Raw genomic sequence first — 60948 nt, 5'->3', positions numbered from 1 at the left:
CGCCCCCTCCATCAGTCCTTTAGGCAGATCCGGTACCCGCGGAACTGCTCTGCCCAGAGCTAGGAGGGCTGCGACAGGCAGGCGACTCCCCGGGAGGGGATCGACTGCAAGTTCCCGCTCCGAGCGGCTGGTAGTGGGTAGTAATTCGGACTTCCCCCCGCTGGGCAAGAGTGCCAGGAAGGAAAGAAGACTAAGACACCCTCAAACGCCCGTAGGGAGGACCGCGGCGGAAGGGCCCAGGCGGGCGCGGCCGTCGGCGGGGTAGCGTGGCCACCGCCACACGGTGGAACTCCGAGCTCCGTGGCTGCGGGTGGCGGGATCTCACCCGGGCCTCGCCAGCCTCCTCGGCCTGCTGCGGTCTGTGGAATGGGGACGGATAAAATGCCGATTTCTATTTGTTCAAAAAGAGTCATTCGGTTTGAACTGCCATGATTCATGGTTTGCTTCTGACGCCTGCAGTAGCTGGACGATCTTTTCCAAAATAACTTCTGCACTAGCTTACCTAGCTGATGAAATAAGCAGAGGGGGTTAAAAAAACAAAAACAAACAAACAAACAAAAAAACCAGGTCATTTTAACCTTCTGGTTTTTTATTTTATTTTTATTAAGTGAAGGAGGTCTTTCGTGTTACAGTTATTCGTATTCTTGCGGTGTTGTCATCTTGCTCGCTCGAGGGGTGCGAACTCAGAGGCTTCGGGGCTATTCAACATACCATTTGTTCTCTTGGTTTTCTCTTGTTTAGCCAGCTAAGCGTTTTAAGTGTTTTATTCTCCAAGAGTTGAACTTGGGAGTACTGACGAACTTTGTTTGCAGTGTCACAAACACTGTGACACTAACTGACGGGTGCCTCCAAAGCACTGAAAGTCCTGCTTTTCTCCGGGTTCATAAACCCAAGTTCCTTAGGCTCGCTTCTCAAACCCTTTCCACCGGCTCCCCTTCCTCGCTGAAAACAACGCAACGTAACGGGGTGCGTGGGCGCGCGCGTGTTTAAACTGCATTGGGGTTTAGATTTCAGATACATCAGAAGAGCTAAGGTCCTTGCTCGACATCACTTGCTTGCGGCTCTTTCCTCCTTAAATTGGGGACCCGTGTCCCTCCTGTCATTGGATTCGGAGGAGACTCCTGGGCAATGACACAAGCCGGAGATTTCTCAGTTGCAGGCTCGCCCGCGCTGCATATCCCCTCATGTCCACTAGAGGTCACTGGCCCCTCGCGGCTCGCCGCGCGACCGGCCGCCTCTGGCTACTTGAGCTCAAATTAGCCGCGCGTTAATTAACACCCGAGTCCATCAAGGCGCGTTCCTCAGTACAGTACTCCAGCAGAGCTTATATAGACAACCCAAACCCAGCCAAAGCAAACCTCCCCAAACCCAACACTTCCAGCATGTCCAAAGTGGGAGACAGGAGCCTGAGTAACCCGGGGCAAGGTATAGTGCCATCGCGCTTTAACTTTTGTTCTATGGGGCTTGCTAAGTTGCTGCGAAGATAACGTTCTCCGTGAGCGCAGGTTCGGCGGGGCCTGCCTCGGCTCTCCGGCTCTTGCAGGCTGGGCGGCGCGCCGTCTGGCCCCTGCAACACACTGGTCCTCGGGGCGAATTTCTCCAACGCGATCGCCAAGGGGAGAGAGGGGCGCAGGTCCACACAGTCCTAGGCGCACACGAATGGAAAGGGAGGGTATTTATTTAGGGGTTGAGGCATAAGGAAATGGCCAGACGTCTTTGAAATTGGCAGAGGAAAGAAATATATAAACCACGGCGCTTCTCGTGCCTTTTAATGCGGAATGGGAAAGGGGCAGTTGACGGTGGAGATGGACGCCAGGAATTGACTTAGTGATTTGAAAGCGGGAGCGAAGGGGTGCCTGCGGTGCCCAGGGAAGGTCCCTGCCTCTAGCTGAGTGAGCGTGGCTTTTTTAAGATCCACACGAAGCTTTGGGTCTAGCTTGTAGTTTGTTTCAACCAAAGCCCGATAAGCATTTCCCACTATGGACTGGGGAGACTGAGTCACGTCTCCAGGGTCTCGATGAAATATTTAAGAACTGATGAAACGAAGCCTGGGCGTATTTCAACAAGCACTGTCCAAGTTCGTGATATAGGTGAATCGCCATGGCATGCTCCTTTGACATGGTGTCCTAACGGGTGGAAGGGTCACTTTCAGGAGCTCTTAATTCTTTGGAGTAAAATCTCCGAAACGTTATTTCGGATTCTGACAGAGGGATTGACATGGCTCTCGATCTTTTGCCTTAGACGGGGGACGGGATGTTTGGCAAGGAGGACTGTGGATTTCCTAGAAGTTTGGGGATTGATCTCTTTCCACCGGGTCATTGGTGCGGTCCCCAAAGATCTGGACAGTCAGGCCTTTGGGAGAGCGAGATCCAGCGTGTTAACCACCGTTTGCCCCAACTGCTAGCCAGAGGCAAAAGATGCCTGGAGCGCCCTCATTGCGGGATGGGGCATCTCTTGCGTTTGTTTAATGATGGCCGATTAATGAAGGCATTGTCCGCCTTCAGGGGAAAGGGGCAGCCCAGGCGGCTTACTGGCTGTGTTCAGGGGTTAGGCCACGCCTTGGGCATCTCCAAGGTCCCCATCTGTAGCACCCAGGGGGCAGGCGGGAGCCGGGAGCCAGGGCTTCCGGAAGCCCCGCAGCAGGTAAGTAGTCGGTTCCTAACGAGGCCTGAGGGGACGCCTCAGGGAGTGTCCCCCAGCCCCCAGCCTGCAGCAGCAAGGAACGCCCGATACCCCCAGAGAGAGCTCTGGGACTCCGGAACCGCAGCTTTGTTTATTCGAGGTCCTAAGTTATTGGGGAGCCACCCATGAAGCGTCCCCTCCAGGATCCAGCCCCACCTTAACTGTGAACGTGGGGCTGTCCTCCAGCCCAAACTTCGTTCCTCTTCCCCCTTGCCTTGGGCTTGGGCGCGGCGGAGCCGGCGTGCCAGGCCCGAGCAGCAGCAGCAACCGGATCCAGCTCCAGTGCCGCACAGGTGTCAGCTTGAGCTGGCATTATGTAATGGGTTTGGCAGCCCCGGCTCTTACCAAACGGAATTAAAGAGGGTGGGGCTTTCTCTTTTCTTTTCTTTCCCTTTTTCTTTTGACTACATCTGGTCAGGTGTACTCGATCCGCCGCAGCAGGTGTTATTCTCAGGAAAAGACCCAGCGGAATGGCGGCGGAAGTCAAAGCGCCCCCAGAGTGCGGCCCAGCGCAGGCCTGGGGACTCCGGGAAGAGCCTCCGCGTCCCGTCCCGCGTCGGCTTACCTGAAGCCGCTCGCCATAGCCGCAGGTGCCCTGAATTTCAGGCACAAAGGGAGAGGAAGGAGCTACCGGGTTCGGCTCGTTCTGTTTTCTGATCAAAACCCCTCAGGTAGCAACTGTGGGGTTCCATCCTGATGACTATTTGCCTTTTATTAGCCTACCGACCTCCCACCCGCACCCCCCGCGAGTGTGGTTGAGTGTGAGTCTGGACGCAAAATCAGGAGATTCTAGGTAAAATACCCTCGCAGGTGACAGGGAGCCCCGCCTTCATCTCAGTAACGTTACCTGCGTGCAGCCTCGGCCGAGGCAGGTGTCTAAAAATCAGTGAAAGGGAGCCCGGGTCCAGGACCCTTTCTAAGATGCAAGACTACGGGATTCTCATCAAGTAGAAATTTAAAAGCATTCTACCAATTTTGGTAAACTGTAGAAGGGGATTTCATACAGTCAGCCTCCATTTTATGGGGCAGGTAGAAAAGATAATTTGGGAATGCGGAAGTCTCCCTCTCCAAACTGTCAGTTTACTTGTGGACACCAAATGGTTGCCCTGATGGGATTTGACGCTAAGAGCTATTTTGAAACCTTAGAGACCTAAGGAAGCGTTTGAACCCTTAAAAGTCAAAAGCTCAATTTTGGGGAGCGGGCTTAATTTTAAATGCTAAAAGAGACTAATTTTTTAGTGACCAGCTTGAAGGCTAAATTTGAATTTCCACGTAGAATCCTGAAAGGAGCACTATTGAAGGTGATGAGAAGGTTTAAAAACACACTCGGAAAGTTATGGCAGTAACTATGACGACAGTGACCAGACAGAGGCTGGTGTCCAAGTGGTTATTCGCAGGAGGTAAGGGAATGTATTCCCCGCTCCTTAATTCATACTGATGAATTCAGCCAGAAATGCACCCCTATAAAGACTTGAGTCACAACTTCACAAATAAAAACCGTCTCTTTCTGGAATAGCTATCATCTGCAGAGGTACTTCCAGGAAAGCTGGAGGATCCTTTATACCGGCATTTACATAACCCTGAAGTGCCCCTGTACCTCTGTGTTAGTTGTAGCACAACCCCACACAATGATTACCTATAAATGAAATTTTTAAAAATCTTGTAAGAGATAAGCAGGAAGAAGACGAAATCTACAAGGATATTTTTTAAAACAAAGTTTAAGCTAGCCCCATTAAATATGTCATGGTCAAAACTGTTCAGTGGTGGGTTATTCTTGCTTTCCCTGCTGCTGCCAAAGCCACTGGTGATCATAGGAGCCCTGATCGAGAAGAATCAGGAAGCAGCACACCCCCACCTCCTCCTATATATATTTTTTTGAAACGCACATGAGTTTCTTCATGAATTCCATTTGCTGGATCTCTTCTGCCAGCTGAAGATCCTGTAGTGATCTGGGCAGGGACCAGCCCCCACATGTAGCCGGCTGTTCCTGGGCAGAACTGGAGCTACAACTACATTTTCTTGCCAGCAGGACAAAATGATTTTGCCCAGAATCAGGTTGTGTTTTCAAGTTACCGGTCCTGTATAATCACGTGGTGCTTAAAAGACTGATAAAGCACGCTCCTCAGTGTGGGTACCACAGAACCAGCTGCAGTTTGGGGGCTTTTCTTGAATCCTCATAAAAGATTCCACACTTTAGACAGGGACAGATTGTAGTCCTTGGGGCATCAGTGGCTACTTGGTGTCTAATGCAAGCCTGTGGGCATTTTGCTAGTAAAAAAGAGGAAATCTCTGAGATTGCAGATGCTTTAAAAGAAAATAGAAAGGAATGCAATTTATGAAGTTGTTTGTTTAAAATATAAAGAAAAGTTTTGCAGACTGCTAAATTCTACTTAAACATAACCCAAAATTTCTTTTGGCCTCCTCTACTTATTGGATAATAAGTTATTTTCTTTTACATAATTGTTCTGTACATCAAAGCTGTACCTTGTTGAACCCCTCCCCCTCCTCTGTAGAACTCAATCCTGAGGTCTCATTAGAACCAAACACTGACTAATAGTTTTAAAGAAAGATAGGCAAATTCTCAAAAATGGGATTCAATAAACAGGGCAGTTTAATTAGTAAGCATTTATTAAACAATGAAAAATATCTTCACCATGCCATTGAACTATGGCATGAACATTGCCCTTATATTGTACAGATACTCATCTATAAACGTGCATCTGATTCATGCAGACCGAACTGCTGATCCTCAGAAAGCTAGCGCCAAACAGTGTGTATGCATGAAGCTTTGCGCAGAGTGTAGTCCTGGCATGGAGACCCACCAGTGCAGGCTGGGCTGGGGTCTTCTGCTTCCTACTTCCGCTCTTATCACTGCTATCCAAAAGAATTTTTAAAACTCCATTTGGGTTGGTAAAATATTGTCCTTTTATATATTGCATAATTAGTTCGTTCCACTGAGAAGAAATATTTTTATTTGTCTACAAGTAACATAATTTTCAAAGAGCAACTTTGCCCCATTTTCCCTTAAAACTATAGTGGGGATAAGCTAGTAACATTTTGTTATCCTTATTCTGAAATAAGATTTTGCAGGTAAAAGGGTTCTAAAACATGTCATATGTTCAACAATTTAATGTTCAGAGATTCTTTACCCCACAGGATAGGTGTATAACTCTATAGCAATAACAATCCCTTAGCTAAATACACAAATGTGTAGTTCACCAAACCATCTAGTAGTTTCACTGGAGTAGGAGAAGGGAGATGGTTACTGTGACATCACTGCTATTATTTAAATTAAACTGCTACAGTAGAATATAATTGTTAATAAAAACCTTCACACCCCTCAAAGTCCTCCCCCCCAAAATTTTATGACGTGCCATCCACAATGGATGTAAGTAGAATTATGTCGATCCTGGTAGCCCTACTGTACAACTATAATGTTGCACCTACAGGTCAGCAAGAAAATACAGAAGAAAATTACTATATTTAGTGATAATCATTTGAGAATATATATGTATAATTACGAGTTTAGGGTATCCGTGTTCAAACTTAATTCTCTTTATGAATGTGTATGTGTGTGTGTGTGTGTGTGTGTGAGTTCTATAAGGAGGTTGTGTGCATACTCTGTAACATCCTCGTGTTTATACATTAAAGGCTTCCATGTAATCATTCCATGGGGCTGGTTTAACGCATTTAACAGAGAACTAATGGGTAGTCTATATCGAAAAGCATGCTCCTATTTTTAATCCTGTCACGTATTGAAGCGGTTTTGTGCGAGTCTGAGGCTTTCACCTTTATCCGTCGTGGATACTCTTGTTCAAGAAAACCGTTCCAACCACTTTTGGTTCCTGACCATTGCTAAAATGTCTACCCTTCTTTCTCTGAAAGTATTCTTTATTTCTAAAGCCTATTTTCGTCACAGTTAACAATAATAATGATAAACGATCCTTGCTGTTTTGAAACTCAGTTGAAATGATCCGGTGAGCTCTCGCCTTGGTCCTTGCTGAAAACTGTAATCTCAAATACTGCATATGGTCGGACATGGTCGTGGGCTCCAAGCTGCAGGAGAAAGAAGCTACTTTTTCGTGCGGGGATTTTACCTTCTTTCTAGCCTGGAGCGTGCGCGCTGTGCGCGTACACACACACACACACACACACACACTCCGTAAAAACAAGCTGAGGTGAGGGGATGCCCCTATGTGAACAGAGACCCAGGGTTCGGGTTCAGCCTGGGCAGTGGGGAAGCCGCCCGCGTGAGCAGCGCCGGCACCAGGGTTATTACTGAGGTGGGCGCCTGCGGCCAGGGTGAGGACGCGCGGGAGGTGTGCGGGCCTCTGGCTCTAGTCTGAGACGCAGGAGAGGATGGCCAGCCTCCGGGGAGTGAAATCAAAGTTCCATGGAGATTGGGGCCCTAGACAGCCACCCTTGCCCAGGCCGAGGGCCCTCCATGGTTCGAGCTCGCGCGTGGAGCGGCCTCCAGCGCTCGGTCTGCTCGGCTAGAAGCCCGCGAAGGGGTCCCGCGGCGCTAGCTTTTGTACGACCCCGCCTTGGCCAGCCGCGATCTGACGCACCGGCTCCCCCGGGACGCTGGGGGCGTCGCACCGCAGCTGGGTGGGGAGCAATTTATTCCTCGCAGTCCCATCCCAGCCCATCTTCGGTTACTCCACCCTACCCCTCCCATCCCTCCTCCTCCTCTTCCTCCTCCTTCTCCACCAACGCTTGCACTACCTCCTGATTCTCCACCTCCTCTTCATCCTCCATCCCCCTTCTACTTCTCTCTCCCCCTTTCTCCTCCCTCCCGCCTCCTTTCTCCCTCTCCCCTCCCTCTCTCCTCTGAATAAGCAAGCTTTTGCCTCTAAAAGTCACAAGTAATCCTCGTGTGTGACAGAGAGAGGGAGAGAGAAAGAGAGATATGAGCCTGCCTAGAGGAGCGGAAGGCAGGAAGGGAAATCCGGTACAACGGCTGGGAGAGGAAACTTGATGCTTCTGGGCCACCATTTGCCCGGGCCTCGCTCAAGGTAAGTACACTGGGGGCCCGCGGAGCTCTGCACCTGTCGGGGTTCAGCCCCCGCCCAGAGCGGAGAGACCCGCACCATTACCTGGGGCTACACAAGTAAAGATGAAAAAGGGGGTGGGGTGCCGATGGAGGAGGGCTCCAGCCCAAGGGCCCGGGGCCAAGAAGATGCCTAGGAGCTTTTACCCCAGGCTCTTGTCCCGGAGCACCTTGCACGTCCAGCTATCCGATTCGCGTCTCTTACGTTGGGTGTTCCATAGCTCCTTTCCTTTACACAAGCGCGTGCAAATGAGCCCCTGCTCTGTTATGAAGTGAGAATGCGCGCTTCTCTCAAACCTTGGAAAGGGAAGTTTGGTAAGGCGGGGGCTGGTAGCTCTGCCGTTCCCTGGAACCTAAACTGGGAACCCTAGACTTGCGCAGAAAATTAATAGTTTCCCCCCCTTCCCTTAAAAAAATTACCTTTAACGAAAAATTGTATGTATTCGAAAAGATTATTGGATTACCATGTCTGATCAGCTGCTGATGACCTACCAATAAGAGTTTTAAACACACACGCACATCCACGCGCGCGCGCACACGCATCCACACACACGCACACACATACACACCAAGGGCTATGTGCAGTGAGGAAGGCCGTCATAAGTAACCAAGAATTCAGAGGGAGTCACGGGGACTTTTAAATGCATAAGGCTGTGTACGTGTCCTCCTTGTGTACAGAGAGCAGAGGGAGGGGGCAGAGGGAGCGCGCGTTCGCTCGGCGTTTTCTCTGTGCCTGTGTGTTTCGTGTGTTGTCAGCTGGCTCTGGTTTCTAAGCGCTGAGCGCTGCCAGGGGCGGGGGCCAGCATTCACCATCCACCTCGGCACCCTAGTGGCGAAACAGGACTCATTTGTTTGGTGCAAAGCGGTGACGACCTAGAAGAAACTGAAGTGTGGTTAGGTCGGCCCCCTGCCATCCATTACACCTGCGGCAGATGGCTCAAGTGGTAGAATGGTTTTGTTTGCCGAGATCAAGCAGGGAGGAGGAAGCTAGAGCTTCGCCCCACTCAAAAGAAGTACCACGAAGAGCCAAAGAAATGAAAGAAGCCATATTCATACCATCAAAAGCAATAATGGTGCCGCCTTCCGTGAGTGAACCTAGACATGTTAGTGACCTTGGTACCTGGCCCCAACTGATAACATGGCAGCATTTTAGAAACAATATGTTTTCAAACGTATTTTTGACGAATTGCCTACTCTTCTCTACATACATACACACACACTCATCTCCAACCAGATGTACACAGGTGTCCTTGGAGCTCTACTCCCTGAGGCCAAACGTCAGTAAGCCCCTGAGGATTTCCAAAGGCAGGGAGCCTCTCCCCTCTCCTGAAAGGATTTTTTCAATAAGGCTGCCAGCTTCTACACACATCCCGCCTTCCCAGACAGCCAGGTTTCAAATGTATCCATCCCATTTTCACATGCAACGATGTGTCTTTCTGATCAATATTCCCATCCTTGCATCCCTTCCTTCCTCCATGCTACTCAACAAGCAGAAAAGGAAGTACACACACCCTCCCAGGCAGCCCAGAGGGAGGGCAGGTGTGACAAAGAACACAGACACAGTCTAATGACAGTTTAGCCTGTCTTCTATTCTTTAATTTTCTTGCTAAGTAAGAACTGAAAGAAATACATCAAGGGAGACCTAAACAGAACGAAAAGCCTTCTCTCCACCCTTACTTCACACACACCACCACTATAACACCCATATATTCATATATTTACATATATTTATTCATATTTCTTATGAAGTAAGAAATAAATTACTTCACTCACTTGATTTTTTTGTTCTAAACAAGAAACATTCCTTCAATTATTTATAATTGAATATAATTGAATTTATAATTGTGATAATGCTTAGGGTGGTTAGCATGCAAAAAATTCCACTATTTTCGACACAAATTCTATTTTTCTATCTTCTTTAGTGACAAACGCCAAATCAACATTTTTTAGTTTGTAAAACCAAAGAATATCATGTGGCAATGAGAACCCATTCTAGCTAATACTTTGGAATTACACATCAAGCTACAGTCTAAAAGCCAAAAGGAAAGGGAGGAAAACAATCAACCCTTTCATTTTTCAAGGTGCTTTCAATACCCAGATACACCTCTGAACTGGATTTGGTTGATGGTTGCTTGTTGTGTGCCCAATGTAATTTAATTTTTCTATAATTATTTTTCTTTCCTATGAAGGTTTCCATTTTATAAGGAGAAAGTTGACTATGGTATGTAGTGGGGTACAAGATTCATTGAGAAAAATGTCATTAGCCCTATTTTATTCATTATCTGTAATATGGGCTTATTCATGCATCATACAAACTGCTAAGGTTCTCTTCTGGGATGTGAATTCACATGTTATCAGAACAAATTCAGATTCACTTGTAGGAAAATAAAAAAGAAAAATACTTGCACAACTGAGTTGAAGAGTAGGCTTTTTTAGCCTTTTAGAGATTTTTTTTTTTCCAGAGAGAAAGAGATAGAATGTGGAGAGACCTAATCTAAAACTCTTGGCTTTAGGAACACTAAGAGCTTCCAATTTGATTTAAATAAAATAGAGTTAGCAAACATTTGCAACTGTAGAGAATGAAGAAAAAAAATTAGCCCTAACAAGCCCCCTAGCCCCACCCTTCTGCTCAAAACACTTTATATCCTAGTTCCAACCATTATCTAAAGCTAAGGAAAATAATTTCCAAGATGAACTCTTGAACTCTGAATGAAAAAAAAAATTAATTCTGGGATTTGTTAATGAATAATATTTTAAATGGAAATCTCAAGGATTCAAATTATTCGAATATCCCAATCTTTCAAAGGGAAGGAACATGTTTTAATATTTGAGCAGTTTAATATAAGAATCACATTCAATCAGGTTTTTTTTAGGCCCAAGTGAGCCTCAGAATCTGACAAGGGGAAAAGGAGGCAACTAGGGGAAGTGAGGTCCCTCCCTCTTCCATCGCCGCTGGGACCACCTACCTCACATCTCCTTTTCATATGAAATGGCTATTTGCTATTACAGAAAAGACTCCGTAAGAGAAAGTGAATCTGTAATAAACGAATTGCTTTTTCTCTATCCCCAGCTTTGCTAGGTTTTCCTCATACCTCACCATCCCTTCGCAACCTCTTCTCCCTTCCCAAACAGAAGCCAACAATAGAAGCCATTTAGCAGGAGATACATATATATATACACACACCTATATATACATATATGTATACATATGTATAATATATGCTTAAATATATATACTTTAAAAATATGTACTTTGGTGTATATATATATATATGCTTTAAATATATTCTATGTATACTCTTAGGTATCAAAAATATCACCAACACCCCAAATTTGCCTTTACTTGAGGAGTAATTAATAAGATCATAATTCTTAAAAAAAAGAAAGGCGCTGCCAAAGCTCATTCCCTGGCGGCAGTGAGGGGGCGTTAAAGGTGCCCGAAGTTGGCTAGCAGGAGGGCTCGGACGGTTCGCGTGCCTGGCGCCAGTCTCTGTGCATGACTCTGTGTCCTTGACTCACAAATTTCACCGCTTAGGGGAGGATAATGAACTCTTTTCTGTTCCTAATTTGTAAAGATATAATCTTTAGTCAGTGCTGCCACGGTGGTGAAGAGGCCTGGGTCATGAACCCAAGGAGGTCAGGGCTCCAACCTCTACCAGGGTCTCTGTCTAAAAACCAAGAGATGGTGGCCGACTGCGACTGCGGGTTCCTCGGGTTCTCCAGAAGAAAGGGCGCGTGTGCGCCTGTGTGTTCGGTACCATCGTACAGTCCCTCTAGAGGTCTCCAGAAGCTGTGGCTTTGCCTTCGCCGGGGAGGGCAAGGCCTAGAACGGTCCGCAGAGCCGTGGGCGCGCGATCCCTGGTCGCCCAAGTCCACAGAGCCGGGCACCCCCCGGCCCAGGACCGCCCTGGCGGCCAAGGCGCGGCACCGGCGCTGCCAGTAGGTGTCGCTGTTCCCCTGCCGGCGGGAGCAAGGAACCCTGCGCGGGGCCCCAGCGCCAGTGAGCCGCCCGCGCCCGGCGGGCTCACAGCCCCACCGGGGCTCCGCAGAGAGGGCCGTTCCCCTCCCGCCCCCAGCCCGGGACCGTGCCCTCGCTCACCTGGCCACCACCGCAGCCACACTGCGGGTCTAAGGGAGCGCCTTCGGGGAGAGAAAGGAGGGACGGTTCCTTTGGGGCGAGACCTGGGGCCCCGACGGAAGCAGCTCGAAGCCGGCTTCTCTCGCGGCTACCAACTCTCCCTCCTTTCTCTTCACGTGCCTCGGGCGGCGGCGGGCCTTGAGCGCATCCTGGTAAAATTCCGAGCCCCGGGATTCAACCCGGGCTCCAAACTGGCTTTAAAAATAAACAAGAGGTTGAAATCCCAGCTTCGTGGGAGCTAGCCACAGAAAGAGTGGATTGGCTTCAATGTATTTGCCTCAAAAAAAAAAAAAAAAAAAGAAGAAAAAGAAAATAAAGAACCCCGGGCCTGGCTACATGCGTGAGCCACCTTGCACGCACGTATGCACGCGGCGGTGCCCGGTGACCGCGATCGCGCCTCCCGCCCCCGCCCCCGCCCAGGAAGGAGTCAGTGTTTGGAATGTGGCTGTCTCCCCCCAAAGCGTTGCTCTCCGAGTATTATTTCCCCTTCGGAAACCTAGCAGTTAGTACCTCTTTGGAATCTGTATTGAAATTCTAGGCATTGAGAATTCTGCGCCCTTCTCTGGCGTCCTGCGGCTCCCTGCCTTCGGCCTCAGTGTGCCGAGTTAAGAGATTATTAATCAGAGGCGTTCTTTTTTGTGTGTGTTTCAAAAGGAGGGCGTTTGGCTTATGAATACCGAGAGGGACATTTACAATGGGTACATCCCATAAGTAACTGGAGATTTTATTATGATTCTGATTGTTTTGTATAGGGAAAACACTACTCTGATTTGAAGATGGGGAGGAGGAAACCGCATTGAATAAGCTAAATTCAGAACCTCGAGTTATTGAAAGAATTGGTATGCAAAACGGAACCGGCTGGGTTTTTAAATTAGCGTTTAAAATTGTATCTTCAGTCAAAACGTGGGGACATTTTGCAGTGAGTTTTTTAAAAGACCCACACTTTATCCTTTTTTTTTTTTTTTTTGGTAAAAGTAATAAATTTGTGAAGAGGAAAAACCTAATCAGATACCTAACAGGATAGAAGAAAAAGTCTCACTTAAAGTCCAAAATATTTCGGAACACATTTCGTTCCTGACCCTGGGCCACTGTCTCACTATCTCGGAGTACAGGGCTGGACGAGTGCTAAGTATTCAAGGCAAGCCTTAATTTTTATCGTGAGGTTGCCAATATCACCTTTAAATGTCACGCCTTTTGCTATGTTGCATAAAACTGGCTCCTTTCTGTTAAGTCCTACATCTGTTATACAATTCTAAATAATTATTTCTGATTGAGACGGCAAATTAATCAATCGGTGACGTCGTGGTGGCAGTGGGGAGAAACACGTGTCTAATTGGAGGTTGTGAAGTTCAGAGAGGTGGTATTTTTAGCTTGGAAAGTCCAAATTCAGATATTTGGGTATTTCTCCCCCTCCCATCGTTTCCCCACCTAGTCCTCATTTTACTCTCTTTCACTCAACCTTTTGGGTTCCCTCTCTCTCTCTTCTCTCCCCTTCTCGCTTCTGTCTTCCCTCACCCTCCTACAGCGCCTCTCCCCTTTCCTTGCTCTTCTCCTCCTCCTCCTCATCTCTCCCTCTCTCTCCCCTCTCATTTATTGTCTGATTCTATCAGTCAAGTTAATATAAAAGTAGCAAATGGGAGGCCCAGCACCCTTAGCAGGCCCTCTCCCCGACGCGTGCAGGGCACTTGAAGGAGATGTCGGTTGCTGCCAGGTTACGGGCCGGAGTAGTGGCCCTTAGTGCAGGGCACGCTGGTTGCGGAGGAGTTGGGGTCTGCGCGGGGTTGCGGGGCTTATTCAAATACCGCCCGCTGCTGCTGTGATTCGCAGGGACGCGGCCTCCATATGGTAATGCGGGGCGGGAGGGGAGGCGCGGAGGGGAGGGGAGGAGAGGATGGGGGTGAGGGCGGGGTGGGAGGGGGCTCCGGCACCGCGCGCTCGGCTGCCGGGCTGGGACAGAGCACCCGGACCCGCGGCGGCAGCGGCAGCGGCGCTACCCACCCTCTGCCCCAATACCCACCGAGCCAGCGAGCCACCGAGCCACGGGCCCTCGGGGTAAGCCACAGCGCGCACACGGCAGCGACGGTGACGGTTCACAGGCTTCGGGTTACTACCATGCACCAATAAGGGAGATTAGAAACAGAAAAGGAGATTACAGGGAGATCAGATATAAGAGGTGTACCTTTCTGTGTTCCTTGTCACACAGCGTGCGCGCGCGCGCACACACACACACGCATCTGTACACACATGCATGCTCAGATAGCCGTACATGCACACATTCCTTGCTACTGCCATCTAAATATATGCACCGACACTCTATGCCCTGCAACGTGGCCGGTGTGTTCGTCCTGATCCTGCATAAAGGCAGGCAGGTGTGTGCGAGAGTCCAGGCAGGAACAAACAGCCACGCACAATTTAATTGCAGCCAAACTCAAAGAGACAGTTAGCTTGCTGAATTGTTTCAGTCAGCCAGGTGCCCCCCAGAAACTGGCAATTCTGCAGCCAGTTGTGGAATCCTGAAATTATTTTTAAAATGTGCTGAAAATGTACTTTAGGAAACATAATCTTGCTATATATGGCCAGGTAAGGGCAAACCTGAAGGATGAGTGTGGTTCCGTTTTTTAATGTTTTACGTGTAGCCATCTGACCACTTTTTATTGGGTGACATATCATATGAGCACTTTGGTGTAGGCTTGGAAAAACTACAGCCATAGGTAAGGCTGGAAATGCCTTAAGAATTAAGGGTGCTAAAAATGGATGCTGGATAGTCCAGCATGAAAGATGGCATGCAGCTGTAGGTTTGAAATAGGGAGAAATACATGTGAATATTTATACATGAAAGCCATTGAAGAGGGCTGAGTCTTGCCCTGAGTATCTGTGCAGGTAAGTCATTCATAAGAAAACTAATTACCTGTGCATGTACTTGGACTTGTTTAATTGAATAAGCTGCATGTGTGCATATTTGCCGGGTTTTCTTTTTTTTTGTGGCTATGTAATTATGGATTGAGTCCTTTTAAAAATGATAGCTTTGGGGAAATTGTAAAAAGTGGAATATATGTACATTTTTTCAAAAGCCATCGTTCTGAATAGCTATATTGCCAGGAAGGAGAATCCAATCCTATAAACAAGATTGCCATTTCTTGAAATCTAACTCAAGGCCTGTATATTTTAGGGCACACCAACTGATTTAATATAGTCAACTGTTTTATTTGTGTAATTGTCTTCATTTCAAAGGCAGGATTTAAGGATGCTTTTCAATCAAGATAAAGTGCCTTGTTTCCAGCCATATTAAAATAAAAATGAAACTCACTAAATTTTGAATGCAGCAGATAAGGTACAACATACAACATGGTTGAAAATGTCTTCCTTGCAGAAGGCTGTCCATTGCTGTGTCTACACATTTTAAAATAGATTTTTTTTTTTGCAATAAGAAATGCTAGAAAGCAATAGGGTGGTGAATGCCGCACTTCTCAGTCAATGAGCACAAAAATTCTTTAGAAATCTTTGGAATCACTTCACTTATACATACATCATCTCAAAAACACTGCCCCCTCCCCCCGCACTGTGTTTCAGCTAATATGAAGTTAATTAGACCATCAAACTTTGAGCCTTGAGCTATGGGCATTACAGCCCATCTAGGGGTATGTCAGGAAAGAAAAAGAAAAAAAAAATGTGTCGTTTCTTTTATGACCAAACAGGTTATACAGCTGGCAATGCATACATGACAGATGTGCATATTTGTAACCTTAAACAAACAGAAGCAGGGAGACAACTGTGTATATTACCTAGCAAGAGACAGCAGCAGACACTCGCCAAAAAATAAAGACAGACAGAAAGGGACAAGAAAGACTTTGATAGACATAATAAAATAGCAAAAAATGGGGAGGGGGGAACCAACAAAACGATACAACCTGAAATTTTCACGAATTAAAAAATGCAAATATACCTTTACATATGCATCAGTATTAAAAATAATACACGCTGGAACCAACAGGAGCGGGAGCAGGAGGAGGAGGTGGAGGAGGAGGAGGAGAGGTGGAGGAGGAGAGGAGGAGGAGGACGAGGAGGAGGAGGAGGAAAGAATGGAGGCGCCCTGGAGCCCTGATTATGCATGGGCTGGAGCTGCCTCCTCTAACCTGTTCTTCTCCGAGCCGGGCAGCCGGCGGTCCTCAGCCGCCCACAGAACAGGAGCCGAAACAACCGTTCCCGAAGGCTACAGCGTTTATTTTTCTCTTTTGGGGGGTTTTGGCGGTTGTTTCAGGGGCTCGCCAACTGGCCCCTTTAATTAAAAGCTTCAATAAAAGGCGATCGCGCCAGGAATGCTCCCGCTCCAGATAGCGCAGGATTTGCATATTTTTTTAATGCCCTAATTTCCTTGATGTATGTAAATGTAGCCGGACGTAGAGGGAGACAGGGAGCTGACGTCAATGGACGTGACCTCGCAGCTAAACCTTGAACGTGAAGCCGGGATGGGGGAAAACACGGAGCGGCAGCCGGCGGAGCCCGAGAGCGCGGGCGGCGGCCGCGGCGGCCGGGCTGGGGCGGAGGTGCCAAGGGGGCCAGTGCTGGCCCCGGGGGAGGACAAGCCGCTGCCTTCTCTCTGCACCGCGCGGCTTCCACCCTCGCCAGCCTGCCAGCTGCACACGCGGACGCTTGTCCTGCGCCTCCAGCCCCATCAAATACACGTCCTTTTGCTTCCCTCAGAAAAGCAACACACCCCAAAACAACAAACCAAAAACAACAGATAAGCCAAATCGAATCCCCAGATGTTTTAGGCCAATGCTCGGGTAGCTTATCAGAAAGAAGACTCTGACAATGGAACATAATTTTTTTTTTTTTTGGCTTCTTTCCACAAGAAGAGGAGGGGGAGACCACAGACAACAGCAAATCACTCCTAAAACACAACTACACGTGTTCCCTGTAGGGAGAGGTAAATCGCCCAGCCGACTGGTGGGAGCTTCTCGTTTCGGTATCTATTTACCTGTTCACTCATTTATGCGCGTCGGCTTCATTAACAGCAGTGTCATGAGCGCGCGTTTTGATGTGATGGGAATGCCGTGTGTGTGTGTGTGTGTGTGTGTGTGTGTGTGTGTGTGTGTGTGTGTGTGTGTGTGTATTGGGAGGTGCTCGGGCTGGCAAACACCAAGGCAGGCGCTGTGAACCAGATGAGAGACACCAGTCTTTCCATGGCCACATCTGGGACTTATCTGCGGAGCTATCTAGGTCAGAGCTCCTAGGCTGGGGTTCGAGTTCACCCCTTTGAAGGACAAGGCCTGATAAGGCTTCCCCTGAACAGGCCCTTCCCACTGCATTGTCTGGGGAAGGGGGTCTGAGGTGCTAGCCCTTCCGTAGCCGCCGCCTTGCCGGATTTGGCCTGGCGGTTTTCACTTGGAGCTAGGCAGCCTGGGCGCGGAGGTAGCGAGTCCGCGAGACGCCGCAGGGAGGCCTTCCGACTCCCCTTCTTCCGCCCCGCGCGCCAGGCGGGAGCCGCTGGCACCTCCCTGTGCACATCCTCCCCCGCCTCCGCTCTCCACCCTCTCCTAGGCAGCTAAGAAACGGTCCTCGGCCTCTTCTGAGCCGGGGAGCAGAACTGCCAGCAGGCAAGAAAGGGGCGCCGGAGGCCGCGGTGTAGGCTTCTCAGCCCTGCCCTCGGCCGCCAAGGCTGCCGTTTCTTCGTTCCACCTCGCAGCCCCAGCTTTGTTTTCCTCATCTGCTCGTGGCCACTGGGCCCCACGCCTGCGAGGGGAGTGTGTGCGTGTGCGCGGGGGGCGGGCGCGCGCGGCGGGCGGGGGCCCTCCCGCCAAGGACACGCTTGGCTGTCTGTCCTCCGGCTGCACTTGGCGGGAAAGCTAGGGGCAGCCGGCGGGGCTGCGCGCCCGCGGTTCTCATTACTGCTTCCCCGCTCCCCCCGGGCCGTATTTACATACGGGCCACTCGTCTGAATTTTACTGCGCTCCCCCCCGCATCCCCTCCCTCCGCCTCCCGCCCCCGGTCGCACGCGCGCAGGCTCGGAACAACCGCCTGGGCACGCAGACACCCGCGCCCAGGCTGCGGCCCGCCCCGGGCGCGCAAACAGGCCCAGGGGGGCAGACGGCCCTCGGCGGGACGGATTCCTGCACCGCCTCCCCGCCTCCCGTGCGCCCACACCCCTGACAGCCTCCTCGCTCGTGTTGCAGGAAGCCCACCTTCTCCTCAAAGCCCCCACCCTTCCCTCTCTGCACATTTCCACCCCCACCTTCCCACGTCTCTGTCTCTCTTTCCTTGGAAAACACACACACACACTCACACACACACACACACGCCTTTTCTTTCCCCTCAAATAGATAACCCCTATGGCGCGTCCCTGGTACCTTTAGAATAGCTCTGGAGTTAGAGAATAAAAATCTTTATCATGTATTGCTTGTCTTTAGCCAAACACATTTAACAACCACAACAAAAAAGGGGGGAGAGGAGTGAGGAAGGGCAACTTGAACCAAAAGACCTTTCTTAAAAAAAAAAAGTCTGCAAGTCAAAAGGTCATTCTCCAAGTTTGTAAATAAAATTGCAAAAGGGGTCCTTAAAAAAGAAAGAAGGAGAGGAAAGAAGGAAGAAAGGTAGAAAAGACCCACAAGTTACATAAAATGGTGCATTGGAGAAACAAACAAGGGCGATTCTTTTAAAAATTTTTGTTAAGAAACCTACAGGGGAAAAAAAACTGGAGGAAAAAAGAAAAAGAGAGGAAAAAAAATAAAGGCAAAAGAAGTTTCCAAAGAAATGTGTGCTTTGCATCCTACAATAGGAAAATGTAGCCATTGCCCTCCTTCAGACGAGACATTTCTAATTTGTTCCGTCTGTCAGAAGGGGACTATGAGAGGTTTGGGTGCAAATTCATTATCTCTGGCAACGCAGAACGTAGTGTGGGGACTGAAAAAGACCGTGGCAATGGATGAACAATAGGGCTTCAGTTCATCAGTAACAAAAGCAGTGGGGAAATTGGTTGAGTTTCAGAGCACGTCCTCCTCGGCAGAGGGGGCTGGACTAGACCTTGGACAGCCCCCCCAAAAACTTGCCAAGCCTCGCACACACCACTTCACTCTCCACTCCGAGGCTCAGGGAGCAAGTGCCTGATGTGGGGGGGAAAAGTTGTTTTTTTTTTTTTTTTTCCTCCTTGGTGTTTTGCGCCCTTCTCTCTCTCCCCAGAAGGGAAGACCCGTTTAAACTATTTTAGACGCAATCAAGCAAGAATCACTATGTGGAATTGAGCGCCAGTTTTAAATGTGCTGAGGAGAGGAATGATCTGATTTTTTTCTTCTTTTTTTTTTCTTTTTCTTTCTTTCTTTTTTTTTTTTTTTTTTTTTGGAGACGCCAAAAGGAGCCTGTTTGTGTGCTGCGGCCGCGCTGTGACTCTGGATCTTGTCTTCTGGCCAGCGCTTCGATTCCTGCCCAGCTGGATTTGGGTGGCAACACTGCCTGGCGCAGGGAGATCAAGTGAGTATCCTGGCGGCCCGCAGGCTGCAGCTCGGCCGGCGGCACTGGGCCAGCGGTGCCCGCCTCGGCCTGGCGCCCGCACTCAACACCGCGACCGCGAGCTGGTGCCCGCAGAGCCCCGCTGCAGACCGCTCCGAGGGCCAGTCCGGGGCTTTGCTTCAGCTAATTGATTGTGTGCCTCGGATGCTAAACCTGTTGATCTCGTGAGTTTTCTGAGCCGGGACTGTTAATTATCCAGCGGCCTGACCCCCAATCGCAGAGAGATGCCACGGAAATTTTGCGCTAGAAAAGGGAATTTTATATTCTATTTTGTGTTGGTGGTGGTAGGACTTTTCTCCTTTAAACCTAGAGCAAAATACAGTTGTATTCTGGATTCAGAATCCACATTTTGAATAATTCGCCTCCCTTTAACCGCCCCAAAGTTGCAATTACCTGGCAATGAAGCGAAGGTTTGATTAGGTCTGGTGGAAAACTTATGTACAGTAGCTAACTAAATCTGGTTGGTTTCCACTTCCTTTTTCTCTTTGCCTTTTGGATTTGGGGAAGCTTGAGGCCGCTTTACGGGGTTATCCCAAGTTCAGCTTCATCAGGACGCAACCGTCCTGGTTAGTTATTGGGGCTTGAGCGGTTGAGCTTCAGACGCTCCTGGTATCGTAGGAGCCCAGTCTTTCGGTTTGCTTGGAGCCCAGACCCGACTGAGGAAGGCAAGACCTCCTTTCTGTGGCCTGGAATTATCTGCGGGAACCCTTGGCGAAGGGACCTCCGGCAGTGCATTTGCATTAGTGTCTGAGGCATTTTCTCTTGCAAATGTACCCGCGGTGCTTGAATGGGGGACTGTCTTGAGGGGTCAGGGCAGCAGTGGAATTGAGCAGAAGTTAGACCGGAGGCCCTGTCAAGTCACGGCCACGGCCGGGGGTTGGGGGGTGGGGGGAGCCCTTCGGAGCTGTGGCTGTCTTGGGCCCAGAACGGCGGGGCCGGATCCAGTTTCCTCCCTCTCCTCGTGTCCAGCTTTGCCTGCCACCCTCCTTCTCCACCTTGGCACCAGTAATTAGGGCGCTGTCTCAGGAAGCGAGCTCCCGTAGTCAGCATAATCGAACTAGGGCAGTACTTTCATTTTGCAAAACCAATAGTCCCACCCTTCCAGTCCAAAATAACAATAAGCATAAAAAATCATAAGAGAAAAGCAACCTATTTTGGGCGAGTGTGAGACTGCTTTACTCTTGGATCACAGAGGAGTGGGGGAAGGGAATAAAAAAATCCACCACTTTACAGCAATCAGGTTTTACATTATTCATTGATTTACTGGAGGCAAGAGCCAATCAGGAGCCATAGATGTGAATGCACATCTCAACGTGCTGTGGCCTTACAGTAAACTATTTGCATCTTTCTAATACATTAGATATTTATCCAGGGATTCCCATTGTTTGAAAGGCCTGGAAATTCAGTCTCTTAAACATTTAGGAAATAAGACTTTGTCCAGTCTTAAAATCCTTACATGGAAGGACTCTTCTCTTTTGTATGGCAGGTTGCAAGGTTCAAGTCCCTAGTGTTTCTTAAGAGTCCCTCTTCCTTCCAAGCTAAAAATAAAAGAAGAAAGAAAAATTAATTTCCCACACCCCTTCAGATTCTGCATATTTTGCATTCCCATTATCATGCATATCTCCATTTAAATGCAAATTAGCATATTTAACCCTGTGGGTGCTAAGACTCAGGATATAGTGTGCTGGGGTTTTATGGAATTTCTTGGCATTTTAAGGAATCATGGTAATTGGGATACTTTAAATAAAACCATATCTGTATATGATTTTATATACATATAAAAACTGTGATTTTTTTTTTACTATTTTTCAGATGAGACTGCAAAGAAGCATAAAATGAATAGACAATCCAACCAGCCAAAGGTAAATTTAAAATTTACATTTGATAAAATTGAAGTGAAATACAAATTAAAATAGAGTATTATTTACTGGGTAGCAGGCCTGAAGTGTGTTGCATATCTCCCAATTCATGCAATAGATAGAATTTCGGAGAAATCTAAGTTTCCATATCTACAGTTTTTTCCCCCTGTAGGGAGCCTTTGTATATTGTATATCAAGCATAATACAAACGTAACCTGTAACTGCCTATAAAAAAGGGAATTCGGGATACAGAAGAAATAATAGAATACTTTTATTAGAAAGTAAGCCAGTCAAGTACCTTGCCTGAACTATACAAATCACTGTAAATTAAATGGCTTTTATGTAGAAAATGGTAATCTTGACTGTAGTAATGGACTGTGGTTTACATGCATGAGAATCATACAAACCAAATATTAAAAGGGGATTTCAGTGGTCGCCCAATTCTTCATGTACTCTGCAATAGTTTGACTAGGATTCAGAGCTGTTCTAAATATTGGTGACAAACTTGATGTATTTGAATTTATGGAATAACATAATTATGACCCAAATATGTGGAAAATCATAACTTTTCACTCTTAACTTAAGCAGAGATTGTTTATTCCCAAGTAAGCCAGGATGTTTCAATTCATGTTTCAGCCATCTGGAGACCTATGAAAAGATTAGAAAACAAGCATGACAATCACGTCCTAATCTACCGGCCATTAATGGGAATTTATTAGCGAATGAGCAGGCAAGCCATTTAAATTCAGTATATCTTTCAATATGCAGATTTCAAATGAGTATTCTGTAGCTCAGCTAAATAGCTTTTTGAAAGCAAAAGTATCTGATATGAAAACATGTAGGTGTTAATAGTTGCTAGTAACATGTGGCAGACATTGCTAAGAATCTTTAGAGCTATACAATTGTTTCAACTTGTCTCACATTCTACATAATAATACAGTTCTTGAAATATATATGCTAGACCATGACATAAACCTTTGCAATATTGAAAGTAATAAGATGCTCAATTTTAAGCCTTATTTTGTATTTTTATTTCTCCATACCCTGAGAGATGATGGAGTGGTAAAATATTTAATTGGCTATATGGCTAATGAACAACTGCCCATATTTCTAATGTTGGCTATTTTCGCTTATTGGGGCTCTCATGATAAGTCTATGGTGTATATGCCAGGCATGGAGGCCAGTGCTGGAGTCAGTTGATATGGCTATGGGCATTGCCTTAGAAGATGCTATTTTAAGAGAGCACCTTCTGTAGCTTCTAATTGTAGAAGCATCACAAATGTTCAGTGTCTTGGCTTTCATGATGGATACTTTGGTTCTGAAAATGCATTTGTATAAATATAACCACATTAATTTGCAAAGTCACACAAATATGGGAATGATAAACATACACATACATAAAATGCATTACAACTCTCTACTTTCACCAACCCTCACCCAGGTATATACCAATAGAAAGATATTCTAAAAATATCTGGAATTACTTGGGCTTTGACTTAAGGAATTGAATTCATCTGATTCCATGCTTGCTTTATGTAATACATGCCAAATCACTAATGATTCTGCTTCTATGTCTTGGAAAGCAAGGCCAAAACATTCTCAATCTTCCAAGGCAGCCAAACTCATTAAGGTTTTACATAATGTCAAAAGTGGTATGTGCCTTAGTGATTTGTTAAATTTTTATTCAGTAGTCTATGCTGTGACCACATAGTTCAAGAAGGAACAGTAACTCCAAGGGAGTGTGTTTCTCTGAATTAATTTGTAGTTTACATGTGCATTTTATGTATAACCCAACATAGCCATTTCTGATTGTACCTCTTGTACCCTAATTTGATAAGAAAAATAGATGAGCAATTTCCACAGCTTAGTCTTTTCTAAATAATCAGTACTGGAATGCTCACCAAAAAAAAAAGTAAATAAATAAAAAATCTAGGGAAAAGTTGGCATCTATGCTATCAAATCATGTCTTTACTTGGTATGATATTGTTGTTTCAATTCTTGGTTGGGGGCTTTTCCTTGGAATTCTGGTTTTCTTTACTTGTCAGTCTTTTCTATATAGTTTACATATATGTGCTCTGTATGTAATTTGGTAAGCATGTTTCCACTCATGCCTTAAATGAATAAATCACTGAATTAATGAAAGAGTGTATGTTAATTCTGAAAGTGTTTTAGTCATTGGGGAATCAACCTATAGAAATGAGAGAACTGTGATAAACTAGTGATGAGTGCAATGAATATTAAGATTTATTACATTCTCTTGTAGCATATATTTCAAAGAATAGCAACACCACCAAACGTAACACAATTCAAAAAAAAACAGTTTTTAAGGGTTACTCATGGTGAATATGCATTTTATGTAGACTACCTTAGATGTCTGTTGAGAGGCATTTGAATATTAGAACTATACATATTACAGATGCATCACATAGATTACCCATTATGAAGGAGAGAAGATGAAGAAAAAGACTCTTTGAAGTGATCATATTCACACTTTGAAAAGTTCTAAGAAAAGCAATGAGGCTGATTAATTAATAAAACAACATTCCCCTCTAGATAGAATAAAGGTGGGGGTGGGGAAGGTGAGGTGGGGGTAAGTCATGCTTTTAACATCCAGATGTTTTATATGTATTTTTCATGAAGTAACAATGCTTTTTTTTCATAGTTTCATAAGCAAAGCTAGTATCATTTTCTTTCTGTATGAAAACTGATGTTTAAAACAATAGACAAAGGCCCAGCATTTTTATTACAGCAGAGTTGTATGCAACATTAGAAACTATTGCTGCAATGTTTACCTGTGCTGCATTCTGACACACACATCCTATATATGCAGTCATTTTTTAAAAACCAGGATGAAGTCCGCTTGCTTAGAGTATTCAGTTTGAACTTACAGGACAAAATATGATGCCCTATCGCCATGGTATATAGATACAAAACATGACTGAGCTGTGAAGCCATTAAAAACACACCACCAGAGCAAATTGTCAATGTAATCACACATCGACTCACTGCGTAATACAGATCTGATTCCCATCCCCAGAAAGCGAGGCCCTGCTTTAAGCAATAGCAAAGTGCCTTCCATCTGTCTGCCTATGCAATCTGCCAGAAGAGAAATGCAGGAAAGACGTTCCCCAGATCTGAAATGCTTTTATCTGTCCTTAGAGAGAGATTTCTTCCAGTCTTTGGATATTAGAGCGATCTACACTAGCACCGAGGAGGTAAAAGGCCGCGGGTTGCTTTTCCAGAAGCAGTCTGTAGTGCTAGCGGAAGAGATGTTGATTGAGAAAATAGGGCTTGTTGCAATGCTGCCGCTACTGCTGCTGTCGCTGCCGCTGCTCCGGCAGCAGGCTGGGGCAGTTGGCTGATCACTGATGCATATCAATAACCATGTACTTGAGATTTCTCATGACATCATCATTACCTTGGTCTCCCGCGGTCTCGAACCTTTGACCTTGCCGGGCTGGTCCACAATTTGGCAGTGCAAGCCCCTCCAATGATGGCCCTTTTCTCCTTCTTTCAGACCGGGGGCAGCAGCAGGCCAGCAAGACGGCATCTTCTCCTCCCCAGCCTAGAAGCCCTGTGAAATCGAGGATCTTCCCCCTAAAACACACATACACAAGATATGTGCAATCAAGCTGCCACCGCTTGGTAAAAAGCTCATGGTGCCTAACCCAAAAGGATCAGGAGCAGATCCTTGAATCAGCTGTCACTTCTATAGAATGGGATTTTTTTTTTCCTTCCTCCTTAACCTGCGCTGGAAATTGCCGCTGGCTTTATACATCTCTATAGAGGGAGGCTAAAGAGTCTTGCGTGAGAATGAAGCAATTTACAATGCAAATAGAGGCCTGTGAAGGGACGGATGCTGCTGCTCACTCCTAACAGCTTGCTGCACCTTAATAGCTGGTTTTATTTTCTGATATTAATAGATGAATCGTTGGCTCATGCTGCCGGAGATTACTTGCTGAAAGGAAAAAAAAAAAAAAAAAGTTCGGAATAAACTCTGAAGGCAACAGATCTCGTTTGGATGTTTTAGCTGCACACACACAAACAGAAACCAGGTCATATTTGCATAAAAGGAGGAATCTTAAGCGCGGCAAGTATCCCGGACGACGACTATTCGGTACTGCCAGAAAGGATCGGGATCTGGAGTCTGGCAAGAGGAAGACAGAGGCATGTGAGGGAAGCGAGTTGTTATCTTTGGTTATCTAGCTGTATGAGTGTATTGGTCTTCATAAAGCTAGATAACCGAAAGTAAAAACTCCTTCAAGATCGCCGGGGAGCGTGTGAGAATGAAAGACTACAGCCAAGAGACAGTAAAAACAAAGGTCAGGAATACTTATTGAATCTAACTTTTTGTTTTGCTTTTTCCTTATGATTAAAGGTGGATGAGAGAAAATTAAGTGCACATATATCCTGAAATATAAAGGTGCCAGATATCTTGAGAGGGGTTGTTACAGCTGCAAAGGAGAATTGTATAGTGCTAATGAGTAAAGATGCATGTGCAATTTGTTCTCTTTTAAGGTAAAAGTTTATATGTGAGGGATTTTGTTTTTCTTAGAAAGCTGTTGTAGAGATGTCTGGTACCTAGTTTAGCAATGATTCATAATATGTAGACTTGGGCAGTTCCTTTCTGAGGCCCCTCCTTCTCAAAATTTGCAGATTGTGCTTGGAAACTACTTTTCATGTATTTAGGCTGTATGTCAAATTATATGAAATTAGACTTTAAAAAAAGTTTATACTGGAAAAGTTAATAATTTATATCTACTGAGGACTTAGAGCTAGCAGGGAAAATGAAAAAAAAAAAAGCAAAGGCTGATTTTTTTATTCTTCTATTCAAAATACAAGGACAGATGCTTCTCTGTTCCAAGAGGGTTTCCTTGAGGAAGCTACTGAAGCAGAAAGACATGATGGAGACGAGATCGCCTCCCCTCTTGTCAAAGTGTTAAAAAAATGTTCTGTCTTACTCTGCGCCTAGCATTGGAAATGAAAGTGACATTTACGCCACAACCCACGTGTGCGCCTCCTCTCTTTTTGTTTAAGGATGATCAGGTCTATCCAGGAAACAGCTCTGGCATCCCAAACTGAAATAATTAGGACGTATATAGACCTGACAAAAATGGAAAGGGGGTGGGGAATCTGAGGGTCTGTCTTGCCTAATTGATTCCGCTAAACGGAATGCAGGAGATGTGAACGGCAGGACGCTCCGATTCCCACGCTCGGGGGCAAGTGGTAAAGCGGGCCCGGCAGCCTATGACAGACAGCCCTGTTGGGGGGTGGGGGTATGAAAAAAACATCAAGTGCACACACCATACTCATCTCCATCGCTTAAGAAAGTAAAGGCATTTCCCACCCACAGCCATCTGCAGCTTCCCAAATGGCAACACCAACTGGTCTGTAGCTGCTGCATACTGTCTGCTTCTGTTAATTTTTTAACCCGTGTTTAATTTGGCTGTAATTAAGTTTGGCTTTCTTCTTTGGTTGAGATTTTCAATATTCAAGGAAAGCTAGTAGAAAGCAATTGCAAAAAATTCCCATGACTGCCTGCCCCTCACGTCAAATTCTCAGTCTGTACTTATGGCCTTGTGACCCCCTTTTGGCTTTTGTTTTGAGTGGGTTATGTTTTAAAATACTTGTCTCTATATTACAGTCATCATTATGACTTCATCAGGTTGTTTACATCTTACTGTGATACATCTAGGAACTTGGCCTAATTATGCTAATAGATGCACACTGGAAGTAAAACTATAAAGTCATTAACTTAGAAAATTGATTGCAATAACAATATGATAAAAGGTTGTAGGGAATAATCTCAGCTAGATGGTTCTGAACAGCCATTTTTTAAAAGCCTAAAAATAATTATGTCCAACAGAAACTTTGCAGCTTTAGAGGTCCTCATTGTAGTCTTTTCCTAAAACTCCTTAGGTTTTTCCACAAGTCACCAAACAATCATTTGTGTAGGCATTTAACACATAAATACAGCCACTGCAATAAGAAAATGTCCAAAATGGCCTGTTATCTTCCACATGGCCTAGATTATTGACAATCCCAAATATACAGTTTTTCTTCAAAAGCAGTACATTTTCCTTTGTAGCTTCAACTCCTTATAAGACCTCAGACTGGAGAAGCCTGTAAAACCACTGTGAGTTTCAGTTAGAAACTCTGAGAGACTTTATTAACGGTAAATTCTCAATTTGGCTGCTGAACACGTGCCAAAGTTTTACTACTGTAGTGACCGTTGAGAAGACCCTTGTTTATTTACATTTGAAGCACTGTTTGTGCAAACAACCTTTCATTGTTAAGTGCCTGTATTCCTTTCATTTACTTCATGTCCAGGGGTGCTATTTACCTAGAACCATTGTCTACTACAATTAACATTTACATTACAAAGTGTGTGGTTTTCTTTCTCAAGGAGGTTCAATTAAGGCAATAAGATGTTTGCTGGGGAAACCTATTGTTTACTGAAAGCACTCAATGGAGTCAAATTACTGAAGCTTTTGCCTACATCTTGGTCTTTTATGTAAATATGTTAAATATAACATCTAAGGAAAATAAACAATATTATAATTATGTGTTTGCCATTGTCATATCAAACTTGCTTTGTATCATACTAATGTTACATAACTTATCGATCAATAAAAATACATTTCAATGTTATTATTTTCATTTTATTTTTTGCTGTTCCACTGCTCTTGCTGCAACATGTCCCAATTTTTCTTTTTCCTATTACACATCAAACTTCTGACATTTTGTTTTATTTGTGTGTGTTGAAGAGAGGTACTGTATCTAAGCATGAGTCTGAAGGGTGTCCAAGATAATCTCTACAATGACCTTATAATAAGGTGATATTTCTTTGAAATCTGAAATATTCCAAAGGCATGTACATTTAAGTCAAAAGAAGTGTAAATATCAGTTAAGTAGTTCTTTGAAAGCTAGTTTTAACATTGGCAGAAACCGGATCAAGTTTATTTAGCATACCACTGCATTGTAAAACAGTTGGAGTGAAGTTGCAGGTTGCGTGAGTATGCATGTTAACTAGTGGGAACCAAGCACAGTCTTTGTGAAAGGGGAGCAGCAGATTGCTGTGCAAGGCCAATGTTAAAAAGGCAGCTGAATTTAACACCATCTGGAAGAAAAGATCCCTTCACGACTTTCTCACACCGTCAGACAAAACTAGTGTCTCTTGTTCCGAGCCCTTGTCTATGCAACCATACAATACTGAGTCATTATACTTTTGCTGAGAGAAAATTTGAGAACACAATATGGGTAACCAGTGAATGACCAAGTTTCATTGTGCCCGCTTAAGTCGATTGAAATCTACGTCTAGAGCTATGAATGGTAGTATTGTTTTCCTCACCAGGGCTGTACTAAATGTCAGCACAGTGTAAAGAAAAACTGTAAAGAAAAGTCTGCAAATAACTTACCAGATCTCAATTATAATATTTTCCCACACTAGAACTAATATCATTGCGAGGGGCTACATTGCAGAAAATACAAAAAGAAACGAAAAGAAATAGAGAGTTCATTTAGAAGTTATTTTATCCAGACAAACATTTTAATTTTCTGATGGGAACTTCAATTCAGGCTGCAGGCTGGGTTGAGAGGTGGAATTCATTACTAGGAAGTTCAAGTTACAAAAATGCTTCTCATGCAATTAAAATAGAATAAAACAAACACCTAGTCCCACCTGAAACCCTCTCTTCTTAAATATAAATGGACTCTACTTGGGTTTTATTGCTCCAGTTCCACTTAGAATTGTTAGTATGAATCTCTCTAAAATTTTGCCTTAAATTATGGCACATGGCTCTTTCAAAGTTTGCCACTATGATTGACATTGCAAAAGAACACCATAAACATACATTTCCAAAATTATACAAGAACATTCTGGCACCTCCTTAGGTGGATTCTGGTGCCCTCAGAAATACACTTCCCCTTTATGTTACACCCCTCCCCCCATTTTCTAACTTTTTTTCTCATGATGTGTGTAAATCAGTTACCCTTAGGTTTAACATTCACACAATCTATTTGACTGTAAACAGCCAGAAAAAGGAAACAAAACAGTTCAAAAGGAGTTGGTTGTGTATGTTTTATTAGGATGTCTATTTTAAATGTAATTGACTTTGCAATTTTGTTATTGTGTCACCAAGTGTCTTATAGTTCTTAACATGTAAGTGCAAAACAATGAGTAATTGCTGTTTTGCTGAATAATACATCTGAGTTGCCAACGTCAAAGGTATTATTTTGTGTATTTTTAAACAGGAACGTTAACTGCAGGTTTTGACATCTAGAATCTTTTCATGGAATACTTAGAAATAGGCTGATAAAATGATACCTGTAAAAGTAAATATAAAGATATAACTAACTTATTATACTTGTCCTACTTTATTATACTAGAAAATTGACAATAAAAGGTCATTCAATAATCGAATGCTAAAGGATATAACAAACACAGTTATACAAAAAAAACCTAAAACAAGAAGAAAAATGGAAATTGGATAGAGGTTTAAAAAAAAGATATATAGGAAGACTTCTGCAGTATTCTGCAGAATGTGAGTTGGGTATATTCACCAGTATTAATCCCCTATTGAAGTTATTATTAATATGCATAGTAATGAGATAAGTGCATTATTTACATTTAAAATGGAATATTTTTCCAAAGGGGCATTTCTTTAAGTCTTCTTAAACACAAAGAACACTTTTTACTACTAGTGCTCTCTGTGTTTATTTTAAAAATGAAAATACTTTCCTTGTTTGGAAAAATATGAAATTCTAATTTGATTTTGTGTAGTCTGATGAAAATTAAGAAACGACTTAAAAAGTAAGAGAAAAGGATGAGTACATTTCAAGTTCAGAAACATTCTTTTTATTCATAGACTACATATAAACACTTTAGGATATTTTAGCATCTTAAGAATTTTGACTTTTTAAAAATGGAAAGATGAAGCCAAAGGCTTTATTTTCCAATGTGGCTAGAATATGAACGAAAGCATGCGTGTAACTATCTTTGTATCTATTTTTCTATAAATCTGTACCTTTGGAAATGTTATTGTGGTTTAAGAATATTGACAACCTTTCCCACTATACCTTGCTGTGACTTCCTCCTCTAATTTGCTAGAGTAAGTAAAACACACCATAATGTGTTGTATTTGGATGGGTGCTGGGGGTGGTAGCATTGAAAGGGTGACATGGGACAAGGTGTCCTTTAAGAACTAACTAATTGGAATCAGTTATTGAGTAAAAAGATAGCTGTACTACTGAGTCAATTGTTTTAACATTAGTACTTGGAGACAGTTTAACAGGTCTACAGCAATGGGACATGTAAGGCAGTTCTTCAGTGTCTCTGGATTTTAATGGATGGCTTTGTTATCCTGTTTTTCTGTTCATCGGTTTCTTAACACAAGTTAAACAAGCTAGTATAGAAATCAGCAGAAACCTCCAGTCCCCTTTTGCCCAGGGAACCCATTTTACCCCTTCTGGGAATTGTTCAACTTTTTTTTTTGTGGAATTAATTCCAAGATGGTGAATGAAAATGAAAAGCATATAGTTGTGATTGATGCAAAGGAATATCTGCCTGCCCTCAATCAGGGCCGCGAGAGTTAGTGCACTTCCTTAGAAAGGTAATGACCATCTTTGAGGAGGGAGCATGTGGCTTTCCTCTTTGCAGCCAACTGCCAGACCACAGGGGGTAGGGCTTTTAAAAAGTGCAGATAATCGACTTTATTCAGGGAAATATGGAATTTTGAGCCATATTTGTTCAAAGAGAAGCACATCACTGTGCTTGGTGGTTTGACTCGGTTTTAGTTGAGCGCGGGCACAACGCATTCTGGAGATCTAAAAATAGCCGGGCTTAGCAGCCGCCTTGCAAGGTGCTCGGCGTGGGCGGTGCACAGAGGAGACAGCCGACGCAGTGACTGGCTGCAGAAGTGGCTGGGCTCGGCTGTGGCAGCGGCGAAGGCCGCCGGCCCGCCGCTGGGCAGAACGACGCCTCCGGGTGACCGCCAACTGCCCGAGTCCTCCCGCAGCTGCGGCTGCTCGGAGCGCTCGCCAGAAAGCGGGCGTCTGATTGGTGTTTCCCGGGAGACGGGCTGCCCCGGCAGCCCGAGCTGGTGCGCCGGCGCGCGCGCTCCCGCGGCTGGCGCGCGGCTGGGAGGCCGGGGGCGCGCTGCGGCCCGGGGAGCGGGCTGGGAAGCCGCCTAAGTTCGCGCGAGCTCAAGTTCCCGCGCCCGCCCTCCGCGGCTCGGAGGCTTGCGACCCGCGCGGCGGGACCTGGCGCCGTCCGGCCGTCAGCCTGTCCTTTGCCTGGCACGCTGAGCTGCGTCCGCGAAGGCTACTCTGTGTTTATTATTATTATTATTATTGTTTGCCTCCCCCTCGGCCCCTCACCGGCGACCTCGGCCTCTGCCTGGGCGCCAGCTCGGGCCTGCGGCTGCCGGGGAATCCCTGGGTTGGGCTTGTGAGCGGGGGTGGTGTCGAGGCTTAGTCTCGCCTGGGCGGCCGAGAGGGGCGGGCGTCTTCCCGCGGCCGCCCTCTGGCTCGGGGCCGCATCCCCAGGCCGCCAGGCAACTTGTGGCCGAGGGGCTTCCTTCTGCTGGCACTTCGGTTTCTCTGGTTTTGCCCGGGCTTCCTCCTTGGATACGACCAATGTCATTGATGAAGATATCGTGCCCCCCTCCCAGCACACACACACATTTTTTTAAAAAAAACCTTAGCGAAAAGCTGCTAATGGAAAGGGTGCCCCCCGCGGGACGCTCCTGGGGGGAAGTTGTGTTCGGGAGACGGGGCGGGCGAGCGCCCGCGACTCTGGGCCCTTCCCGGGGGCAACTCCCACCTCCGCGCCCATGGCCCATGAGGAGCGCAGGGCGCATCTTGCCCCATCATCAGATTTGCTGGAAATATTAATCTCCTTGTTGGGTGGATACAGTAGAACTTGTTCAGAGATTACTTTAAAAAGAGATCTGGGTCTTAAGCACTTACTAAAGCCAGTTAATAACATCATGCATGGACATTTAAACTTGTTGTAAGTTGCAGAGAGGATTAGCGGGAAGTCACGCTGTGCGCAGCTAATGATACCATCTTAACTCTAACCGGGCTAAATCCAGCTCGCCCGGCGTAGGTCCGGCTCTGCGGCCCTCGGGTGAGGCTAGGGAAGAGGGTCTGGAGAGAGCGGAGACCAGAGGAACTGCCTTGGTCCTCGCTTCGGGTGACGGTCACTGGTCCTAGGAGGCCGCAGGCGGTCCTGCCCCTAGGTGGGCCCTGCCCCGGAGACGAGGGCCCCAGGCTTCCTGGTGCCCACCGACGCCCCACTTATGTGACCCCGAAGGGCGCTGACCAACGTGCCAAAACATTTCTGATTCCATTAGCCAAAGGGTGCGCAAGGTCTGTTGCAAGCTCAGGTGAAGTCGCAAGGTTCCAAAAATGGTGGTTTTCTGGGCTACTGGTCGATTTGCATTATAAAGGCCGTTTACTTTCTATTCTACTTTTACAGAAGTAGTCAAACTCAGTACTTCACAGGTACATTTCAAAGTATAATATTAACAACTTCCTGTCATAGGCTTACTCAACTAGTTTCAAACTGATTACTGTTTTAAGGCAGTTTGCGACTACTTTATGGCAGGGCCAATTAGAAATAATCTTGGGGAAATGCTTCGAAAATGCTGCGTTATTAAAACACTTACCTAACAATATTCATTTGATTATATCACTAAGTAGCTGTCTGACAGATTTCTTGTGTTCTCTGAGTTTCTTTTAAATAGTCACTGGCCCTGGGAAAACAAGCTATCAGGAGAATTTTAACTGCAACCTGGCTCTTGGCTTTTTTTACTTTTAAATTCAAACTTGACAAGGTTAAAATGTTTACGTCTTATATCATTAGTAGGTCGTGGGAGATTAGAAATAATATAGATGCTAATCACTTTAATAATTGGTAAAAAAACTGTAAGTGGATGGTAAAGGAGCCACTTGAGAAAAAGGATGTGTGTAGGAAACAAAAAAAGGAGACCAACAATAGACACTCCTCTGAATCAGGCCACAAAAAATAATTTCCAGAATATTACCCAGAATGTCTCTTCAATCTTTGTCTTTTAGGGCAAAAAAAATCTTTCTATACATATACACATATAAACATGGGTGAAATTTATTGGGATGGAAACATTTCTAAGAAGTATGATTAAGAAATATTTTCACTGAATAAATATCTCAAATTTAATTAATTTATGTATTTATCAACCCTGGTCTAATGAAAAAAACTTCATATAATTTATTTGGAGATAATACCTTCATGAAGACAATAATAGATTTAATATCATTAAAATTCAGATTCCATGGACTGACTTCCTGTCGGGGCTAGATCTCTTATATAGTAATAATAGAAGTGTACTTAGTCCTTAATTTTAATTCAATGAGACTTATGAAAGTACCTCAAATTGTTGCATGAATGTAACAGTCTTTAGGAGGAACTCAATGGATTTTAGGCCTGATTTTTAGAAAGCACATAGTTTGTACACAGTAGCTGCTCAATATACATTATTTTAATGTATCGAATTAACCTTGAAATACATGATCCACAAACAAAGTTAAATTAGCATTGGCCAACATTAGGAATCTGAAGTTGAGAATGTTGAATGATCTGTGGATTAGCTTGCATACTGTTCAGAAGCTTTAAATATGAAGTTATCACCATGACTATTCATGGCAAGTGTGTTTGAAAAGAATGGAAAAAAATAATTTGATTGGTTTTCATCTTTAGGGTTTATAGTATATGCCTTTTGAGTGGTTCTAGTAGTTAAAATATCTAGACAGCAAGGAAATAGGAATTAAGTGATGAATTTACATATGCATTGTTTTATAAAGTAACTTTTATGACAATTTGTAGGTACTTAGATTAATGTAAAAAGTAAAAAGTTCAGCTGTCCCCAAATAAAGTTAGAAATTGCTGAGTAGCTTAGATTTTCACACTGAAGACTCATGCTCAATTATAGTCTGAAATCTCAGTTTGCAGATATGACATGGAATTCCAGTGATTCAAACAGCACAGTACAAATACTGCATATATTTCTGCCAAATTTGTCTCAGATGGACTAGCTGCTAAGGAAGAATCCATAGCATGATTGAGCTAACAGAAAGTGTGTTACCTCTCCAATAGGTAATCCCTCCATTTGCATGCTATGCTCACTGACAGGAGAGAGGACTTGAATTTCTGTCATTTTTCTGGACTTCAGCCTTAAGGTATATATTGTCAGTTCAAAATATGTGAAGTAAACAGTATTTTTGTTGGCTCATAAGTATTATTGAGACACAATTATTTTCTTAGCCATTGGAAATTTGAACTTTGGCTTTATTTATTAAAAATTAAAGTTAACTAACCATATTTTATTAGAAATTATCTAATTCAATTTTGATTTTTCCAATTGCATTTTATACTATAAAGAGCCCTTCTGCATAAAATGCGATTTGAAAAGACAAAAATATTTATGCTTTTATCATTTTAAGTGATCAAATACTGTAGTGCTAGACATTAGAATATCATGTACATCACTACATTATTAACTTAATCTAATGCTCAGAGTCATTACCACATTCATGGGTGTCTTTCTGATATCTCTCCAGTCCACTGGATTTTGAAGTGTGATTATGTAAATTTTCTACTGATAAATAAATGACTATAATTGTACTTGAAATACCACTCAAATTCTTAAGACCATGGCATCTAAATAATATATTATGCATTCCTTAATTATTTATCAAGACTAATTCAAAATAACTGTAGGGCAAAGCATACATTTATTTTTAAATAGCCATCCCCTTCCCCAATTTTTTCTGTGCCAAGTTAAAAAAATATTCCAGATGGTGAAAACATGGAGGATGAGAAAAAGGTTGACAAGTAGAGTGAGTAAGCAGCAAGTTTATCCTTCAAGTAAACATATCTGGTTTGCCCAATAATACTGTTACCCTGATGCAATTTTTCTGGCATATGATCTTAATGCCTGTTCAGTAAATGTGTTTTGGTGCTAGAAAAAAAATCATGTTTAAATGTTAAAGATTAGTGCAGAAAATTCCTCACCATTATTTGACAAGGAGAAAGGGAAAAGTTAGCAAACAAAACATCACCCATGGTTATTTTTTAAAGTTCTTTTATAAATATAGTAGGGAAATTATAAAATTTTAGTGATGGTTATGCCAATGAAATGATACTAAATTTAAAGTATGTCTTTCCTTCATTTAATTATAGATGCAGAGAATCACAGTAATTGAATGGTGCCTTTTCATTGTTTAACATTGCAAGGCTGTATTCAGAACTCTTGTTGCACTGTGCCTTTAAAGGAAGCGCATGTGTGTTTTACCTACATAAATTCTAATTGCAGAATCCACTCTAATCACCACGTAGAAATCATCTGAAGCCTCATAAGTTCATGAGCTACACACTTTTCTTTTTTATTCTGTAGACCACACCTTATCTGGTTGCTAATGAAATACAGGAGATTGATTGCAGAAAATCTTCAAGGGAATATTTGCTGTACCACATATAGTAAGCTCCATTTGGTGCATTAGCATTTAGCCATTTTATGCAAATTTAGAGAAAATGACTCATGTATATGATTTAATATGCATCAGCGATAACTCATACCACCCTTATAAGAAAAAAGAAATTAAAAATTCATTAGAAAACTAGACTAGTGTCACTACATGGTTAAAACATTATTAAAGCATATTTCAATGTTTTGCTTACACTAGTGTTCTCATCATGGTGCCACCATTTCATGACAAAGACCGTAGAGGAGAAAACATTCAACTTAAAATGTCTGCTGGCACACATCGCTGGATTTGTGTGTCACTAAACAATGAGCGAGCATAGCCTTGAATACCAACTATTTAATTAGCACTTTTGGAAGCCATGCATAGAAAATAGCTCATTTACATGCATCTGCTTAGCGATTAGTCCCATAAAAAGCTACCATTTTTTTTGTTGTTGTTTAATATAGCGAGCATTTTACTATTCGGCCATGAAAAAAATCAAAACATATGTTATTATTTTCAAATCCTGAAATTCAGAGATTTAATTAAAACAGGCAAAAGTCTTCATATTTCTCTTCAAGGTATATTTAAATTATTTAATTTAACCTTAAGTGTACCATAAAAGGCTGGATACAAGTAATAATTAAGAACTTCAAAGGGCAACGGAAACCCTCTAACAGTCCTTGGTTTAATTAAAGGCTATTATTAGAAAGCTCTTGAATATACAGTTACATTTAATGACAAGTGATGACTAGAAAAAGCAGTATTTGAAAGTTATGAGTATCTTATTTTAAATACTATTGATAGACCTAGAAAGTATTGCTATAATTCCATTTTGAAAATAAATGGCATGTATTTCTTGAAAAATCAAATTGATAACATTAGAAGTCTGTTAGTTTAAGATGCTGTGCTTTTCATTAATTCTCTAGTCTGCACATACCTGTCATGATCACAAATTAATTGTATGCTTCATAAAAATCGTTTCTGCCAATTTAAATGCCTTAAAAGGGTATATTTTTCTAATACAGTGGAGTGTTTTTGAAGGCATGTATATAAATGTGTATGGATGCATTAACAATAAAACTGGGCTTTATTCATTCATTTTGAAATATAACATTTTTTTTGGAATGTGAATTGATATGTAATATAACAGTTAATAAGTTATATTTTAGAAGTTTCCATTATTTCCCACATTTGTGTGAGTAGACAATTGGCAAAAAAAGCCAAGCGATTATAAGTAAAATTTAGAAGGTATATAAACTATATATAAAATAGGAATAAGCCATTTTTGTAAAACTTGGTCTTTTATTATAAGTATTTATATTTACTGGACTATTTTGCTTTATTTATGTTTATTTATATGAGGAATTTAGTTGGAATTTGCATAGTTAAAATGCTGGATAGATGAATGAGTGGTATATACATACATACTCAAATGAAATTGATGAATACTTTAAAAATTTTGATTAAACATTGTACTGAATCTGCTTATTAATTATCTTTAGTAATTGGCTTATAAATACATCTATAATAAAAAATCACCTACTTATTAAGCATATAAATTTTACTTTTATGAGTAATCTATTATCTTGAAAATGTGACAGCATTTGCTTTGTTCACTGTAGGCCAGTGAATACCATGGAATGTGTGATCTCAGAAAGATTTCTTGGATTAAATATGTGGATATGAATCTGTATATAGCTCGCTAGCTACCTAAATAATGGATTATATGTATATAGTCCACTGTGTAAGAAAGGTGTGCTCCTGATGTACCTTTTGTATAGCATGTTCTTTAGTTTGAAATTATTTTGCTATCAATTTCTTATTCTATCCTCCTTGAAACTAGTATTCTTTATTTGCTTATCATTCTCCTCTACACTGCTTCCCAATTCATAGACACTTAGAAGAATGTCTGTAGAGTAGGGAACTTACCTGTCTTATTCACTGCTGAATATCCTGTACCTAGAACAGTGTTGGACACATAGATGCTCAATGAATATTTGTTGATGAAAGAATGGAGATTTAAATAAGAGATTGATCTTTCTGAGATAGCTGTGGATAGACTGGTTTCCCCAACATGGGAGTCCTCTTGCAGCTGCCCAGCTGTGTTGAGATGACCCTTCCTAGATAGAGTAAGACCATTGTTTTACTGGGAGTGAATGAGAATGACTGAGTGACTGCAAGTAACCTCTAAGCTAGCTTTCAAAGACTGTTTGTAGGATACATATTTGAGATCCTATTCAGGATATGGGGAATAGACTTGGCCATGAAACACGGCCAAGTTAACTGGATGCCTAGAAACTGAATACTAGAACACAGAATTGCTAACATATTCCAAACAAAAATATTTTGCAAGTAATTTTAATATTTTTTTATTTCACTTTGATTAAATAACTAACTCTTAGGTGCATGCTGCTTAAAAATGGCCTGAGATGCTTACAATTTTAACTAAGGAAAGAAGAAATAAGAAATAAGAGTCTTCCTGGCCCAACCTTCTTGAAGTTAGGACCATTTTTGAAAGCTCCATTAGTTTCTGTATTTGAAAGCTCCTTAGCTCCATAAATCACTTAGGAATTATGAATAAGGATATGGCTTATGTTACTAAACAGTACTCCTATTACTTAAAAATTAATCTCTCTGAGTGTCTAACGTGCAATCCAAGAGTTACATGGAGAATTTACATCATTAATTATATTTTCAAGCAGAAATTGGAATATATGATTTGGAATAAACAGTGAAAATTTGTCTTTTTCACATTTTTACACAATATGGGTTCAAAATAACAAATGTAAGATAGGAAATGCAAACTAATGAAATGTTTATTGGTATTTTATTAAGTTACCACCAATTAGGTTTTAAGGTTGTTAGAAAATAAGCAAAAAGTGGATTGTTGAGTTAATAAGCAATAAGCAGATATATTTACAAGACCAAGTGGTAGAAAAGTGAGTCATCAAAAAGTACAGTCTTTTCCCATTTATGCACCATTGAGAAAGAATGTGATTTGGGAGTTGGGTTAAGCATTTTATTGACCCCATTAACTCTTTTAAGAATATTAAGGTACTATTTTAGTCTACAAATGCATTTTTTGAAGCGACAGTGGATTCTGTTTTGGTGCAAAAAGGCACCAAATGATACCTTGGGAGATACAATGGGCTTTGTAAGTTATCTGTCCTGAACACCATGACTGACTCTGGACTCTGGTAAAATGTGGATCCACACTGATACTGTCAACAGACTTTATTATAAAGCGAAGCAGAAAATTCAGATTAAATATTTTATCTGAGTCACTTTCATGCTTTGGGCTTTTAATTACAAAGGAAGTCTCCAATAGACAAGTGGCCACATTGATTTTATTACATTAAAGGTAGAGCTAAATATGAGGAAATCAATAAGACTTTCCAGGCCAATAGAAAAATCTATTAACCAGCAAGTATGTATTGAGTACCTTATAAGAATATACAATGCTAGGGGCTATAAACATGTTTGGGAGCGTAGGTTTGGAAGACAGAAAGCCTTGGAAGAGAACTTAGAGAAAGTAAAAGAAATGATGTTAACTTTAAGAAATCTAAGATCTGGTTGGAGAGACTAAATTAATCAATACGAAAAATTAGTGAAAAATATAATATAATATTAAATTGTGGAATACTTGTTAGTAATATTATAGAAATCTACCATAGAGATAACTAGTATGAATAGCCAGTGAAGGAATAGTAGAAAAAGTAATATAATATTTGCACCTTTGAACTGGGGTTTTGAAAGAGTTGTGGAATTAAGACAGATAGGAGGGAGAGCATTACGGGCCAGAAAAACAAAATGATTGATGATGACCTAGATGCATGAATGAGCAGAGCATGTTTTTGAGAGTGAGAAGGGAGAAGTGCTTTATATTCAGTAATGGTGATTAATATTTGTGGATAGGTGAGATAAGGCCAGATTATTTATATTCTTGAAACTTGGCTGGTAGAGATAGACATGATGATGGAAATTATGGATAGTTACTTCAGATTTCTTTTTTGATGTATTCAACACATTTATTGAGCATCAACTATGTGCAAAGTACAGTACTAAACACTGGGAGAACAGCGGTGAACCAAATCCAATTCATGCCCAGCCTCATGAAACTTGTATTCTAGTGGGGATGCTAGACTTTAAACAATAATTACACAATTGACTCACTCATTATTGTTACAATGAGTTCTACAATGGAGAAGTACAGGATATTATGAGAGGGTGTAACTAGTCTGGAACAGAGAGTGGGCTTGGGTTAGGAGATCTTTCCTTAAGAAGTAATATTTGACAAGTTGAACTAAGCAGGAGCAGAAGATAACTGAGCAAAGGGAAGGGGTCAGGCAGAACTTCATAGATAAGGTGACAGCACATGTCAAGGCCCTAGGCAGGGGAAAGCCTGCTATGTTTGAGGAACTTGAAGATCTGTGTGATTATAGTACAGAAATGTGTAGAAATCAAGATAAGATGGACTAAGATGAAGTTAGAAAGGTAGGCAGACTTTGTAGGATTTAGATCTCTGGCCCAAGTATGATTGAAAGCCACTGAATGATTTTATGCAAGGGAGTGGCATGTTTGGATTCACATTTTAAACAGGTCATTCTGTTTGCAGGATGTATTGGAGGAAGGCAAGGGTGGCTGAGGGAAAACTAGTTTTGAAGCTGAGGTAATAGTTAAGAGATGATTATAGTTTGTACTAGGGTAGTCGTAGAGAAAATGAAGAGAGGCAGATTGATTTGAGAGGTGTTTATGAAGCAAAATATGACCAGATAAACACAATCAATGAAAAAAGTAGCATTTAAAGAAGGATTTACCGTTACCAGTATTCCCATGAGCCAGAATGGACCTAGTATGGAATTAGGAAAACCAGCTGGAGATTGTTGCAATAATCTGAGACGGTGATGAAACCTCAGATAGGCAATGAAGAAGAGAAGATATGTGATACAGATATTCTAAAAAGAACAACATACAGAATTTTTGACTCAAGAGTTTTATCTTAGTAACTTTAGTGTAGCCTAAGTGGAGAGAATGCATTGACTGCCACACTAGAAAAGAAAAGTTTTTTCCTTGGGGCCATGGTCCTTTATTATGAAAATGGAATAAAAACTTTGAAAACAAAATGATCCTTTCTAATTTAATGAAAAAGTTGTTACTTTTTATTGTTTTCTGTGTAAGAATCATATGCAATTAAATTGTCAATATTAATCGTAACAATAAGAACATCAACAAGTAAGATTTTCATGAACCAACTGCAGGGTTTTGCCCAGGGGGCCACCTGTCACGCTGCAGCATGACAGTGTGATTTGCCTGTGCACCACGTGGCTCCAAAGGTAAAGAGATATGGTACTTATGGTTCATGAGGCCCTGGGCTCAAAACTAGAGTGAGTTAAATACCACTCCCATGGCAGTTAATGTGTTAAGTAGGGTGGGTAGGAGAAACAATCAGCTCATTTCAGAAGTGTTGAGTTTGCAAGGTTACCTAATCAGAAAGTCTAGGTGCAGGGGTATGAATTTATTTGGAAGGGCAGCAATAGAGATTTGTGATTGCATTGAAGTCATAAAATATGTGAAGTTTGCCAAGGAAAGAGTATAGAGTGGAGAATAGCAAGCCAAGGCACTGATGCTGAAACTGGTAGAAGGAATAAACAGGTGTCACCCATGGATTACCTTACATCTGGAAACAGGCATGAGCAGTAACTCTCTTTTGAAGACAGATTGAATTTGAACTGCTTAGTGTGTGTTCAATTATTGAAATAAATAGAGTCCTCCCCCAAATATCTGTAGTTTGCCACATTTAAGAATATGTTACTTTGAAAGAAAAGGAGAAGATACTAGTTGGAGAATGTTCATATAATTCTAGTAATAATTGGAATTTAAATAATGCTCCATAGACATTGTATTCAAAATGATTGTCAAGTTAGCCAATACATGCTGAAGTTTATAGAAATTTCTTTTAGAAAAATATAAGCTTATTTATTTATTCAATAAGCATTTATTAAGAGCTTACATGCCTAGCACTGTTTTTGGTCCTATTGATTTTAGTTTTGATTTCTACATGCTGAAGAAGAAAGATAGTAAATAAACAAGTAAATAAAAGAAAATATCAGTTATAAGAGCTATGATAAATAAAACATAAAAATAGCTTGAGTAGTCAAGCAAGGCTTACTTGAGTAAGTAATATTTAAAGTGACACCTTAATACATAAAAGCATAATACTTACGTTTTTTAAATCTATAAAGAAATACATACACTTGCTTGCCAATTTACATGTGATTAATAAACCCATTTGGGTTCTATAGGAACAAAAACCTTGACTTGATCTGTTTTGGTTCTCTAGTCAAGACCATAAAAGACAGAGGAGGTTAGAGAACACTGTGACATGAATGTGACTCGTTGCTTCCTTCACTTCTATAATTATGCATCTAAGTTAAAAAAAAAGAAAGCTACAGGAAATAATTTCTTATCTGAATATTTGGCCTATGAACTTCAGGGTCCAATTTTATAAAGCACTTTAAAAAATAAATATGATATTTTGGTGAAGACTTATGAGCTATATCGTGATAAAATATTTAATAAAATCATACTACCAATATCCAGCATGTGTATAGAAATTTATATTTTTGAAGTGTTATCACAGATATTGATTGGGGAATGGAATATTCAAGAGTAGTGATTAGATCTGGGGTTAAATTTTAGGTTGACCGTTAGGAAGGTAATAAACAAGAAAGTGACAGCTTGAGACATAAATTCATTATTCTAATTTCTTATTATGTAGTAACTGCCATTTATATTTATTTATAGAGATTGACAGGATAGTTATTTTTGCATCTAATAATGTTTTTATTTCATTGTATTATAAAATTTTAACTTAAATTATCAAGAAAAAAATTTCTTTTCTTAAATTGCCTACATCATAATTTTGAGAAATATTGGTATTTTAAAATCACATGTCTTTAATATAGTTTTGAGGATTCATATTAAGTCTTGGAATTATACTTTAATAATTTTAATGTATCAATTTTTAAAAATAGGCACACATGGACTTTTTTTAAAAAAGATCAAAGTTTCACAGAGATAATATGATAAAAAGTAAGCTTCCCAGTTTCCTGAGTTCCCCTCTCGGGAGGTAACTAGCAGTTTCTTGAGGTTTGGAAACTATTTTAAAATCAAAATTTAAATTATTTTGCTTTTGTGAAAGTTCTTCAAATTATAGTTATACTGGACTTGGGAACATTTCCTACCATTTCACAGCTTTCTGTAAAATACAATGTCAAAGGTATGCAAGATTGGATTTAAACATAAATCATTAAATATTTCAGAACTGAGTTTATCTTTGGTGCAAACTAGGCTCAGTAAATTAATATTGTTTATTCTTTGTGAAATTTATATTTGAGAGACTGAAAGGGAAATTACAGATAATTTTCCTCATTATTTCATGAACACTGTTGTGAACACAGAGAGTTGACAATTATGGTTTAGTTTGTAAACTCTTTCTCTCACAACCCCCATGTACTTGACCAACTTTCAAAATGCCAGGATAATTAGTGGTTCCCCACTCACTTCAAATTAGCTAATTTTTAAACTGTAGCTTGAACCATCACCAATAACCTTCTTGTCAACTTCCACTTACGAATCCCATACATATGTCAGGACAGAATGTTCTTCTGGAATCAGAAGAAGATGCTGCTGCATCCCTAAGCTCTGTCCAATGGACACCTTCAACCACAACAAGAATAGCAACAGCAGTAGTGTAATGCCCAGTCAGTTCTTCAGTTAGCAGAATGACTAGTAACTGCTGTGTCTATTTTGCTAAAATCCCTTTAATTTGTACTGCTTATTCTCCATCAGAGTTTATGTTAAGTCAGTTAAGTGCTGATGCTGCCAAGTTCTCTCTAGTTCCAAAGGTAGCCCTTCAGTTTAGAACATCCATCTTGGAGCAAGTGTGTCTGCCAAAGGGAAATTTGCAGCAGGCTTACCATGAAGCAACCCATGGTAGAATGAAGATGCAGCATTACCCAGTTATGTAAGTGGTTGAGTCTTGGGTTTTCTCAGTAGCATATTATAAAGAAACTCTGAACATGAAATATATTGTTAAAAAGTGCCTAAACTGGGGAATGAAACAAGGATGTGATTGAGCATTTTCTCATCTGTTATGATTATCCTGACTGTTCTAGAACTGACAAGAAAAAGAGAGGTGAGAAGAAAAGAAATTAATTATTGAAGCCAAATGAAATCACTGTACTAGGTGCTTTACATATATTATCTCATTTAATCTTCCTGACAACTTTGTAGTGTATGTTAACCTCATTTTTCAGACGCAGAAACTGAGGCTTGTGGAGGTTACTTAGTGTAAAGGACAGAAGAGAGGGTGGGTGCAGTGGCTTACACCTGTAATCTCAGCGCTTTGGTAGCCCAAGGCAAGAGGATCACTTGAGCCCAGGCTATGATGACACTACAGTACTCTAGCCTGGGCAACAGAGAGAGACCCTGTCTCAAAAAGAAGAAGAAGAAGAAAAGTAAGGACAAAAGGAGAAATACTTAGTTATTGTAGAATCAAGGTTAGTTAGGATAAGCTTATATTTAAACAAACAAACAAACAAACTCTAATTAGGGAACATTATGGTTTATTTGTTTATCTCAATAATTAAGAGAAGCTTCAAGCCAGTAAAACCTCAGTACGTTCATTTCATAAATTATCAAAGTAGGAGATTATTTAAGGTAAAAAATAAGAGACATTTGGATAGGGAAAAAAACCAAATTAATGTATACAAAATGATTTGAGTATTTTATTTTGCATTCAGTTGCTATGGTATGTGTAGGTACAAATTATAAACATATACTCATTGCTTTAAATTTTACATATTTAAAAATTAAATCATTTATGATTATTTCAATATTTGAATTTCTTAACAAAATACTCATTTTTATGAGTGAAATTTTACCCTTAATTTTATGAAAGAAAATGTGCATTGAAATTATATACAGTATATGTAATATGGTGACTATCTTAACATATAACCCTAATGTTATATAAGTGACACTTTTGTTTTACCTTATGTCTAAAGGGGTGGAGAGAGGTGTCTTTGATGATGAAAAGAAAATTGAAATAAACATAACTCACATTTAGCACTCAAGCACTGCTTCCATAGAATATACACTAACTTTTTTTTCTTTAAGCCTCTGAATTAATGGCTCTGTAGAAGAATTAAACAGGCTGTGTTGCTGCAGTTTGACATTGCCTAATTACATGGAAGTCAGTTTGACACTGGGCAAAATTCTGAAGGAAGAGATGATTGTATCTTGTATTTTAGTAATAGAGCCTCTTTACTCAGAGCTTTTTACCGTCCCAGTTGTTTTCTCTTCCCACTCCCTTGTTCCTTTTTGAAGATATCCCCTTTTTTCTTGTCTTCACTGATTTGGACCTCTTTATCTTTGCTATGGGGACAAGATTGAAATAAGCTAATGCCTGAGGTGAAAATGACTACTATAGCTTACTCTGTTCCTGCTGGTATAACAAAATACCTTAGACTGGATAATTTATAAACAATAGAAATTTTTTTTTTTTTTTTTTTTTTTTTGAGACAGAGTCTCGCTTTTGTTGTCCAGGCTAGAGTGAGTGCCGTGGCGTCAGCCTAGCTCACAGCAACCTCAAACTCCTGGGCTTGAGTGATCCTTCTGCCTCAGCCTCCCGAGTAGCTGGGACTACAGGCATGCGCCACCATGCCCGGCTAATTTTTTATATATATATTAGTTGGCCAATTAATTTCTTTCTATTTATAGTAGAGACGGGGTCTCGCTCTTGCTCAGGCTGGTTTTGAACTCCTGACCTTGAGCAATCCGCCCGCCTCAGCCTCCCAAGAGCTAGGATTACAGGCGTGAGCCACAGCGCCCGGCCAACAATAGAAATTTATTTATCACAGTTCCAGAGGCTGGGAAATCCAAGATCATGGTGCCAGCAAATTCCATGTCTGGTGAGGTCCTCTTCCATTGATGGTTTCTTCTTGGGGTATCTCACAGCAAAAGGACAAAATGGGTGGAAGAGAAAGGCAGTTCTTTGAAGCCTTTTGTTATAAGGACATTAATACCATTCACGAGGGGTGAGCCCTCAAGATTTAATCATCTCCCAAAATACGATTGCATTAAGGGGATTAAGTTCCAATGTATGAATTTTAGAGGGATACATACATTCAAACCATGGTTACGTCTTGTTTTTTGAAACATATTGTAGATCAAAGGAATGAAAATTATATTGTTTAACAAACGCTCACTGTTTTGTGTGTTTTATAAACATTAGCTCATGTAGTCCTCACAATAGACTTTGAGGTAGGTTTTTAATTGTTGAAGTTTAGGTAATCAGTAGGGGGAAGCTTGGGAAGCAATTGATCCTTTTATCCTTAAAATCATATCATAAAGCAAAATTCTATTTGTGTAGCCACCCCATAATATTAATAATAATTATGGGGTAAGGCCAACGAAACACAAAGAATCTTGTGGTCAGTGTGATGTGGGGTAGTGATGATAGAGCTAATGATAAAGTTCCATTAAAACCTCAGGACAATTTTATTGTCTCATACTATTAATACATGCAGAGATGTTCACATCTAAGTTTAAAATGCTTTATCAAGATATGCTAATTCTTGAATTTTTATCATTGTTATGGTTGAAACATTTTTTGTTATAAGTAATGTCACTAACGTTTTATACCTAATATATATATATTTTTTTTGTGAGACAGAGTCTCGCTTTGTTGCCCAGGCTAGAGTGCCCTGGCATCAGCCTCGCTCACAGCAACCTCAAACTCCTGGGCTCAAGCAATCCTGCTGCGTCAGCCTCCCAAGTAGCTGGGACTACAGGCATGCACCACCATGCCCGGCTAATTATATATATATATATTAGTTGGCCAATTAATTTCTTTCTATTTATATTAGAGACGGGTCTCGCTCCTGTTCAGGCTGGTTGCCAACTCCTGGCCTTGAGCAATCCGCCCGCCTCGGCCTCCCAGAGATCTAGGATTACAGGCGTGAGCCACCATGCCGGCCAATATACCTAATATTTTAATGTCAATTTTAAAAATTAATTTTTTGACTTTTGGAATATTACTGTGTGATTCTAATTTTAAAATAGAATAAACAATAGTTGCTTTCAGTTTTAAAATACACACTTCTTAGAGAAGCCCTTCATAAGAATAGAATCAATCTTCTTCATTCTTTATAACATGCTATATATACAGTGGCATAAATTTTTTCCCAGGATATTATAAAGTATTTTTATTTTACAGTTATTTAACTCTTTAACATATGACAATATTTAAATATGAAATACATTATCTTTTTAAATACTGAATAATATTCTATCAGGATTTTCTAAAAATCCCTTATAAATATATAAAAGAATTAAAGGATTTTAATTCATACAGTACTCATTTTAATTGAATTTTTACCTACCTTTTTAGATTATATAGAAGAATCACTAAGAAAAATTATGTGAACAGTGAAAGCAACAAAGAGGAAAAAGTACTAACAAGAGTAGATTGATTTTAATTAAGAAGTATCAATTTCAATTCTAATTGCAATAATTGTTTAATTTCTCAAATCTCACATGATAAATTGACTGATAAGAAATATGTTCACTCAAGCTTATTATTATACAGTAATTCTAATTGTCATTTGATTTCTCAACTGATAATTTGTTAAAGAAGTCTTTGAGAAAATAGTGCAACTTTTCAATTAAGGTCACTACACATGGGCCTGTAACTGTAATTCTCAACCTTGACTGCACATTAGAATCTGTTGAGCCACTTTCAAAATCTATTGGAGCTCTCCCCTCAAAGTTGCTAACTTAGATGGCACCTGGGCATTTAAAAACAAAACAAAAAGCTCCCAAAATGAATCTAATATGCAGCCAGGGAATTAACCACTGTACTATATAATTTTTATACAATTGTTTCTAACACATAATTCTATTTTCTAAATGGATGTTTTGCCCTTAAATATATAAATTTTATTATTTCATGATGCTTCAATTCTGCTGCTGTAGTCAGTATTGATTTGATTCAACATTTTTAAATCAAAATGTTTAATCAAAGGCATTATACTAAACCTGTTACAACATAAATTGATATAATAGAAGTGTCAATTTAGAAATTAAGGATTATCCATTGTTTTCTACTAGTAGTGGTGGCTGAAGAAAGTAGAATAAAATAGTTTATGCAACTTGATTTATCATTACTCATTTAAATAGCTGAGTCATACTTTATGAAACATTTTGTTGATACTGTGATAATGACTCTTAGAGAACAGGATCTACACAATGTCTAGGTTCCAGGACAAAATCTACACATAAGTAAGAGTTCAGCTTTCCTTATGAACATTGTTTAAATTCAGAAAACCATTCATATGTCTTGCAACCTCACTTTATGCTTAACAGATGTAATTTTAGGACCAGTTTTTCTATTTTGTTTTAGTTCCAGAACTAGTATTGATGCTTACCAACTTGCTATTTAATGAAAGTTGGATTCTATTAATAGATAATTTTCTTTCTTTTTCCCACCTACTATAAGGAATTTTGGAGAGGGAAAATAAAGATAAAAGCTTATTACTATAATGTGATAACTAGGGAAACAATTATGGGCCCTGTTATTTTCTCCCAAATAACTATAAATTTAAGGCATGTAAAAATAATCCATGCAAAACCAAAGTTTAAATAAAAACATTTTCTCTCTTTTAGGGAATTTAGTTCAGTGTCTGTAAGGTACCTTTAATATGTCTAAAATCAGAAATGAGTCCATCTATAGCTTAGCTACATACAAATTTCTTGAGAGGCAGCAGACAGTTGGTGGTTTGAAACAAACATTAGATCTATTACCTAAATGTTAGTACCCAATCACTACACTAGAACTTCCTACGATGCAAGAAAGACATGTTTTTCAGTAATTCACATGAGCGATTATCACATTTCAAAACATTTTTGCAATTTGTTATTGGTCATCTTTTCCTATGCAATTATTGGTACCAATCACATTTTACAAGAAAATAATTTGGATATATACTAAATAAAGTCTAAATAAAGTAGAATAATTATCAGAATATTTTTACAAAAATGAGATTTGGGGATTAGTTTGTGCATGTCCTTTGACTAGAAACTTGAATGAAATACTGAACACTGTACCAATAGGATATGAGGTGCTAGTAATCCATGGCATGTTGTAGCATCAAAATTAATTAGATTGTCACCCATTTCTTTTGAGATAGAGTCTCTGTCACCTGGGTTAGAGTGCAGTGGCATGATCATAGCTCACTGCAACCTCAAACTCCTGGGCTCAAGCAATTCCCTTGCCTCAGCCTCCAGAATAGCTATGTGCCACCATGCCTACTTAATTTTTCTATTTTTTGTAGAAACAGGGTCTCACTGTTGCTCAGGCTGGTCTAGAACTCCTGGTCTCAAGTGATCCTCCTGCCTCGGCCTCCCGGAGTGCTAGGATTACAGATGTGAACCACTACACTGGGCCTGTTACCTGGCATTTGATTGTAGTGTAGTGCCTTCTGAAACAAGCATCTGGGGAGCCTAAGCAGGTGCCTTGGCCTTTATGGCTGTATTAATTTCTGAAAGGACCTTGGTATGGGATAGATTTTTTTTTTTGAATGAACTGAAACATTTGCAGAAAGCAAATGAGAAGCACAAGTTTCTAATTCTTGGCTGAAGAGTTCTCATGGCCAGAGAACCCGAGAGCTTCTGGGGTAGCCTTAAAATAATCTCTTATTTCTCATACCAACACCACCAATATTGCCGAAAATTAAACACCAAACTTAATTGTGTGAATTATTAATACAAAATTCTAACATATGTTGAATTTACAGTCTTGCCAAGTCATGAAAGTAAGGACATTGATTAGAAGATGTGGGTCTTTGAAACTTGGAATGGAGACATTATCAATGGAAAGAGCTTGCCTTTCCATGTCTGAGAAAACTAGCCTTCCCTACTTGAAAACGCTATAATAACTGTGCCCAGAGCAGTTGCCTGGCAAGGGGATAGCTATTCTTCTCAAGACCTACCCCAACCATTCTTTGTTGTCCATATACCCTTTACTAGGGTCATAGCGCAGTAATATTCATTTTTTGTAAAAAAAAATTGTAAAAATTCTGGTTATCCAATACCCGATGATAAAATATTTTGGGGGAAAAATGAGTGGTTTTCTCAGTCGATGCTCCTACATGTTAAACATTGACTCTAAGAACCTCTAAGAGTTTGAATTGGGGTGGGTGTTTTATTAAGTGTTAAGATAATACTAAAGTATTGAAAATAAATGAATATAAATTTGTTTTTCTTACACATAGATCTAGGTATTTGGGCTGCATTGATGGGTAATTTGGTTGGATGAACTCAATCAACCAACAGATAAACAAACTGATTCCCAAACCCCAAATCAAAACAGTGGAATCAGTAAAATAAGGCATGTCTAAAGTGAAATGTTTTGTACCTTCATGGCACTTAATCACTCATTTTATTTTATTTTCAACTATTTTTGAGCTATAATATAGATAGAGTAAGTGATAAAAGTGAAGACATAACAATTTGGGATCTCTTGATGGTTTGAAGTTTCTTGCCATTGGAGTCTTGACCCTTAAACCAGATCTTGTTTTAGTTACTGATTGCAAGCAGAATGTGGAGATTATAAAGTGTGAAGTGTGTACTTTTAAGCCAACTGCAGGTTTGCATTCTCCTTTACAACAATCCCAGATTTAGGACATGTTGTCAATTTATGAGTATCTACATAGTTATGACCAAGCCTATTACTTAATGAGAAAGAATATTTTTAAGCTAATGATTTGAAAATACACATATTCTAAAAGTGAATCTTAAATTTTGAACATTTATAAAATAGCCATTGGACTGTTTCTCCTGCAACTTGACTAAGCATTCATTTGCTTTTGTACAATAAAGAGAAAAAAACAGTGGTGGTATTGAGAGACTTTCTAATGAGACCCGAAAGAGCTAGAATACATTTAAAACACTAAGAGTAAATCCCGTACCAGTTTTTAGACCAACGAATAAAGAGAGGCTGGTTGATAAACTACTCAAAAATATAAACCATTTTAAAGATGATGTTTTGGCTGTTAGGCTTTCTTCAGTCCGTAATATATAAAATTAACATATCTTCTTCTGCCCAAGAAAAGCCTCAAAGACAGAATGTTGCTTTTAACCTTATTCTACATCCCACAGAGTATTTTGAAAAATAGAAAAATATTGTTGGGGCAAAAATGATTGGGGCTCTGAAAGATCAGAAGAACTCTATCATTATTTTTTTCTAAATAAGCAGACACTGAGAACTTCATTCACAAAGTTATTCTGAATTCAATATTCTATCAAGGGACTTTTATAGTAAATAAATAAGACTAACCTAGAGTTCACTGCATTTTTGGATCTGAGTTTAACTTTCTTTTAGACTGTTTTACTTGAAACTTTACCTACTTTTCTATAATAGTATTGTTCAGTTTTAGTTTAAAGGCAAGTATTGAATTGTAAAATGATCTTCAACAACTGACTCATTCAATACATTTTGTTTATCATTTCATAACAGCTTGAAAATATTGTTAAATTATATGAAGATACTTTCTCGAAATTATTAAAATCATAATTTTAAATTATTTTTCTCATTGAATTTTGTTTGCATAATTTTTTGAAATAAATGAGCTAACAGTTTGTAAAAAATAAGAATAACAGAAATCAAAGCATTAACTCCAAGAACTGCTAGCAGGTTGGTCTTGATGTCTTTTTGTATAATGAACAAACAAACATGCTCTGAAAAAAATGTTTATCTCTAACAGACATTGCCGGTTGCATGCAAAGATTGTGATATTCATTGAAGACTGCAGGACCTGGTCCTAAAAATATAGGTAGCTACAAAAACCATCAACTATGTTGGCTAGTAGGAAGCTACGAAAACCATCAACTATGTTGGCTAGTTGTCAATATCTAAAAAGGAGAACAGATATCTATACAGCATAAAGAAAGATAATTATAAAAAGGATAGGCACTATTAATTACTAGAACTGATTTTGAACTAAATGTTTTGCACATATCACCTCATTTAATCCTTATAGTAACCTGATAGGGATAAAGCAATTTACTCATTAACATACAGCTAGAAAGTGGTCATATCTAGCACCGATGCGTCTGCTCTCAAGGCTGAGAGAGCTTGTTCTTTCCACTACAAAGAGCTACCTCTTAAATATATACCAGGTAATCTGGGAGTGGTGGCTCACATCTGTAATCCTAGCACTTTGAGAGGCAGAGGCCAGAGGATTGATTGAGGTCAGGAATTTGAGACCAGCCTGATCAACATAGCCAGACCCACATCTCCACAAAAAATTTAAAAGACTTAGTGGGATGTGATGGTGTGTATCAGTATCCCAGCTATCCTGGAGGCTGAGGAGGAAGGATCACTTGAGCCCAGGAGTTTGAGGTTGCAGTGAGCTATCATGATGCCACCTATACTCTAGTTGGGGCAATAGAGCGAGACCCTGTTTCAAAATACATATATACATATATATGTGTGTGTGTATATATATATTTATATATATATATACATGTATACACACACACACACATACACACACACTGTAGGTAATATTCATTAATTTGGTGGAAAGCAACTTTATAACCAAATAGTATTCTATCTAACACTATGAAATATATTAAATACTCAAGAAAAGTTATATATCTTTAGTATTAACTTATATATGTTCTATAAACAAATGTAGATTTCTTACTGTTTCTTAACACATCAGTATTAGACATTTAAAAAATTCACATTTCTGTGCTAAAATTTATTTTTTGCTTTATTTCCATAATTTTCATTGTTGATATTTTATGATACTTTATGATATTGATGAACTTCAATTTATCATGTGATTTTTTTTTGGAGAAAATGGATTAATGTAGCCCAAATGACTAATTGAAATAAGAAGTTCTTATGCAATAAAGAAATCATTCAGAAGCTGAATGGTCTGTTAGAATTTGCATATGTTAATGGAAGTTATAGTCTTGTTAATTTTCTTTTTCTTTTTATTAATAGTTAGTGAAGTTCTATTTGAAAATGCCAAAGAAATGGTCATATTTTGTTCACTAATATTAATAAACTAAGCCATAGTGGATGGATTCAAATTTAGGTAAGATTTTCAAATGAATTGTGATGATTCTTAAGACTGAGAATCTTGTGCTGTTTTTTACTGTCTTAATTTCTAAGTAGCAGCACAAATCTCAGCAACAAATTTCAGCAGCACATATGTGAGGAATACATGACTTAGGAGTTCACTCCTCAAATCATCTATAGGTGATTTACTGATCAAACCTACAAAAGGATGGCAAATATTTCTCTACTACCTCGGTTTAGAGCACTTGTTGAGATTCACTATTTCAACCTAGCTACAAGACACTCTGCTAAGAATTTGTGGACTATAAAACCAACTTCTATAATCCCTGGGGAAATTTGTGCAGTGGAGACCTTGGAGGATAGAGCAGTCTACTTTAACTGTGTCTTCATCATGGGACCAAGGTGAAGAAGAATTTTCATTTTCTGTGAAATTTGATGAACAGATCATTAGTTGTTTTTTCAACTGTTTAGGTCAGAGCTAAGTGACCAACACAAAGGATTAACATTTAGAACTTATCACCTGTCCAGTTCACTCTAGTGCGAGCAATATTTGGAATACTGATACTGAGTCTCTTTAGAGTTCCAGCATGCTGTCTTTGCAGTCACACTACACAGCTTAATGTGCCATATTTTTTTCTTGGAATAAATAAATGAAACTTTTGTTTTGAAAGTGTGAGGAATTTTCATAGTACCAACTAACTTTGGGGCATTCTGGAGCATTCAAAGATAAGAGTTAGGAAAATGGCTTAGAGCTACATCAACAAAATTATAATGAATTGTTTCTTGGTGGTGAGGTCTGAATATGACAATCCTAATGCTCTGTTTGTGACTCAATGCATCATAAGACTGTAAGTGATTACTGAAAGATGATTATGAAGTTAACTTTGTAAACACCTTTTAAAATGTCTTTCTTTTGACCAATGCTAGAATAAGTGCAGTAGTATTTTCAGGAGAAGACAAAAATGTATTTGTTAGTATGCTCAAATACTTTTTTAACTAGAAGAAAAAATCTTATTAAAATGATGCTACTTTTAAATACTTCTGTACTTAGTTCTATAAAATTAGTTCTTTGACAAATGCTCATTTCAATTATCTCTTTGACTACTGATAGTTTTGTAACTTGGTAAAAGAAGGGAAATGTAGTGTGTTGCGTGTACTAAAACTACCTTGTCTGATTTATTTCCAAAACATTTGTTTTCCTTTGTTGGAAGGACTTTACTTCATGATTATTGAACAAATATTGAAGAATTAACTCATAAATGTAGACTGGTAGGTCAAATTAGATTACTATCTGAATTAACCTCATGATTTAGTCCAAATTGAGCTGCTAATTTTCCAACCTATACTTCAGGTTTTTTTTTTCTTGCAGAGAATGTCTTAACCTTTTATAATTTTATTTTGATACTTTTATTGCATTTATTTTTTAACTAGAGAATACTTTTTATCTTCATGTCATTAAACAATATAAGATTCACAATTATTCATTCATAGAATTAGAGCCCAAAGTGGCTTGGCTAAAAGACTTTCCCAAAACTGAACTAGACTAAATTAAACCAACAAACAATCCTGAGACACTGTGACAAGTATCTGTTCCTTAAGATATGCTCCTAGTTCCCCCAACCCAATCTTCAGTGACCCTGAGAACCTGTGGAAGCCAGGTAGGAGTGCGACTAAAGATATTTTATTTGAAGAGCAAATTAAGAAGGTCTAAACAGTAAAGCAATGCTCTTAGGAATTGGTGAAGGCTTTTGCATGAAGAAGCAGCAAGGAAAAAATATGAAATGCATAAAAACTCTGCACAGCAGTTTTAGAGCTTTGATAAAATATAAAATGTCTTTAACCCCTTTGCTGTTCTTGCAAACGCCTGCAATTCAAGAATTTTATTATTCTGGGGCTAACGTATTTTAAACCTCAATAACTGAATGTTTCCTTTGGGATACCTTCAGGCAAACTATATATTGATTTTCTCAGAATGCACTGTATTTTTCATTAGTACCAAGGTTTGGTGGATATCTAGTCATTTGTTCACCAAATTCCTCTGAAAATTAAAATGGACTATTCTATTTTGGCTGTGGAGACGTCAGACCATGAGCATTAATTTCTTCCTATTAGATACCCTGTTAGGGTACGCTATTTTGACATTCATCTTATCCAGAGTGTATGATACCAAATCACGTCTTTAACTTGGTCTGCCATTTTCCTATAAATACCATTCCTCATTTGCCACTTGGGTTTCATGACACATTTGACATAGCAAAGATCAGAATGTTTTTCTGATTTATCTTTTTAAGCTATACAGTTACAGATTATATAATGCAAATAAAGTAGGATCTTCTTTGATCATACTTTCATTTGAATTAGTCAGGAAATTTAGTTATTTTAAAAGGCAAATCATGTGGACTTTACTCGATATTCATTGTTTCATTTGTTGGTAGAAACTTAGTCCATCATGTACATAATGTAGTTTTCACAGCTGGAAATAGAATTACTCAAGTAATTTTGGTATGTCTTCCAGTCTCATCTTTTATGAACCACTTCTGTTTTCCTGAGTGAGACTTCAATCTTACATTGCTCACCAAGCCAGGTGTGCATGCAAGAGGTGATGTATTAAAGGAAATTTATCACTTGTTTTATCTTACTCTTTTTTGATAACCAGCACAGTTTTAATTCTACCAGCCACTATCCCACCGCCCCCCCCCCCCAAGATATGTGGTTTGAACTACTAGCTGGTACCCTTGTTTGTATAGACACCTAGTCATGCAGTTTGCTAGTGCGTGCACCAGCTGGGGCCCCTGCCTCCACATACCAGCATGGATTTGCTGTCCTTATTTAATTCTTGTGACAACCTTCTGAAGTAGGTGCATAGTAGCCTACCAGTTTTACAAGTGAGGAAACTGATGAAATTGTATGCTATGATCTGACTATTAATTCAGTGATTTTAGAAGGAGCTGGGTGTTGTCCTTTGCAAATGCCAAGTATCTACGGTGATAAGAATAGTTCAAGGAGCCAAGGAAGGGATCAATGCTGATATGCACTTGCTGTTTCACACTTACTGTATGTATCCTCAGAGTTTTTTAGTGCCATCTATGAGTAGAACACTATTCTAGGCATTGAAGATTCAAAAGTGAACCATAACTTTGCCTTCCCTAAAGAAGCAATCAAAGGCTGTTGCTGACAGACCCAGATTGTATGATTTAAAACGAATAAAAGACATAAAACAGAGTAAAAGGAATAAAAAAAAAGTGAACCATACAGGAAAAGCCCCTCCTGTTACAGAATTTATATCCAATCAGGGAAGGAGGGGAGAGAGTCAATACAAAAGGAACCAAATAAACGATCAAGATGATTTTTAGGTAATACATAAAGGCTTTGAAAATATTAACACAGAGTTATATAAAAAGAGAGACTAGAAAGGGCAGAGTTGGGCTGGGAGTGCTGAGAGCTACTTTAAATTGGTTGATATTTCACTAAGGAAGCCACATTTGTGTTCAGGCCCGAATGACATGAAGGCGCTAGCCATGATGAGATCTGGGGGCAAGGGAAAACAAGTAAAATGGCCCTTTGGTGGTAATGAGCTTGGTGTTTGCACATGACAGGAAGAAAGCAAAGGTGGCCAGAAAATAGAGAGCCAGGAGGCAGTATTATTAGTATGAAATGAGGTCCTTTACCCTGGATTAACAAATATGTAATTTGGGTATAAAGATGTAACTTCAAGATTCAGAATTTAAAACTTTTAGATCAAGATTAGTGTTAACTTACAATGGAATGTTATAGGATTTTGGATCAAATGTCTGTTAAAAAAATAATTAATGTGAGAAGATAAAAAAGGTGACTTAGAGTAGAAGGAATAAAACCAATTTAATGAGGTATTGAGCACTACTCTGTATCAGACTCTGAGTTAGGTGGAGGTAGATGCATGAATAAGATGTGATCCTACATGATCCTGCCATTAATAAGATCTTGGACAGGTAAAATGGAGGTTAAAACTATTACCTATCAGATATATGAAAAGTCAACCAACTTCAAAAGTAATCCTTATGTCTGAAACTGCACGTAATGACCTTCTCAGTTACAACTGGAATTTCTTATTCCATGTCCACCGTGTTTAATTGAAATCAAGTTTATATTCAAGCAACTAAGTTTTACATAATGGGTGCTTATTAATGATTGATTAGTTTGTTTTTAACATTTGAAAGATTTGATATATGTAATTGATATAAACAATTACTACACCAATGCTGTCAGCATAACAGAATAAGGTATAGATGCAGATGTTTAATCCACTTCTTTAAACTGTTTGCACATGTCCTATCAATTATGATACTATACATCTTATTTTCTAAATCTGACTGAAACTGTTTTATTCTACATTTTCACCTGAATTTCTAAAACTAATTTGTTATAGGACAAATATGGTTTGACAAATTATTAGAGCCCCTTGTTTTTCCTCCTTTATATTATTTAAAAAATCAAAACAAAAGTAACACATGCTTATTATAAATAAAAAATTAATACAAAGATTTACAGGATAAAAAGTCAAAATCCTAATATGTTGCCCTTTTCGCCTCCAACTCCAAACCTAATAGGCAGCCGTCATAAATAGTTTGGTGTATAACTTACAGATCATTTTTTATACCTACCCCTCTCCTTCCTGATACACAGGATTTGTTTGATTTTCTGTTGATGTGAATAGATCATACCCTACATGTTCTGTGACTTGCTTGGCAGCCTATCATTGATATATTTTCAAGTTAATGCACATAGATTTATACTATTCTCTTATACTGGCATGGAATCCCACAGAATCAATATATCATAATTTATTATTTGTTTTTACTTATTTAGATTATTTGTATTATAAAATATTCAATATCCAGACAAAAGTAGAGAATAAAATAATGAAAATAACAGATATCTTTGTCCACAGCATGCAGCTTGATCATATAGTTAACAAGTACACTATTGATTGGATTATGTGTTATTACTAGTTTTTTGGTGCTATTATAAAAAACAATGTTGCAATGAATAACATCTCTGCCCACCTAACTATGCATACGTGCAAATTAGTTATGAAAGATCAATGCATAGAAATAAAATTCGTGGGAACAAAGAGAATATGCACTTGAAAAGTTGAGAGGCCCAGCAAAATTGTCCTCCAAAATCGTTGTGCTTATACTGCCACCAATAATAGATGCATGTGAGGCCTCTTACTTGAATACAGTGCATTTGCATAATGAGGAATGAAAAATAATAGGACCTTAATATGGAGCACAATTTTTAGAGAAATCAAATTGAACTCATAAAATTATATTATCAAACTCAGAAATACTAAACGGGTTTTTATTAATTTTATTTTTATTAATTTTATTATCTGTCTTTGAGTACATTAAATTGGTGTCTGCTCATGTGTTCAGATTTTCTAAAAAGTAGAGAAATATTTCTGCAAAGAGCAAATAAACTTGATTCCAAAAGTTTGCTATCTAAAGGTTGTATTTGCATACTATTTGCATCTACTATTGTATTTCCATTGTCTGAAGTACTTTTATATGGTATTACCACCCAATATAAGAGATATCAATCAATATCCCTTCTTGAACTATTGGAATAATTCCAATATTGCCTTTTCATCTCCAAGAACCAGGTGAAAAATCTGTTTCTTCATCATAGTTCCTTTTCCAGGAATTCTAGCTTCTATTTCACTTAATCACTTAGAAATGTTGAATTTTTAAAAATTTCAATAGATCTAGGGAGTACAAGTGTTTATTTTTGTTTTTTTGTTACAAGAATGAATTGTTTTATATAGTGGTAAAGTCAGGGCTTTTAGTGTACCTGTCACCTCAATAGTATACATTGTACCAGATGGGTAATTTTTGATCCCTCAGTCCCCTGTCTCCTTTCCCCTTCTGAGTCTCCAAAGTCTAGTATACTGCTCTGTGTGACTTGTATACCCATCATTTAGCTTCCAGTTGTAGGTGAGTACAGGTGGTATTTGTTTTTCTGTTCCTGAACTACTTCTCTTAAGATAATGGCTTCCAGTTCCATCCAAGTTGCTGCAAACAACATTACTTCATTTTTTTTTAGGGCTAAGTACTATTCAATGCTATGCATATGTTTTCTTTATCCACTCATCAGTTGATGGGCACTTAGGTTGATTCCATATCTTTGCAGTTGTGAATTGTGCTACTGTAAACATATAAGTGCATGTGTCATTTTGATATAATGACTTCATTTCCTTTGGGTGGATACCCAGTAGTGGGATTGCTTGATCAAATGATATGTTTACTTTTAGTTCTTTGAGGAATCTCCATACTGATTTCCATAGAGGTTTTACTAATTTGCATTCCCACCAATAGTGTGTAAATGTTCCCTTTTCACTGCATCTGTGACAACATATAATGTTTTTTGACTTTTTAATAATGGCCATGCTGACAGGAGCAACATGGTATCTCATTGTGGTTTTGATTTGCATTTCCCTGATGATTAGTGATGTTGAGTATTTTTTCATATGTTTGTTGGCCATTTGTATATCTTCTTTTGGAAAATGTTTGTTCATGTGTTTTGCCCACTTTTCAATGAGGTTATTTGTTTTTTTCTTGATAATTTGTTTGAGTTCTTTGTAGATTCTGGATATTAGTCTTTTGTCAGGTGTATAGTTTGTGAATACATTCTGTAGGTTGTCTATTTACTCTGTTGATTATTCCTTTTGATGTGCAGAAGATTTTTAGTTTAATTAAATACTATTTATTTATTTTTGTTGTATTTGCTTTCGGGGTCTTATTCATAAATTCTTTGCCTAGGCCAATGTCTACGAGAGTTTTATCTAAGTTTTTGCCTAGAATTTTTATGGTTTCAGGTCTGATATTTAAGTCTTTAATCCATCTGGAGGTAATTTTTGTGTATGGTGACAGATAGGAATCCAATTTCATTCTTCTGCGTGTGGCTATCTAGTTTTCCCAGACCATTTATTGAATAGGCCATTCTTTCAAGTGTGTGTTTTCATCTGCTATGTCAAAGATCAGTTGGTTGTAAGTATATAGTTTTATTTCTGGGTTCTCTATTCTGTTTCATTGATCTATGTGTCTACTTTTATACCAAAACAATGCTGTTTTGATTATTGTAGCCTTATAGTATAATCTGAAATTGGGTAATCTGATGTTTCAAGATTTGTTCATTTAGTTTAGGATTTCTTTGGATATTAGGGCTCTTTTTTGATTCCATATGAAGTTTGGGATTTTTTTTTTAATCCTGTGAAAAATGCTGTTGGTATTTTGATGGGAATTGCATTGAATCTGTAAATCCGTTTGGGTAGTATGGACATTTTAACAATATTAATTCCTCCAATCCATGAGCATGAGATATTTTTCCATTTGTTCATGTCACCTATGATTTCTTTTCTTTTCTTTGTTTTTTTTTTTGAGACAGAGTCTCACTCTCCTGCCTGGGCTAGAGTGCCATGGCCTCAGCCTAGCTCACAGCAACCTCAAACTCCTGGGCTCAAGCAATCCTCCTGCCTGTCTATGATTTCTTTCATTAGTGTTTTGTAGTTCTCCCTGTAGAGATCTTTCACCTCCTTGGTTAAGTATATTCCTGGGTTTTTTGTTTGTTTGTTTTGCTGCTATTGTAAATGGTATTGAGTTATTCATTTGACTCCCAGCTTGGTTGTTATCAGGGTATAGAGATACTGCTGATTTATGTATATTAATTTTGTAACCTGAGACTTTACTGAATTTATTTATTAATTTTAAGAGTCTTTTGGCAGAGTCTTTATGGTTTTCTAGATATAACATCATATCATTGGCATATAGGGATATTTTGACCTTCTCTTGTCTGATTTGGATGCACTTATTTCTTTCTCTTGCCTAATTTCTCTGGCTAGAACTTCAAGTACTATGATGAATAGAAGTCATGAACATAGATAGGCATCCTTGTCTTGTTCTAGTTCTTAGAGGGAAATCTTTCAACTTTTCCTCATTCAGTATGATATTGGCTGTGGGTTTGTCATATATGGCTTTTATTATTTTAAATATGTTCCTTCTATACCTAGTTTGTTAAG

General features: G+C 40.0%; 1 long non-coding RNA gene across 3 annotated transcripts; it reads left to right on the top strand.

Moving 5' to 3' along the window:
- The first annotated feature begins 1225 nt into the window (after positions 1-1225).
- On the top strand, positions 1226-27883 carry LOC105880436 (uncharacterized). Of its 3 annotated transcripts, none has more exons than XR_012921707.1 (4): positions 1226-1425; positions 19209-19334; positions 21186-21235; positions 21869-24743. It is a non-coding gene; the product is annotated as an uncharacterized LOC105880436 (long non-coding RNA). The 3 variants fall into 3 exon arrangements; XR_001158235.3 differs by lacking the exon at positions 21869-24743 and adding an exon at positions 24750-27883 and having other exon boundaries at positions 1288-1425; XR_001158236.3 differs by lacking the exons at positions 1226-1425; positions 21869-24743 and adding exons at positions 7305-7697; positions 24750-27883.
- Positions 27884-60948: the final 33065 nt, after the last annotated feature.

The sequence above is a fragment of the Microcebus murinus genome, chromosome 11, assembly GCF_040939455.1.
Source record: "Microcebus murinus isolate Inina chromosome 11, M.murinus_Inina_mat1.0, whole genome shotgun sequence".
Lineage (NCBI taxonomy): Eukaryota > Metazoa > Chordata > Mammalia > Primates > Cheirogaleidae > Microcebus > Microcebus murinus.
The sequence above is the reverse complement of the archived record's forward strand: the minus strand, read 5'-3'. Positions and strand labels throughout refer to the sequence as shown.